The sequence below is a fragment of the Acomys russatus genome, chromosome 17, assembly GCF_903995435.1.
Source record: "Acomys russatus chromosome 17, mAcoRus1.1, whole genome shotgun sequence".
NCBI lineage: Eukaryota > Metazoa > Chordata > Mammalia > Rodentia > Muridae > Acomys > Acomys russatus.
The window spans coordinates 47,356,749-47,414,303 of NC_067153.1; the positions used below are offsets into that span (position 1 = coordinate 47,356,749).

General features: G+C 45.0%; 1 protein-coding gene across 1 annotated transcript; it reads left to right on the forward strand.

Moving 5' to 3' along the window:
- Positions 1-37,356: 37,356 nt before the first annotated feature.
- On the forward strand, positions 37,357-56,727 carry Nup50 (nucleoporin 50). The gene is given in 9 exon segments (XM_051160132.1): positions 37,357-37,425; positions 40,369-40,447; positions 42,566-42,649; positions 47,500-47,686; positions 48,824-49,483; positions 52,742-52,782; positions 52,784-52,824; positions 54,615-54,733; positions 56,102-56,727. Coding segments are annotated over 9 exon segments (1,461 nt in total). The 5' UTR covers positions 37,357-37,378; the 3' UTR covers positions 56,305-56,727.
- The last annotated feature ends 828 nt before the right edge of the window (positions 56,728-57,555 follow it).

The following is a 57,555-nucleotide window of genomic DNA, read 5'->3' on the forward strand; positions in this document are numbered from 1 at the left end:
GTTGACTTGTTTTTACATGCGTGAGTGTTTTGCCTGCATTTATATGCCTATGTACCAAGTGTGTTACCAAATATGCCTGCTTCCTGTAAGGATCAGAAGAGGGCACTGGATCTCCTGGGACTGGCCTCCATCTGGTTGTGGGCCATTGTACGGGGTCTGGGAATAGAATCTAGATCCTATGAAGAGCAGCCAGTGCTCTTAACTGCTGAGCCATCTCTCCAGCCTCTGGATATATATATATATATCCAGAGGCTGGAGATATATATATATATATATATATATATATATATATATATATATATATATATATATACATATATATATGGTATATATAGATAGATGGTATATATATATATGGTGTATATATATATGGTATATATATAGATATGGTATATATATGGTATATATGTATATATATATACACCATATATATATATGGTAGGTAGAAGGTTCACGACTTTTTATGATAATGTAGTTGTCCCATAACTGCCATTCCCTAGGTCACCCCTAAAAAACTCTTCTGGTTGGGCTTGAGTGAGCCATCCTTTGAGCTGTTGGTAGTGTCCCAGTGTAAGGGCACACGTTATCTACAGGTCACAGCAAGGAGGCTGCTCACAGAAGCAGTTGCAGGAAAGGATGGATGGTGAAGAACTCAGCTTGGGGGGTCAGTTCCAATACAGATTTTCCACAATGGTACTGAGGGACTCGGGCCAAGTCCTAGCACCTGTCTGAGCCTCTGAGTGAGTGATGAGGTTGCCTGAGATAGACAAAATGATGCTTGTGTAATACAGGGCCCTGCTGAGGCAGAGCCGAGGGGATTAGTGGCAGTACACAAAGCGATGCTTTTTAAACGCTTCAAATGACCCCATACTCTTTATTTTCTACAGTTGTCACACAGAGAATACAGAAGTTGTCAGTCACACTGGCACCAAACACCCTTTCCAACACACGGCACACAGGAGTCTGTGAGCAGCTTGGGGCTGAAACGGATCTGTAAGCTTAGTTGGCAACTGTGAGACATGCGCGCACGCACACACACGCACACGTGCGTGCATGCACGTTGCGCACTTCTGAGTAGTCCCCTCCTGGTGCTGTTTGTCAGGCCAGTTGATGACACAGAAGGACCCCCACAAAGGTTAAGAGGGGCCAGGCTGAGGTCACAATCTCTAACAGTTAGCAGCACTCAATTGAAAGCCAGGTACTTGGATTCTCATAGTGCTGAGAGAGGAAGAGATGCAGCTGAGAGGTTTACAACAAAGCAAGAGGCAAGTAGGAGTTCAGTTCTTGGTAAATAGAGTGACGTGCTCCTTAACAAAGGGGACCCATTCTGAGAAATGCAGTCAGACTCTTGGTGTCACAGCGTGTACTTACACAAACTAGGACAGCTCCTGCGCCACTGGTGACTTAGTCTATGAGGCCTCCATCATACGTGATTAAAATGTTAGACTGGGCATGACTGAATGAGCAAATAGGACAGAAATTCTGGGATGTTCTCCCGTTTGGATGAGTCCCCAAGTCCCCACAAGACTTCTAACACTCAGCCCACAGGAACAGATGAGCCATAGATTGAGCTGGGGCCAAACTGAGGACCCGTGAATGGCTCAGCCACATCAGTGCAAGGCTAATTTTCAAAGAGACTTTCACTTCTGCACTATTTTCCTACCTACCAACAACTGTCTAGACGTCTTTGTCATCTTTGACTGCTGTACTGCCTAAGGACGTGTATAAAAACCATATCTAAGATCTCCCTGGCTTGCGGCGTGGCTCAGTGGCAGAGCCTGCCCTGTATGAGGCTTTAGGAGGCTCTGGGTTTGATCCTCTAGTGCTGAAATGTGAATCTCGTTAGTAAATTTCTCCCTGTGTATGTGTAGATGCAAAGGCTAGAGGTCAACCTTGGGTGTTGTTCATCTACCTTGTTTTTGAAACAGGGTCTCTCGCTGAACCTGGAGCTCACCAGATAAGCTAGGCTGACTGGTCAGTGAGGCATGATCTGCCTGGCTCTGCTTCCCCAGAACCAGGATTAAAAGTGCACGTCACCACCTTCAAGTGATGGTTGGTTTTTGTCAACTTAACACTCAGAGTTGCCTGGGAAGAGAGTCTCTATGAAGGACTCTTGAGGTCTGGTCTGTGGGGTTTGCCTTCATTATGCTAATTGATATGAGAAGCCCCAGACCATTGTGGGTAGACTGTACAATGGGCTGTAACCTGGAACTGAGAAGCCAAGCAAACCCATGCTCCTTAAGCAACAGAAATGAAGCAAAGACACTTGGGATCAATGCCGATGCCTCCTCTCACCTATGTAGACTGCACCACCTACTGAACCATCTCTGCAGACCCCATTGACTCCTTCCTTTGTGGGCTGCATGCTAGACAGATAATATTTTGCACATAAAGAATTAAATAAGGGGCTGGAGAGATGGCTCAGAGGTTAAAAGCACTGGCTACTCTTCCAAAGGTCCTGAGTTCTATTCCCAGCAACCACATGGTAGCTCACAAACATCTATAATGAGATCTTCTGCCCTCTTCTGGTGGGCAGGTGTACTGCAGGCAGAACAATGTATACATAATAAATAAATCTTTAAACAAAAAATTAAGCATAACTTTAAAATCTATTTCCTTTGCTAATGCTGCTACCACGCAGCTTAAAGTGACCTGCATGGCCATCTCGCCTTTTGCCAATTTCTTTCTCTGATATTTCTACATGGAGTCTGAGTGGGATACCCTGTTTCTCTTTATACTATTGGTTTGGGTTTTAATTGTACCATATTAAAAAAATACATTCAGTATATCAAATATTGTAGCACTCCATTTTAGAAACTCATTGAGATTCATTTTGTCTACTTTAAAAACACTCTACTTTTTAAAAAATAATCTTTTTATGTGTATGAATGCCTTTATATATGTCTGTACCTGCAGAGTTACAGACAGTTGTGAGCTGCTATGTGGGTGCTGAGAATTGGGCTTGGACCCTCTAGGAAACCAGCCTGTGCTCTCAACACTGAGTCATCTTCTCTCCAACCCCCTGTGTTTTTATTTCCTTCCTTCCTTCTTTCTTTCCTTCCTCTTTTTCTTCCTCGCTTCCCTGCAGGGCCAGCCTGGTCTACAGAGTTCCAGGACAGCCAGGGCACCACAAAGAAACCCTGTCTTGAAAAAGAAAATACATTCAAGTTTAACTAAACATCGTGTGTGTGTGTGGTGTGTGTTTGTGTGTGTGTGTATGTGGGTACATGTGTGAGTGTGTATGTAGTTACATGTGTGTATGTGGGTGCATGTGAGTGCACTTGGGTGCATTGCATGTGTGTGTGTATCTGTGTGCATGCGTGCGTGCTGTGTGCATTTAGATGTTAGTGGACAACCTTGACTGTCCATTCATCATGATGGCATTCATCTTGCTCTTCGAAATTGGACCTCTCACTGGCCTGACGTCACTGACATAGCGAGGCTGGCTAGAAGCCCCAAGGATCCTCCCATATTTGCCTCCATGGCGCTGCGATTACAAGCAGGAGCCTCCGCATCTGGCTTCTTAACATGAATGGTGAAAACTGAACTAAAATCCTCATGGTTGTAAGGCGGCCACTTCCTCCCCAGCCTGCCCTGCATCTTTTCGAATGAGTACACCAACTGTACTGAATAGGATCTGACATGACCCCCCCGCCCCCGCCCCGAGAGGTCCCATCTCTACAATTGCACCGGAGGGCAGAGCTTTAGTGTGCATTCTTAAAAAGACTTATTTTAGTTTTTATGTGTATATGTTTTTGTGCATACATGCGCATAAACGCAGGTATACAAGGTGGTCATAAGACAACACCAAATTCACATGGCCTGGAAGTGGAGTTATGGGAGTTTGTGAGTCATCTGATGCTTGGTTTCTTTCTCTGCAAGAATAATAAATGCTCTTAACTGCTGTGCCATCTCTCCAGCCTTTTGGGGGGGAGCCGTTTCAAGACAGGGTTTCTCTGTATTATCTTTGGCTGTCCTGGCCTTGCTTTGTAGACCAGACTGGCCTTGAACTCATTCGCCTGCCTCTGCCTCCCAAGAGCTGGGATTAAAGGTGTGTGCCACCATGCCCAGCATCTCTCCAGCCTATTCAACATGGCATTTTGGAAAGACATGATTTCATCAAAAACACTTAAAAGGTGTGTTTTATATAATATATATGTTGCTATAATTTTTTTTAATGAAAGAAAGTAGTGGGACGTGGTGGCCCATGCCTATAATCCTAGCACTTGGGAGGCTGAGGCAGGAGGATTGTCTTGAACTTGAGGCTAACTTGGGTTGTGGGTATCAGGCCCACCAGGACTACAAAGCAAAATCCTATCTCAAAAACAGACAATGGAGGGCCAGGCATGGTGGCGCACGCTTGTAATTCCAGTACTTGAGAGGCAGAGGCTGGCGGATCACTATGAGTTCGAGGCCAGCCTTGTCTACAAAGTGAGTCCAGGACAGCCAAAGCTACACAGAGAAACCCTGTCTCAAAAAACAAAACAAAACAAAACAAAAAACAGACAATGGAGGTGGGCATGGTGGCACATGTCTGTAATCCTAGCACTCAGGGAGGCAGAGGCAGGCGGATTGGTGTCAGTTCGAGGCCAGTCTGGTCTACAAATTGAGTCCAGGACAGGCAAGGCTACACAGAGAAATCCTGTCTCAAAAAAAAAAAAAAAAAAAAAAAAAATAGACAATGGGGCTAGAGTGATGGCTGCTTGCTGCTCTTTCAAAGGACCAAGGTTTGATTCCCGGAACCTACCCTGCGGCCTACAACCATCTCTAGCTTCGTTTCCGGAGATCAGACATCTTATTCTTGTCTCCACAGGCACCTGGCATGCACGTGCTGTGCATATATTATACAGGCAAAACACCCACACACATAAAATAAACATAAACAAAACCCACAGAAAGCATATTATCGGCTTTATACGTCCCCCATCTAAGAAGTTCCGTTGAAAAATGGGTTTGACTGGGAAGGTGCGATCAACTACTGTGGCAAATGCAGCGTGCTTGCCAGTTGCTGGACGGCGGCCAACATTATCTCCTCTCACTGTAACTAGATTAGCTCCATTAAAAGTGTTTTTAAAAATTAATCATAGACATCTATTTGTACCCAGGGCACTGCAGTCTCATGGGCACAGAATTCTCATATGTTAATATACTCAGTGCCTATTAGATTCTGTGACACTAAGAGGAGCAAATAGCCTGTAGATTTCCCACTGAGATCTTCACATTTTCTTCCAGGTACTTTACTCTCCTCCGAGGCCTTCCTACATGTTAAAATGTGTACCTCATCAGGGAAGACGGACTTCTCGTGTTTCTTTTTATCTTGTAGAGTAGTGGGCATGTTCCTCCTAGACCTGCGGCTAAGGCAACCCCATTGTGCCAGGGAAAGACACAGCCTCCAGCTGAGGAAACACCCTCAGATCTACAGTAGTTCCACTGGGCTCCCACCAGGCCATGCTGGGCAAACACAGAGAAAAGGAATCCATCCTGCGTCACGGGAACCCCAAGTCTGGTGATGGAGACAGCTCAGAGATAAATGCTTCAACTTGAAAGGATGTCTTGTTTGCCTCTGTCATGGAGATGGTAAGAAGGTACCCAACTATGACCAACTATGAGGAAGACACATGTTCACAAGAGAACATGCTCACACGTGCACAATGCAGTTCCCTCACACACACACTCTCTCTCTCTCTCTCTCTCTCTCACACACACACACACACACACAGTTCTAAGTTAATTCCAACAATATTGAGGGTGAGGTCAGACAGACAGCTTGCCATCACTGGTGACAGGACTCTCCAACCCAGACACTGCTCAGCTTCCGAGAAGGGTCATGTGATCCTAACTCTTGATTCTCAACTTGACTGAACTGAAAGACATCTAGATTAGTAAAGTGGAGCTCTGGCTTCGTCTGGGAGGGCATTTCTGACCCAATAGCTGGTTTAAGCCATCAATTTGTTTGAAATCTGAGTGGGCCATGGAGAGGCGATGGAACAGTGGAAGGTGGAGGCCGGTTGGTCTCTGGGTGGAATGAGGGGTCCCTGCAAAGAACCCTCCTAGGGTTCTTTGCTCCTAGGCTGCCATAAGGTGAGCAGCTCTGCTCCTCCACACACTCCCACCTTCACAAAGTTCTGCCTCACCTCACAGACAAAGCAACCGGGCCAAGGGGCCATTCATTGAAAGCTTTGAAGCAGGGGGGCCCACAATAAACCCTTCCTCCTTTTAAATTGCTTTTTCCCAGGTATTTGTCACAACAAGAAATATGACTGACAATTACATGTACCACTATTACTAACTAGATGCCTGAGAGTGAGGACAGCAACACCTCCCCAAATACCTACATACTAGTGCTATTACAGCGTTATTCCTTCCAGCCCCAGGCTGAAAATAACCTGAGTGCATTAGCAGGCAGCCGGGTAGGGAAATGACGGTGTCTGTACACTGGGGGGATGGATGAATGGGTGGAATGAATGACACACGCGGTCACAATGCTGAGGGAAAGAAGCCATACTCAAGAATCAAGCTAGTGTGATTTAGTTCATATGCAATTCTACCAGCAAGTGGGGGCTGGCAGAAAGTCGCCTAGAGACGAGGGGCTCAGAGGAGTAGGAGGGAGTGTCCGAAAGGGGGCTATGTTTCGGAAGCCAGGAAGTTGGGGTGTCCTGTTTCAGTATGAAGTAGGCTCACAAGCTGGAACACCTGCCAAAGCGCACCAGGTTAGATAATGTGGGCGGGTGCCACGTGCTGCACATGTCACACCTCAGTAAAGTAATTCTAAAGGCATGAGAGCCAGGTGCAACAGCACACACCTGTAATCCCAGCAGGGAGTTAGGGCAGGAAGGCCTAGAACTTGAGAACAGCCTTTGCTACACAGCGGGATGTTGTCTCAAGCAAATAAAAGTTTTAAATGGAAGGGCAAAAGGAGAGGAAATAAAACAAACAGAATGTTTTGTGTGTGTGTGTGTGTGTGTGTGTGTGTGTGTTCTGATGTGCATGTGCACGTGTTTTTGTACAGAGAGGCTGGAGGTACATGGCAGGTATCTTGCCCAATCACTCTCCATCCTGCGTGTTGGTTGAGTCAGGGCCTCTCACGTGAACCCAGGGCTTGCCAATTCAGCTAGTCTAGGCAGCCATCCTGTCTCCACCTCCCAGGTGCTGGATTCCAAGTGGCCCACCAGCATTTGGGTTCTGAGGCTCTCAACTCTGGGTCCTCATGCTTGTGTGGCAAATACTTTACCTGCTGAGGCATCTGCTCAGTCCAATACAATAGTTTTACAAAACAACTTAAAGTACAAATGAGTCCAATACAATAGTTTTACAAAACAACTTAAAGTACAAATAATGTATTTTTAAACTACATTTTTAGTATCTATATTCAGATGTAGTTTTTGTTTTGTTTTTTGTTTTGTTTTGTTTTGTTTTGTTTTAATGAAGAAAGAATTCCCTGAGAATGGGTTTGTGGCTGAGCCTGACAGTTGGCAGATGAGGGCTCTTTCCAGAAATAAGGGGCAAGAAAAGAATCTGTGGAGACTCAGTGTTCTCTAAGAAGGAACTTGCTCTGTTAGAATGGGGGGGGAGGGGCATTGGCTGTCTCTGGGGAGACCGTGAGTTCGGGATAGAGTATCTTGCACCCTTTTACTCTGAGAAAGTTGGTATTGAATGTTTGTGTCACCCCTAAAACTTTTTAAAAAATTTTTCTTGAGACAGGGTTTCTCTGTGTAGTCTTGACTGTACTGGACTCACTTTGCAGACCAGGCTGGCCTCGAACTCACAAAGATCGTCCTGCCTCTGCCTCCTAAGTGCTGGGATTAAAGGTGTGCGCCACCACACCCGGCAACCCCTAAAACTCTTTTTGAGACTATAATCCCCAGTGTAACCACACTTGGAGATACAGGGCCCATACAAGAATATCTGCAATTAAATGAGGTCAGAAGGGTGGAGCCCTTGTAAAATAGGATTAGTGTCATCCTAAGAAGCCTGGAGGGCAGAGGTTGCTGCCTGCATGCCAGGAAAAGAGACCTCCCAGGAGCCTGACCCTGTGACACTTTGACTTTTGATTTTACAGGGAGGGAAATGGAGGTGGAGGGGACCTAAGATTTACATGCAGGGCTTTGCAGCACCCTTCCCAATGTTCTAACACAATGGCACTGCTAGGACCATTTCTGCTCTTACCCAGATCACAGAAGTTTGCCTAGGAAAGGCATCCAAAATCCAAAACTCTTGCCAAGTTGGAAGGTCACATGACACAAGACAGGAACATTGAAAAGCTACCCTCACCCCCCCCCCCCCCCCCCCCGTCTGAGCATCCTTTCCTAGCCTAGAAGAGAAGAGAGCTTCCTTTAGGAGGCCAACTCCAAACTGTTCCCCAGCCCCATCTAGTGAGCTGGAGGCATTCAGATCAGAGATTTGGGAAGGAAAAAAAATTGGCCAGAGTCCACTCTAGGGTTTAGCAGTAGTCCTGGAAGTGACAGGAGAATATACTAAAAAAAAAAAAAAAAGCTCCATAGACAGAGACAGGTCATAGGGCTGTAGCCAAGGAGGTGGGGCCTGGGGACAATAGGAGTTTACATGAAAATTGAGCATTTACTTAGAAAGAAAAAGGTAAGCCTGTGTGCATAACAACTCTAGTCACAATAGCCAAAAAGTGGAATCTAACCTAGACAGAGTCCTGCTAGATGATGGATGGACATCTGTGGCTGTCCATGTAAGGAATGGTGCTTAGCCTTAAATGGGAAGGGGATTCTAACACATTCTGTAGCGGCCTTGAGTCCAGACACAAGGAGACAAACATTGTGTGATTTCATTTGTATAAAATACATAGATCTGGAGATATGGCTCAATGGAAGAACATTTGCCTAGCATGTGAGCCCTAATGTCAATTCCTAGCACTGCAAAAAGGTTTTTTTAACTGGTTAAGTGTAGCTGGTCTTTACTTCGTGGGTTCTTTTTCTTACCCTCTATCCCCCACCCCAGTTTCACTCCCTATCACTAGACAGGAAAAAAAGGAGGATAGAGGGAGGGAGGGAGGGAGGGAAGGAGGGGGGGGAGAGAGAAAGAGATCTGAATCTACTTTCTTCTTGTTTCTTCTTTGAACATGACCATTAACAAACCACAACCAACCCCCTGAACAACCAACAACCACCACCCCAACTATCAGGGCTCTAGATTTATATACCCCTTGAAAACCTAGAATTCCAAAGACCACACAATCACAGAAACTATCTGCAGGTGGCAAAATTACACCTTTGCTAGCGCATGAGGCAAAACATCTTATGGTATTTCTGTGTTTTTAAAGAAACCAAAATTCAGGCTGGAGAGATAGATGGCTCAGAGGTTAAGAGCACTGGATGCTCTTCCAAAGGTCCTGAGTTCAATTCCCAGCAACCACATGGTGGCTCACAACCATCTATAATGAGATCTGGTGCCTTCTTCTGGCATGCAGGTATGTGTGCAGGCAGAGCACTGTATACACAATAAATAAACAAGCAAGCAAGCAAACAAAATCATTTAAAGAAACCAAAATTCCAGAACCCTCACTACAGATAAGCACGTAGAGGAGCAGTGAGGTTCGCCAGGGAGAAAGAGATAGCAGGAAGTGGTGATTCCAGCAGAAGAGGCGGGATGAGGGAAAGGGCTGTCATTTAAATGGCAGGATGATATCTGGCAAGAGATCTTGGGCATCAGACTGTCACTGAGGCCTTTGGGAACCCCCAAGCTGAGCCCCACATCTAGAACACACCCGTGCCACTGCACTCTACCAAGAGCTTATGTGGCATGGGGGCAGCCCTCACCAGATCCTGTCCCACAGCTTTTCCACTTGCAGTCTCCTTAACTGTGATATAACCAAACTGTAAGTTAGCCTGCCTCAGGTATTTCATTACAGTCACGGACACTGACTCCACACCTCCCCGAGTCTCCTCCAGATGGAAACATGGAGCCCAGCCTTTTGAAAAGTTTGTGAACCCTGACAAACTGACCCGGACAGCACTGAACAATTTCCTCACAGGTTGAGAGTGTCCAATTTGAGCCTTGACAAAAGGGAGTTATGGGAGTATGGAAGTACGGAACTATGGAATATAAAAGGATCTTTTATTCACCTGTTTCAATTGCTGTCTGGGAGGCTTACTGCCTCTGTCTGCTAACCTAGGCCTAGTCCTCAAGCTTCCAGCCTCCATGCACTCTAACCTAGGCCTCGGACATTTGCAGCCTCTGAGGCTTACTACTTATAACAAGCTCACCCTTTCTTGTTCTTACTGAGCTCTCGGCTGGCTGATTTCAATTCAGCTATTCTGCCTCAAAATCATCACCCAGCAAACTTACTAAATCTGGCTTCTCTCTCTGCTTGGCCTCAAACTAACTCCAGCTGTCTGCTCTAATCTCCTGGCTCCTTCTCATTCTCTGGCTCATTCAGTCTTCACCAGAGCGCTCTCTCTCTCTCTCTCTCTCTCTCTCTCTCTCTCTCTCTCTCTCTCTCTCTCTCTCTCTCTCTCTCTCTCTCTCTCTCTCTCTCTCTCTCTCTCTCTCTCTCTCTCTCTCTCTCTCTCTCTCTCTCTCTGCAACCTGTCTATTACTCTCCTGGTTATACTGCCTCCTCTGTCTCTCCATCTGACTCTCCCTTTCCTCTCTCTTCTCCTAAGAACTGGGCGTATCCTATTCTGTCAAATCTTTATTTGTCACTTTTTCTGCCACTCAATAGACATCACTTTCAAACATGGGTGCTTCCTTCTACAAACTAACTTTACTTTCACTGTTTAGAATTAAAGGCATGTATCACCATGACGCCTGGACCTAAGCGTTCCTCTACCTGAAACTTGCTCTATACTATGCTGTCCTTGAACTCAGATCTGTTTGCCTCTGTCCCCTGGATTTAAAGTGTGTTTGTAGTTCAGCCGGATCACATAGCCCTAAAGGTCTTTGGATGTGATCTCTTGCCAGAGCAGCCATATTCTGAATTAAAATTCCTCTACAATGGAATATGCTTAAGGCCAAGAGCTCACAGTGATAATTAAAAGAAGGCATGTGATCGCCTAAGGAACATGAAAGGAGATTCATTCGTTACCCTGGAGAAAACCTAAGGGAATGAATAGAACATTTCCTACTCAGACAAGGTGAAGGGAAGAATCTTTGTTAAAAATTTTTTTTTTTTATGTTTAATTGCATTATGTGCACTGAGTGCAGGCACCAGAAGAGGGTCCCTAGAGCTGGAGTTACAGTGATTGTAAACCACATAGAGTACATGCTGGAAACTGAACCCTGTTCCTCTGCATGCTCTTACCACTGAGCCGTCTCTCCAGCCCCAAAGGGCTCCATCTCTTCATAGAAGGATGTCACTCACCAAAAGGATGATCAAATATCACCATATTGCAACACCCAGTGACACACAGATCTTGGCATTAGTCAGTACTTACCTATATCACCCACGGAGACTCAGACATTGCATATGTCCAATGGAAAAATAGGCATGAACCCTCTAGCAGCAATAGGTGTGGTCACTAACACTCAAATCCCAGCAATGGGGAAGTTGAGGCAAGAAAACCATGTATCCCTGGAAACCTGGTGTCTTAGTGAGGGTTTTACTCCTGTGAAGAGACACCACGATTATGGCAATTGGGGGGGGGGGGGTTCTCTGTGTAGCCTTGGCTGTCCTGGACTCACTTTGCAGATCAAGCTGGGGCCTTGAACTCACAGTGATCCGCCTGCCTCTGCCTCCTGAGTGCTGGGATTAAAGGCATGCACCACCATGCCTGGCTCATGGCAACTCTTATACGGGAAAACATTTCATTGGGGCTGGTTTATAGTCCAGAGGTTTAGCCCATCGCCATCATGGCGGGAAGCATGGTGGCATGCAGGCAGACATGGTGCTGGGGAAGGAGCTGGAAGCTCTGCATCTGGATCCACAGGCAGAAGAGAGAGTGAAAGGGCCTGGCTGGAGCACCTGAAACCTCAAAGCCCAGCCCCAGTGAGACACTTCCTCCAACAAGGCCACACCTCCTAATAGTGTCACTCTCAGACTATGGGGACCATTTTCATTCAAACCACCATGCCTGGCCTACACAGAAAGATTTTATCCCATACGCAAGTGAGATGACTCAGCAGGCTACTACTGCGCTTGCCCCCCAAGCCTGGTGACCTGTGCTCAATCCCCAGGATCTATATGGTGCAAAGAGAGAACCAACTTCCACGAGTTGTTCTCTGACCTCCACACATGTACTGTGGCACATCTTCCCCCCACATCTACACAAAATAATAAAAATATCATACATTTTTGAGGATTCTATCTTTTAGAAAAAATACAAAACAGTCCTATGGAGGTGCTGAGGAGAACTTGGGGCCATGGTGCTGACACGCTGAAGAACCCTGAGAGTTGCATCTCAAAGCCTCAGATAGGTCAGCAGCCCTAGCCCCCAGCAGGCAACTGTGAAGGGGATAACATAAAACAGAAAGGAAGCTTGTAGTTTAAAATGTCATTTCTAGAGCCAGGCATGGTGGCACATACCTTTAGTACCAGTACTTGGGAGGCAGAGGCAGGTGGATTGCTATGAGTTCGAGGCCAGCCTGGTCCACAAAGCAAGTCCAGGACATCCAAGGCTACACAGAGAAACCCTGTCTCGAAAAAACAATAAATTATAATTTCTACCTAGGCAAGAGTCTGTATGTCCTTGCTTGCTTTACTAACAAAATGATCAAAAAAATCTAATTCAACTTGACATTCTTTTCCTGAAATAAATGGGCTTCACTGGTTACCTCTATGCAACTGTGACCCCAACACTTGAGAGGCCATCAGAAAGGAGGGAAGGGCTGGAGAGATGCCTCGGAGGTTAAGGGCACTGACTGCTCTTCCAGAGGTCCTGAGTTCAATTCCCAGCTACCACATGGTGGCTCACAACCATCTATAATGTGATCTGATGCCCTCTTCTGGTATGCATGCAGACAGAGCACCGTATGAATAATAATAAATACATCTTTAAAAATTATTTTAAAAATGATTTATTTATTAAAAATAAAGAAAGGAGGGAAGACCTCTCTTGCCGCTCATACTCAAAGGGTTTGGTCCCTGGGCTTGTGGTCCCATGCACTTGGGCAGAATGTGATGGTGGTAGAAGCATGTGGAGGAGGCTGTTCGCCTCATGGCAGACAGAAAATACAACAGAGCAGTAACAGGAAGGTGGGTCAGGGCAAGATAAGGTACCCACAGACATAGCCCCATGACGTAATTCTCCAACCAGTTTCACCATCACCTCCCAATAGTCTATTCAAAATGCTTACATTTTTATGTTTTGGTGTTTTTATTGTTGTTTTTTGTTTTTTGAGGTTTTTGTTTGTTTGGTTGGTTTGGTTTGGTTTTTTGTTTGTTTATTTGGTTTGGTTTGGTTTTGGTTTTTTGAGACAGGGTTTCTCTGTGTAGCCTTGCCTGTCCTGGATTCCCTTTGAAGACCAGGCTGGCCTCAAACTCACGAAGATCTGCTTGCCCCTGCCTCACTAAGTGCTGGACTAAAGGTGTGCACCACCATGCTCAATTTTCTTTTTTTATTGAGGCAAGATCTCAGCCTCACAATGACCACATTCACACAATGTAGCCTAAAACCTCACAAAACTAGTCCTGAGCTCACAAGCACCAATCCTGCCCCACCCTCTTGAGTTGCTAGGATTACAGATGTGCATCACCACTCCTGGCCTTGGTTTTATTTTTGTTAATTTTTAATTTTAATTTTAATTTTATGTGCACTGGTGTTCTGCCTGCATCTATGTGCCTGTAAGGGTGCCAAATCACATAGAGCTGGATTACAGATAGTTGTGAGCTGCCATGTGGGTGCTGGGAATCAAACTCAGGACCCCTGGAAGAATAACCAGTGCTCTTAACCACAGAGCCATCTCTCTAGCCCCCTCCCATTTTTATTTTTAATTATATATATATATGTGTGTGTGTGTGTGTGTGTGTGTGTGTGTGTGTGTGTGTGTGCCTATGTGTGGGTATGTGCATGTGAGTGCAGATACCTGCAGAGACCAGAAGAGGGCACTGGATTCCCCTGGAACTGGAGCTTCAGGCAGTTATAAGTTACCTGATATGGATGCTAGGAACCAAACTCAGCAAGATCAGTATGCTATTAACTATTACCTGCTGAGCCCATGTCTCCAGTCTATTCAACTTGTTACTCCATCAGTATATTAAGCCATGCAATAGGCCAGAGGCCCCATAATCCAATTCTCCCTTGAACCCCTATCACCAACACACACAGTATGTCTAACCCAGAACTTTTTCAAGCCTCTCACCAAGGTTCAAGAGCCCACTGTATGCCAGGATCTGTACGTGAACTGGCTCCTCTAGCCCAACAAAAGGCAGGGAACAAGGTGAAGGTCCCATCTCTCCCTTCCTAAGTCCCAGGACATGCAAAATTAGTTACCTGTGTCCTGCTCCAAGTCAGACGTTGTGTCCTGTATCAGTCACTTTTCCATCACTGTGATACAACACCATGACCAAGGCAATTTATGGAAGTGTTTATGTGGCTTATGATCCAGAAAGTTCTAGTCCATCATGGCAGGGAAGCATGACAGCAAGAGGAAATATGGTGGCTGGAGAAGAAGCTGAGGGCTCCCATCATAAACTGCAAGCAGGAAGCAGAGAGAGAGTTGGGAATGACATACAGCTTTTGAAACCTCAAAGGCCACCCTTAGTGACGTCCTCCATCTAGCAACACCTCCTAAAGTTATCCAAGCAGCATCACCAACTGGGGACCAAGTGTTCAGACATCTGAGCCTCCTAAGGACATTCTCTAACCATGACCTTCCTTCTATAAAGCTGTGGACCTGGTCCACACCAGTCTACCTGAGCCATGTTTCTGATTCCCTTTGAGAAATCTGATCAACAGCCCCAGCTAGCTGAGCCAGGCTCAAGTTCTGCTTTTGTCCCACTGACCCCTCAGTTCCCATGCCAGGCTCTCGGAGACCAGCCCTTGCAACTTCCCAGTACAAAGCCCCCAGGCTGACCCTCAACACACCTCTCCCAGACATCTTTCTACATCTTCCTCCTAACCAAGTAGCTTAGTATTTCCAGCATAGCACCAGGGTTCTTGGATGGAGGCTACAATGTTCCCATTAAGCAGATGAGAAACAAAAAAGGGCTTGTTACTGTGTAATAAAATCACTCGGCAATCTGTTTTGGGGGAGGGGAGGCCAGTGCCAGGTATCATGTGTGAATTGAGCACTTACTATAAACATGCAGGGGATAAGGGATGACTCTTAGCTTTGAGATACAGGAAAGTTATCAGTACAGTGGGGAGCTGAGATTCCCTGTGGGGATACAAGTTCAAAGCCAGCTGCTCTGATATCTGAAGAGGCCCCTGGTCTGCTAAGTATGTAGCCTGTGATCTGAGTCTAGACCCTAGTTCTGCTTCTGAATAGACTCATAGACGGGGAGAGTCATTTAACATCTCCAGCCTCAGTTTCTTCATTTACAGAACGGAACTGACATTAGCTGGCTTCCCTTGGCTCACTGTTGAACTGCACTGGTTTTAATATGGAGGATTTAGAAAGGGTTTCATAGCAGGTGGCTCAAGGCCCACAGCCCTGTGCCCAGTACATGTTGACTTTCATCACTCTCACCAACAAAGTTGTCAGTGACAATGGTTGCAAGTGTCACCACTAAGGAAAGAGGGACAAAGGAGAAGAATTGTTTACAAACGGCACTGTCGAGTTAACCTCTGGCTGTGCACCGGATGGCATTCTCAGTGCAGTGCGCACTGACCCGACCTGCTGTTCCTCGGGGCTTTACAAAGTTTGCTGAGATAGGGGCTGGCTGCCAGCCACACAGAAGGCTGTGTGCGGAGACGGGGAAGAGGACTCAGTGATATTTACAAGCCCATTAAGTGCAGAAGTGGTTAAAGCCTGGAGTTCCAGTAAACTGCCTGCCAATTTTCACCCTGCTGGGTTTTGTGCAAGGCTGAGCCCTCCCCTTCTTACCCACTCCACTCCCTCCTCCCCAAGCCCTGGACAGACTGCTGAGGTCTTAATGACTCTGGAGAGCTATTATGAGCTGCCAGGTGAAAAATTTTTTTCTTTTCGAAGTGGTGTGATTTTCACTACTGATGGTGATAGCGCAGAGAATCATTTTGGTCACTGACTGCATAATCTGTGTGCGTCAAACTTCTCTAAGCGTGGATTTACATAATAGAGGAAAATAGCCTCCCAGGACCACTCTGCCCCATGGAGTAAATCCAAGTGCTTTTAAAAATAGGCTGAGTATAGAGCAGAGTCCCTGCCCAGGGCCCACCGATTTCTGTCTGGGAGACATAGAATTCAGACACTATCTCCACTCATTCTGTGGTAACACAAGAAAAAGAAATGTGAGAGGATGGCCAGCCCAGGAGGCATGCACCCTGCCTCTCCTCCCGCATCCTGCTGACAAGGCGGGCCAATAAAGGCAGGGTTTAGCAGAGCCAATCCTGCCTCTCAATGCGTGTTGGTGTAGCCACAGGGCCATGGCCTTCAAGAAATGTGGCTGGAGTGTCAAACTGACAGTATTTTCAGATCCACTTGTCTCCTTTCCCTGTCATCTCTCTATCCCCCTGTGGAAGTCCCCAGGGCCATCAGCACAGACCCACACCCAGCTGCAGAGGCTGCCTTGGCCTGCCTTGAGGCAGACATTTCATGGGGTCCTTCACCAGTTTCCCAATCATGATCACAGAGACATCAACTCAGGTTATGCAGACAGTATGAGCAAAGCCAGTATGAAGGAAGAAAGATGCTGGCAGCTGGTGTGACTAACCTTCTAGAGACAGCATCAGCAATGACTCTCCTAACTTTTTGTACTTCTCATGTTTTCTGCAATGAGCATGCAAAATGATAACAACAACAACGGATTTCAAGAAAGCAAATCCTGAAGCTACACCAACCTCATCGACTTCAGTAGGAAGATTCGGGTCCTGGCACATTGTAAGCTGCTCACATCAAGATGGAGACATAAGATGAGCATGGTGGCGCAGGCCTTTAATCTCAGTACTCAGGAGGCAGAGGCAGGCAGATCTCTGAGTTCAAGGCCAGCCTGGTCTACAGAGTGAGTTCCAGGACAGCCAAGGCTACACAGAGAAATCCTGTTTCAAAGGGGGGTATAACAGAGTCCCACGGCTTTCATCTTTTCCCCCTAATATTTATTTTGTGACAATTTCCGGGAGTACGTCCTCTCTTTCCACCATGTGTGTTCTAGGAATCACTCAGGTCATCAGTTTTGGCCGCTGGCGCCAAACCCCATACATGTTATTAAAGCATGCAGTGGTGAAGCCTCGGGGAGAGAGTCCAGTCAGTAAAGTGTTTGTCATACAGATATGAGAACGCAAGTTCTACCTACATTTAAAAAATAAAAATTAAAGTCCGGGGGGCTGGAGAAATGGCTCAGTGGTTAAGGGCATCACCTGCTCTTCCAAAGGTCCTGAGTTCAATTTCCAGAAACCACATGGTGGCTCACAACGATCTATAACGTTATCTGATGCCCTCTTCTGCAGATAAAGCACTCATATACAATAAATATATCTTTAAAAAAAATTAAAGTCCGGTGTACTAGCTTTTTATCCCAGCACTGGGAGGTAGAGCCAGGAATATTCCTGTGGTTTTGGAGCCAGCCAATTTCACCTACTTGGTGAGTTCTCAGACAGCAAGACCCTGTCCACTGTTTGTGAAACAGATGAGGGAGTTCTCTGGCCTCCACGTGGACCCTCACACATACTCAAACCTGATATACAAACATGAACACACACACACACACACACACACACACACACACACACACAAATGTACAAGAGAAAGAACACAGGTGAGAATCAGACTCCTGTCCCTGTCCCATGAGTTAGTTAGGGCTAAAGCCGCTTGCTGACCTGGAATCTCATATGTCCTCACCTGAAGGCAAAAGTTGGTCCTGCCTCCAGCATTTCACTTCTGCCCAAGTCCCTTCTCTTTCCCTTGGTCACTGCCACTTGTCCTATCTCCCACCATGTGCAACTCAGCTTGGATGTCCCTGTTTCTCCCAGACATAGTTGGGCCCAGGAGCAGCTAAACTAAAGCCTGAAAGGGGAGGGGATACCAAAGACTATGGACGATGGGGCTGCTACTTTTGTGGCTGCCTAGGGAAAGTTTGTCTGAAGATGAAGCCCCAGAGGAATGGAAAGGAGGCCAGCCTGAGTCTGTCACCGGAGCCTGAGCCCTGAGCCCATCCTGGTTCACCCTTTGCAAACCTTCCAAACTTCCCTTTCTCCCTCATGGGAGTGTGGGAAACACAAGGAGCCATAAGCAGGGGCAGCCAACAAGTGGCTTCTGGATCCAGAGTCCACATGGAACTGAATATTTGAGTCTGAATCAACATTTTAAAATCTGGATTTCATCTCAAACAGTTCCCGCGTGAACAATACAGACGATCTGGGGACAGGTAGCCTGTGCCCTCCACAGTTCAGTCAGGAACCTACAAAGAAATGGTCGCCCAACTTGCCATCTCTCTCCCCACTGAGGCTGTTTGTGCTCGACACCTGTGACTGCTGGCATGCAGCTCGATGTCTCAGTCCATCTTCTGTAGCTCTGACCTCACTGGGTAGCTTATAGAGAGGCCTGCAAGCCTGTACTAAGGTGAAAACATGGGAGCAGTTTCTGTTTTAGAGGCCATGCTCTCTACACAGTAATTCCACTCTTGCATCCACAGGGGTGGGCTGGAGAGATGGCTCAGTGATTAAGAGCACTGTCTGCTTTTCCAGAGGTCCTGAGTTCAGTTCCCAGCACCCACCTGTGGCTCACAGGGCCTATGCTCTCCTGACCAAGCACCTTCTTTAAGCTCCACCTCCCATCACCATTGCACTGGGGCTCAACCTTCCAATGCCACTGCTGGGAAAGGCTTTGAGGCTTTCCATGCTCAAGTTTTCCCTACTGTGATCGCCAGTTTTCCTCCACTGCTTGCCAATCTAGATGTAGAACTCTCAGTTCCTTCTACAGCATCATGTCTACATGGATGCTGCCATGCTTCCTGCCATGATGACAATGGACTAAGCCTCTGAAACTGTAAGCCAGTCCCAACTAAATGTTTTCTTTTATAAGAGTTGCTATGGTCAGGCTGGGCATGGTGGCGCACACCTTTAATCCCAGCACTCGGGAGGCAGAGGCTGGTCAATTGTTGTGAGTTTGAGGCCAGCCTGGTCTACAAAGTGATCCAGGACAGTCAAGGCTACACAGAGAGACCCTGTCTCAGAAAAAAAAAAAAAAGAGTTGCCATGGTCATAATGATTCTTCACAGCAATAAAACCTTAAGACAGACAGACAGACACACACCACAGTAACACACACCATAGCAGTTCTACATATATACACTCATACACACACACATGCACAGACTTACAAATACATAGATACACATGCAAATACATATACACACAGACACACACAGGGGCACATACATATACATACAGCATACAGGACACACACACACACATATATATATATATATACATATATATATACACACACATATATACATGTATATATATATATATATATATATATATATATATATATATACATACACACACACACAGAAGTATGCATACACATAAGCACACCTTTCCTAGCTCTACCTGGAGGTCTCTTATGAATGTAAACTATGGATTTTAACAAGAATTTAAGACTCTTCCCCTCCGAAAGGACCTCTAAAATGAGATGACTGCATCATTCAACAGCTAAGTTTTCCTGCCGCTCTGATGCACAGTCCTTTATGTCCTGCTACAGAGTGGGCTACCATGGGAAGGGCACAGCCTTGTTGAGGATCTCTAAAGGTACACACTGAGGAGGCTGCTGCCAACCATTCTCCCTGCAGCGGCTTTATCAGTCTGTCATGGAGAACTGTGACTTGGGTATTAAAATGTAGCCACTGGCATGACACAAAGTCCAGAGATCAAAGAAAAATGGAGGCTGACTGACCATGAACCAAAGATGGTGCCTTCAAGCTTTGAGGGCATGGTCTGATTCTGCCTCAGTACCCTCAGGCAGGTGCTGAGATGCTGTGTCATGGAGGGAAGAGAACAGTGAGGCCTTGGCCCCTTTCCCTTAAAAGGCCACCAGGCACTCCACTGACAAACTCTTTCCTCGTGGCTTTTCCCTCTACCAGCTCCAGGGAACAGAGCTGGTAACACACCTTGCTTTCCTCAGAAGTGATTAGAGCAACTCTACTCTCTGGGGGAAGGTGATGAAGAGGGGAAAGACAGAGTAAGTATCTCAGGCTCTTCCCTAGAGATGTAATTAGTCTATCTCAGCAATCGCTCATTTTTAACTCTGTCATAATTTTCGTCAGCAGGTTAAGCTGTCAAGAGAGAAGTTAACAGTATTAATTAGTATGCAGATTCATCAAGCAATAAGAAACAGGAAGAAATCGTCTTGGGAGTAAAAGATATAGATCATTCCCAGCTGTCTCCCACTCCACGGTGGTGGGTATGGTGGATGGTGGAGGTCAGTCTGCTGTCCTCTCAGGCTTAGTGAAAGCCAGGCACACTGGTCATGAGGCAGTACAGGGCCAGCCTCCTCTGAGTCAGAGTTGTCAGCTTGGCCACAAGTCTTGAGACCTGTTGTTTTCAGGGGCACCTTGTCCTGTCTGGGTGTCTATATGCATTGTTAAATGCATACTGATATTTAACTTGTCACTGAAATTTTTTGTTAAAAAATTATATTTGGAGAGAGAGAGAGAGAGAGAGAGAGAGAGAGAATATGAATGGATGAATGAATGAATGAATGAATGAATGAATGAACGAACGAACATGAGAATATTAGGCTTGGCTGTAAGCACCTTTACTCAGTAGGTCATCTCCAGACCTAAAAATATAAACTACAGGGTGAAAGCCACAGCCAACCTTGAGTCCAGAAAAAAACAAACTGTCCCTCGCCAACCCCCCTCGCAAGACAGGGTGTCTCTGTGTAGCCCTGGCTGTCCTGGACCCATTTTGTAGACCAGCCTGGCCTCAAATTCACGGAGATCTGCCTGCCTCTGCTTCCCGAGTGCTGGGATGAAAGGTGTGCACCACCATGCCCATCTCTGAGTTCTTATTTCAATGCTTATTTACGTATCTTTCATGCTTTGAGAGGCATACACTTCCCATAGAAGATTCGATTACCAGCCCAGTGAGTGGGAACCTGTATGCAGTAAGTTCAGAGCAGAGGGAGGCTATAGGATAAACAGGAACCAAAGCATCGAGAGTCCCTCCTAGAAACAGCCTCAGGGCCACCACCAAAGCTCTGGAACCCTTTAGTGGCTCACCAAGTGTGATGGAGTTGATGGACATGAACTGATTTGCTGATCTACTTGGATTCTCCTGAAAGTTGCTGTTTTGTCTCCTGGTTTTCAGCAAACCCTTCGTGATTAGCTTGGGCCATGGGATCAGCTCAGGGAGGAATTGCCAATCTTTTCTACCAGGCAATGTCTTGGGGGAATCAGGTATTCAGTATGCCCTAGCCTGTGCACACTATTGCTGTGAACAAGACATGGGGTTAATTAGCTCCTGTGTGCAGAGGGTGGGAACTGAAGGGTGGAAAGGAAAAAAGGCAGAAAGAAGAATAAGGGTCAAACCCTGCTGATTGTTTGGGATGGGGTGGCAACGGCTTTAGCTAACAAGTAATTTCAGTACAATAGGGAACAAAAGGAGGACATAGACAGGTGGATTCCAGGAGCTCGCTGGCTAGTCAGTCTAGCCAAAAAGGCAAGCTTCGGGTCATAGAGATGCTCTGCTTTGTTTTGTTTTTAAATAAAGCGAAGAATAGCTAGGCGTGGTGGCGGATGCCTTTAATCCCAGCACTCAGGAGGCAGAAGCAGACAGCTCTCTATAAGTTTGAGGCCAGCCTGGTCTGCAGAGCAAGTGCAGGACAGCCAGAGAAGCCCTGTCTCAAAAAACAAAACAAAACAAAACAATAATAATATAGTAAAGTGAAGAATGGTAGAATGCACTTAATGTTGACCTCTGACCACAGGTGTATACTCATGCATATAACATACACATACACACACATGCATGTATACACACACACACATACACACACGAGGGCACAACTGTGTGGCTACACATAGAATTGCAGTGAGAAAATTTGTAAAAGCCTGAAACTACTGGAGGCTGCCAAAGCTAGGGAAAAGAGGGGCCATGGGCTATTGTCTAATTTTGGCTAAATATCACCTAAAGGTTCTGGAAATGGGTAGTGGTGAGGATAGCATGACACTATGAACGGATTTAATGCCACTGAGTGTACACTTTGCCTCTTAAACATGACATCAGGGCAAGACTGTCAGCTCATTCCACGAGACCACCACCACTCTGAAACCAAAGCCAGACAAAGACAACACAAGAAAACTACCACCCCACATCTCTTCTGAATGCTGTGCAGCAGTCCTCAGCAAAATGCTAGCAGACCATCCGGAAACTCATAAGGAGGCATTCACACCGTGACCAAATGGATTTGTCCTGGAATCCACAAGGATTCTTATCCTGGGGATGGAAATTTGGCTTAGCATCCAAAAATCAATTATGATACGCCAGGGTAATAGGATAAAGGACAAACCCCACAAGATCATCACAGCAAGGAAAAGCACTTGGCAACTGTAAAAGCCTTTCACAAAAACACTTGGCAAATCGGAAATGGAAGGGAATGTCCTCAACTGGAGAGAGATGGATGATCTGTGAAAAGCTGGTTACGCTGCACTTGATAGCAGAAGGCTGAACCCCTCCTAAGTCAGGAACAAGAATGTCTTGCCCAGACACACTTACACTCAGCATGTCACTGGAGGATCCAGGCACAGTGATGAGACAATGACAAGACACACAGAGCACCTGGGCTACATAAAGGACTCGAGCCTGTGTACAGAAAACGTTAAGAGACTGACAACTGTGGGGAGCAGTGGGCAGATTCAGCAGAGTTCCAGGCTGCAAGGTCAGGATCAGGTTCAACTGCGTTTCTCCAGTGAAGCTGTGAAACTGGGGTAAAGGAGACAATTCCAGTAATGACCAGAATCTGACACACCGTTTAGGATGGCACTGAAACAGGAGAAGTAAGGAGCTGTACACCAAAACCTACAAGAGATGTTTTTTTAATTAAAAATTAAAGACCCAAAGCCATGTTGGGTGGTACATTCCTTTAGTCCCATCATTTGGGAGGCAGAGGCAGATGGATCCCTGAGGCCAGCCTGGTCTACATATCAAATTCCAGACCAGCTAGAACTGTACAATAAAACTCTGTTTCAAAAGAAAAGAAAAGAAAAGAAATATAGAAAGGAAAGGATCGAAACTAACCAAACAAAAAGCCCAAACAGATAAAAATTATCTGTGTTGGATAACTTATTGTTTGGACGACAATCCCCCCCCCCCTTTTTTTTTTTTGGTCTTTTTGTTGAAATTGACAAGCTGATCCTAAAATTTGTAAGAAAACATGAAAAAGAACAAACTCAGAAGCCCTCATTTCCGGATTCCAAATTGTAGTACAAACTACACCAAGCCAGTGTGGTCTCGTCTAAGAATAAACATCTGGAGAATAGGACTGATTGTCAAGAACCAAAACTTCAAATGCATGGCCAGTGATTTTGCTAAGTATGCAGAGATTATGCAATGGAAATAGAAGAGTCTTTCTAACAGTTGGTGATGGGACTAGATCCTCCTCATAAACACAGTCAACAGTGCAGACAGGAGCATATATGTAACTTCAGAAGCTAAGTGAAGAGTAACATTAGTCTGTATAACAGCAAGAACCCTTCCCACCCCCCTTTTATTGAAAATAGAGTTTTTTTTCTCACATAGTATATCCCGATTCTGATTTCCCCTACCTCTACTATTTCCAGTTCCTCTCCCACCTCCCTTCCTGTCCAGATCCACTCTCTTTCTGTCTCCCATTAGAAAACAAACATGTTTATAAGAGGTAATAAAATATAATACAATTAAACAAAAACTATCACATCAGAGTTAGATAAGACAAACAAACAGAAGGAAAAGAGCCCAAGAGAAGGCATAAGAATCAGAGAGCCACCCAATCACACACTTAGGAATCCCATAAAAACACTAAACTGGAAGCCATAATATACATGCACAGGACCTGGTATGGACTGGTGCTGGCTCTGTGCATGTTGCCTCAGTCTCTCTGAGTTCATATGACCTTTGATCACATTGCTAACCTAGAGGGCCTTGTTTTCTTGGTATCCTCCAGCCCCTCTGCCTCTTACACTCTTCCTGCCTTCTCTTCTGTGGAGTTCTCTGAGGCTTGAGGGGATGGATTTGATGGAGACATCCCACCTAGGGCTGAGTCTCCTAAGCTCTCTCAGTGTCTGCATAATGCCTGCTACAGGTCTCTATTTTCCATCTTCTGCGGGAAAAAGCTTCTCTGATGATGGCTGAGCAGGGCACTGGCCTATGAGTATAGCAGAATGTCATTAGGAATATATATCATATATATATAGTATTTGGTTTCTGGGCTTTCTAGTCTCTGGTTTTTGGCTATCCATGAAGTGTCGGGTATGAGTTCCATCTAGTGGAGTGGGTCTTAAGTCAAATCAGATATTGGTTAGTCCCACAAGCTTTGTGCCATTGCCCTAGCAGATCTTGCAGGCAGGAAACCATTGCAGATCAAAGGGTTTGTGGCTGGCTTAGTGTTTATGTTTCTCTTTTGGTAGTATGAAGAGTGCCTTCCTGTACTAAAGGCAGCAGAACAAAGGGTAAAGGCTCTATTTAGGTACCAGCTCAATATCTCCATGTTCAATGAGTTGGGTAGGTACTGAGCAAGAACCTATCTTAAAAAGTTACTGTATTATGTCTTTATCCTACATAGAAAATAAATAATACATTGTCATAAACCTTATGCTTGTGGGAAGCTGGGAGATGGCTCAGTGGACAAGTATGCTTGCTCTGTAAGCATAAGGACCTGATTTTGAACTCTCAACACCCATGTTAAAAACCCAGACGTGACTACAAAAGCATGAAGCCCTAGCAAGGGATCGCGGAGAAAGGAAGATCACAAGAGCTGGCAGAACACCAGCCTTGTCAATCTGCTTCAGTAAGGGACCCTGTCTCAAAGCAATAAGGTAAAGAGCTACAGGTATGACATCCTAGTCTGGCCATCCAGGCACATGAACACCTTACAGATGTGTATGAAACACACACACACACACACACACACACACACACACACACCTGCCAACCTGAGTTCAATCCCCAGAACCCAAATGCTGGAAGGAAAGAATGGGCCCTGCAAGTTGTCTTCTGGCCCCCTCATGCTTGTCATGGCACACCGTGTGTATTCATACACACGAATAAATGTAAAAAACTAAAAACCTTTTGCTTGACACAAGAAATTCTAGATTAGGCATATGGAGGGAGGGAGGGAGGGAGGAAGGGAGGGAAGAAAGGAAGGAAGAAGGAAAGAAGGAAGGAAGGGAGGGAAGGAATGTTGTTTTGGATTCAGAGAACTGATTACACTTTATTATGAAGGACCTTTGGGAAGGCCAGACCATGGTACAAGTAGGTGTAGCCTTAAAACAAGTGCATGAAATTCTAGCTCTGCCCTTCTTCGTTAAAGCCAATTTTCTGTGAGAAATCTGGATCTGACCACTTCTGTATTACAAAGAGATATAAACAAGCATTTGTTGAACTCACTGAGATTCTGGGCTCGGGGAACTCTGTTGTACATCCAGTCTCCCCAGAACAGTGAAAAGCATTTTAATTCACCTGGGACTGGCTTTCAATTGGGACTTGTGTCTATAAGAGGAGATGTTTTCTGATAAGCCATAGCCCATGGGGGGTGGGGGGAGGAGGTTACTTCAGAAACATTCTATTTTTAAGTTCTGATGGTACGCTACCCTTGGTCCACGAACAAAAATCTTCCTGGTTTAGAACACCATTACAGGGCTTAACAGGTCAAAATCTCGGGATATACACATATTAGACTTTTAAAAAATGTTTTTATGCATTTGCCTGCATGTATGCATGTGCACCACCACATGCCTGTGGAGGCCAGAAAAGGGCACTGGACCCCCTGGATCTGGGGTTACAAATGGTTGTGAGCACTCTGGTGGGTGCCCAGAACTGAAGCCACATCCTCTGGAAGAGCAGCCACACTCTTACCCTCTGAGCCACCTCTCAGCCCCACATATTAGGTCTTTAATGTACACTAATGAGAACAGTCACAAGATGCTCGTGTACATATATGGGTTTAATAAAACCATGAATTCTCACCAATAGTGGACATTCCATGGCCACAGACTTTCTGCCTTCCTAACAGTTGACAACAATTTAGTTTTGGTGTAAATTCTGAGGATACCCACCTCTTGGCAGAACCCTAAAAGTGTTGATGAGGTGAAAGACCAAGGAAGGGTCCTATTCTGATGTGTAGGGACATTCAAGGGCAAAACCACTTAGTTTCTTTGTGGAAATGCCTCCTAGTGGTAGAATGGAGTACTGCTCTCAGAAGAGGTAATGATGGAGAAGGCAGATGGGTGTGCCAGATCTGGCATGTGTACAGCCTTTCAGTTGGATGATAAAATGGCCTCTTAGCTCATCTTCCCTTGTCACTGTTCTTAGGCTTCTTGAAGCATTGCACAGCATGTCCTGTGCTTGATCCCTAGGACAAAATTAAGATGCTCCCTGACCTTCAAGTTAAAGGAAACTTAAGTTATTCAGGATTTACTTTGGAATTCTAAAACAACGATACATTTATAGCTCATAGAGAAGAGCAAGGAATTTCTATAATTGTGATATCCAAAACGGTGGTGTCACATACTGTGTTAGTCATTTTTCTGTTGCTGTGATAAAACATGACCAAGGTAACTTATAGAAGGAAGAGTTAATGTGTGGACTCGCAGTTCCAGAGGGAGAAGAATCCATCACCATCACAGTAAGGAAGTGTGGCAGCTGGAAGGCATGGCAACAGGAGCAGCAAACTGAGAGCAGGGGACAGAACCAACTAGGAATGTCCTGTGGCTTTTAAAACCCCAAAGCTGGCCGGGCATGGTGGCGCATGTCTTAAATCCCAGCACTCAGGAGGCAGAGTCAGGCGGATCGCTGAGAGTTTGAGGCCAGCCTGGTCTACAAAGCGAGTCCAGGACAGCCAAGGCTACAGAGAGAAACCCTGTCTTGAAAGATCAAACAAACCAAAAACCAAAACAAAAGCAGGTGATATACTTCTTCTAAGAAGGCCACACCTCCTAAGCTTGTCCAAATAATACTTCTAACAGGAGACTAAGTGTTCAAATGCCTAAATCTCTGGAGGACATCTCATTCAACTCAACACACTGCCAAAATGCAATCAAGAGACCCAGGCAGCGCTGTGCTAGCAAATGTTTAACAAGTGGCTCTCTCAATAAAGTCTCGGTTTGTGATGTTTGCCAATTACTGGGCTGTAAACACTCCCATGATTATGAATTCAAACCAAGAGCTTGATGTGATTAAGTGGAGAATTGCAGAGAGAGGTGCACAGCCAGTTCCACCAGGAGAGCACACTCTAGTCTTAGGGGGACGTGGGCCGAGGATGTGACTTGTAAGCATATAAGCTTAAACCAAGTTAATCACATTTTATCTTATTTGAAGGAATGCTGAGCAGACTAAAGGAATGGTGACCATGAAAAAACATAAGAGGAAAGAATAAGGAGCCGAACTGGCAGTGTCTGTCTGGGTAACTGACCAGGAATAGGGTACCCCAGCTGGGACCACAAGCTGTACCTCTGAGACACAACCTGTGCATCATGGTGACTGCATGAGATTAGAAACAGAACTCTATTGGTACAGGCAACTTTCAGACTCAAACTCACTTTCTCTTGAAGAGTTATCGTCTGTCCAGGGGAGAGAACCCAGGCTCTACTAACCAACAGTTCACTGCACAGTGTGTCATTCGTTTTTTTTTTTCTAACTAGCTGTCATTCACAAACAGTCTCATTCACTCCCTCATCACACTTTGCTTTGGTGGCAGTACACTCCAGGGGTCTCCATATTTTAAGACCTTGCAGGCTCTGGGCAGCTCCTCCTTCTGGCTCCAGGCCTGGTACAGATCAGCTGATACCTGGAGTGGGTAGCAAAGGCAGCACTTTGGCTTCCTGGTCAGCCTTCAGCGCCTCCAAATAGGTGTTCTTGTCCCACTGTCTTTCTGGCTATTCTTAGGAGATAGGTCTGATACAACATGCCTTTGAGAATACCCTTCCACACCTAAGATTTTATTTATATGTCATAGTTAGTTCAAATGACACACTGTATGGTTTTTCTCAACACAGGAAGAAGTGTGTCCACAAAGGCATCCACACAGCCTCCATTCCTCCACTGAGCAAAGGAGGAAACAAAAACTGCAACAGTGTGCAGAGGCTCCTTCCAGCCATGGGCTACTTTCTGCTAATAACGATGAAGAGCAGAGAGAGGGCGAGGACGCCTAGCAATGGGACCTACCTTCAAAGTTAAAGTCCATATATGGGGTGGCCTCTGTCCTCTTAACATTTATGTGCTTAAAATTGGACTCTGCTCTGTGTCAATGCTGCCACCTGCCATAGGCCTTGGTGCTTGCTGGGGGCCAGAGGGCACATTAATTAGCTTCAGCACTATACATCTGGGTGACTTCACTATGCAGACACCAGAGGGGGCAGACAGACTGACAGCTGGAGATTTGAAGCACAACCACACAGGAAGCAGCTTTAGAAAGCCCATTGTTGGATCAGCAGAAGAGAGGAGCTTTCCCAGTGCCCGCACCACCAGCTTCACTTATGTGCAAATTGCTGTGTATGAAGGCCTACATGGTCTGGGACTGGAACACAGATAGGATGACATCATAATTCTGGGAACCCTGAAAAACAGTGTATAAAAACCCATCTCTAAACATCCTGGCACACTTAGCAACCAAGCATCCCTCTTTCTTAAAATCCTAGATCCTGACAAAGGCCATGTGTAGCAGCGAATGACCCCCAAAACTATGGAATCACATTCATCCTTCTTGCTTCTAGTAGTATCTTACACTTTTGGCTTTGAAAGGTCATTTTGAGGAAAGGTTTTATGAACCCCAGGCTGACCTCCAACTCACTATACAGCTCAAAGATGACCTGGAGCTCCTCATTGTCCTGCTCCTACTTCCCAAGTGGTGGTATTACAGGCTTGCACCTCCTACCTGTGATATTCGATGCATAGGAGTGAACTCAGGACTTGGTGCCTGGCAGCAAGCACTCCAACTGAGCAACAGCCTCAGCCCAACTTGGAAACTCAACTGTCTTTTATACCTTATGAGGACAGTGTGAAAACACCTAGAAACATGTCCTCATCTCTAATTCTCTCCATAATCCTGTGGCCCATTGTTTGCGGGATCCCTGGATGTCTTCATCTTTGGTGTGTTCCACACAACATATACATTAAGAAAAACCTTCCTTCATTCAAATAAGTGCCCCCACTGCAGGAGAAAGGCGCTAAGTGAAGGCTCGCTGCATTTTCCAGCAGGGAGATGCAAGGAAATGCCAGGAGCTCCTGGGATGCCTTCCACACTGACAGCAGCCCTCTTTACATTTAGAGGCCAAGGGAAGGAAACTATTGGCATACTTGTTTTCCCAATTTATTTATTTATTTATTTTTAGTTTTTCGAAACAGGGTCTCTGTGTAGCCTTGGCTGTCCTGGACTCAATTTGTAGACCAGGCCGACCTTAAACTCACAGCGATCCACCTGCCTCTGCCTCCGAGTGCTGGGATTAAAAGAGTACACCAATGTGCCTGGCCCGTTGGCATACTTTTAAAGTTTATTTCTATTCTGGGTTCTTTAAATCTCTTTCTTCCTTCTTCACCCCAATTCCTTCCAACTTCCCAACACTAGATAGGTGATAAAGAAGGTTAGTGGGGAGGGGGGTTGTAGTTTTCCTTAGCTACTTCCTGCCGTCCAGGGTCATCAGGTCCCTTGGGGCAAGTCCAATCCTCATTTCAGGAGCTCTCCAACTTCTTCTAGTCCAACTGCACCAACAGCAGCCAGGAGCAGCAGAGGGAAAACACCAGCAGCCGCCTTCTTTCTCGGAGCCCCCCCAGTCGTTCTCCTGATCTGGCTTTTATCCCCCTAGCAAAGACCATGTCCCCGCACAAGGCACTTCACAGCTGACAAGCATCACATGCCCTCTCAGGAGGCCGTTATCAGCTGTGGACAAACTGAAGCAGCCCCCAAATCCCACACCTGGGATTAAAACAGACATGTTTACATAGAAGCCAGAACACCCACAGCAGGAGACACCCTGAGAGCAAGCAAACATGAGGTAACGGTGTAAGGCCGCCACTGCCGCCCTTCACCCACACCACACTCCAATTGCTTGCCTTTTGTGACTTGTACAGTTAGCCCCCACCAGGTGTATGTATGTGCCTATGCCATGGTGAACCTATGGAGGTCAAAGGACAAGCTGCTGGGTCAGTTCTCTCCTTCTAGCATGTGGGACTGAACTCAAGTCATCAGGTTTGGCAGCAAGTGCCTTGCTCACGGAGCTCTCTCACTCCCCTATTCCCTCATGTTTTGAGACAGGGCCTCTCATTGAACCTGGGCTCACTTGTTTGACTAGCCTGGGCTGGTCAGCAATTCCAGGGATCTTGTCACCTATCTCTGCCATGCCTTTCACCAGCACCAGGGGCACAGGCACGCACAGCTTTTATGTGCTGAGGATTCAAAGTCAGGTTCTCAAGCTTATGGGGCAAACACTCTATTGACTGAACTATCTCCATAGCCCTCTAAGATGCTTAAAAAAATGCTTTCTACTGAATTTGACCTTTAACCATGCCGTGCATGTATAAAAGGCATTGTGATTACTCACACTTTCCCATCATAATCCCACCTCTCCATTCCTCTGCTCCACAGCTCCTTCTCATAGGCATGTCTTTTATGGTTTAGTTAATCAGGATCACTATGTGCTTAGAACTGTTACAGCCAGGTTGGCCCCTCAGTGAGTGCAAAGCTGAGGACAATAACTAGTCTTGTACAAGCTCATGGTAGGCAGCCTCGGCTTCCGTGAAGCCATGCTCAGCAGACAGCATTCCACTGCCCTCTCCTTATTTTCCAGCTCTTAAACATTTCCTCTGTGCCCACTTCCACAATTTCACAAAGACCTGTGAGTCTTAGAGAGGATGGTACAAGTGTCCTGCCTGGGGCTGAGCATTCAGTCATCACTCCTTAGCACCTTCAACAGCCATGTGTCATCGCATTCACCGTCATTCATTGCAAAAAAGAAGCTTCTTTTAGGCTTATAATATGGGAATAGCATTTGTCTGTGGGTACATATGTAGGTATCTAGAAGGCAGCTTGACATCATGGCAATTTAGCTAAACAACAGTTGTATGTTCACCCCTAGGTCCTCCGACCGACCTCCTCAGCTATGGGTTTTGGCCTGTGTTTACAACATGAGGCATGAATTCTTTCTGGAGGGCAGTGCCTCAAATTAAGAGTCACCCACTATTGCACCAGTTGGACATCTTGCCTGGCAGCTTGGTACTGTAGTTTGTAGGGCTCACCTCTGGGTAAAACAATTGATGCTTTTCCTCCCTGCCACCACCCCTAAGCCCGTTTAACACCATCCGGTACCCTGAAAGCTAGCTAGTAGTGTAAAATGCTTTTGTCTAAATAAAACTAACGTCATTTCTTAATACCCAGACAGAGCTTTCTGAACTAGTAATAAAATCTATAGAAAACTTAGCAAATGTCATACTTCATTCAGCAAAACCATCCATCTTAAACCTCCCCAAACAACAACAACTGGGGATCCAGTGTTCAGATGCTTATGGGGTGCAATTCTTATTCAAAACACCACAGCATCTTTTCACTGGATGAGGTCCTAGAGCAAAGAGGAGGAGCATGCAAAGCACCAGCATCCATCTCTGCTTCCTCACTACAGATGCAATGTGACCCAGCTGCCTCACACTCCTGCCACGATGCTCTGTACCCACTTCAACTGTAAGCCAAAATAACCCCTTCCCCTCTGAAGATGTTTTTGTCTGATAGATAGATCGCAGCAACAAGAAAAGTCCCAGATTCCTGAGACTCAAGCATTAAGGAAGACTGTGTCTAAAAGAAGAGTTTCCCAAACAGGTGGTTTTGTTGTTGGTGGTGGTGGTTTTTTGTGTGTTTGTGTTTTGGTTTTGGCTTTGGTTTTTGGTTTTTCAAGACAGGGTTTCTCTGTGTAACAGCTCTAACTGTCCTGGAACTCACTCTGTAGACCAGGCTGGCCTCGAACTTACAGAGAACCGCCTGCCCCTGCCTCCCAAGTGCTGGGATTAAAGGTGTGCATCACTATGCCCGGCTCCCAAACAGGTGTTAACCAAGAGAAAGCTACTATTGGTATTTCATTCTAAGAGAGAATGACAAGACAGAAAGCAATACTGGAGGAAGAGGCTCTCAAGGAACACTTTTTCATAAAGGCATATTTAAAACCGAAATAACATCATCTCCAAGTACAAGCCAAGATTAACCAAATTACAAAGAGGAATTTGCAAATCCACAAAGTGAAAGAATATAGTTTTTCTCCAAGGATATAATGAGCATTTATAAAAAATACTACACACTAAAACTCAACTAAGCCAAAGCCTTCATATAATTAACAAGTATTTCTTAAACTCAGTTTAATAAAAACGGAAATCGATAGCAAAAATAAGGCTAAAAGGATCATACAATTTAAATTTAAACAATAGAACTCATGAATCAAGTAAGTGAAAACACGTAACTTTGGACTGAACATTATTTTTGTGATGCTGAGGACTGAATAGAGGGACATATTCTTAGACATCTTTTTAAGCACCATCTGCTTGTCTAAAGACCTCTTTGGCCCTCATACTTCCTTTGTAATCTCATGACATGTACTCCCCACCCATATGTACATATAGAAATTAAAATCTGGGGTCCACATTAGATAAAACGTGGTGTTTGCCTTAGCTTGTGTCACTCTACTTAATATAGCAATTACCAGTTCCACCCACTTCCTGCAAATACCATGATCTCATTTTTCTTAAAGACTGAATAAAATTACACTGTAAATATGTACCAGTTTCTTTATCCATTCATCTATTAATGGGTATCTAGGCTGATTCCATTTCCCAGCTATTGTAAACACTGCTTCAGTAAACATGACTGTAGTGACATCACTGTGGTAGGACTTAGTCGTTTGGGTATATACCACATTGGGAGTGGCAGAGCTGGGTCATATGGTAGTCCATTTTTAGGGTTTAAACCAATAGAAAGTCTTTATTAGTTGATTGGTGACTACACAAGGCATTCAAATCCCAGTGTAGCCCCAAACTTTACTCAGTGAGCTTTTAAGCACAAAAACTATATTCTGGGTTGACTTCAGCTAACCAAGGTTAGTACATTTGGAGACCATGGAACTATGGACTTTGATGGGTTAGGTTTGTTTTTATTTTGACAAGTGGTACTGTCTGCATGCTAAATTTTATGACCTGAATGGCACCTCCATCAATGAAGTCAGTTGTGTTACAGTCTGGGCCTACTAAGGTCTGGGGGACTATTATGGAGGGTTGTGAGCTGTTCTGTGATGCTGAAAATTGAATCTGGGTCCTCTGAACGAACAGTGCTTTTAAACACTGAACCACTATGCCAGCCTGTTTAAGAATCTTATATGAAGTGGCACAGTATTCGCATATGTATTTTATTTTCAGGTTTTGCTGTTAGAGAAAGGATCTCACTGACAGTTCAACATGGCCTTGAACTTGCAATCCTGTTCCAGTTCCCAAATTATCAAAACTGCCTACAAGCTGGAAGAATGCAGGCAGGTTTCACACTAACATCTAACTCCAATGAACCTGGCTTTTAGCTAGGCTTCTGTTCCTCAATACTGAATAGTGCAATTACAGGTGTAGGCTACTACCTCCAATTTACTTACGGTTTTTGTTTTATAGCACTGGGACTGGAACGTAGGGCCTCACGGATGCTAGGCGAGTGCTTTACCTCTAAGCTACATCTCCAGCCCTTTTTGGGTTTTCTTTGGTTCGCTTTTGGGGTTTTGAGATAGGGTCTCATTATGTAGCTCTGGCTGTCCTGGAATTATGTAGAATGGGCTAGCCTGGAATTCAGAGAGATCCTCCTGCCTCTAACTCTCAAGTGCTGGGATTAAAAGTATGCACCACCGTGGCCAGCCTTTTTTTTTTTTTTTTTTTTTTTTTTTTTTGAGAGGGTCTAAATTGCTCTGGCTGGGTTTGAATTATATCTGTGGCCCAGAGAGGCCTTAATTTTGATCCTCCTGCCTCAACTGTCTGAATGGCTAGGATTTATAGAGGGTCTTCCTGTTTCTCTGGCTGGCCTGGGTTGACCTTCTTGCCTCAGCTTTCCAGTAACCCAGTAATTGGACATCACCATTACCTGACTGGTTTCTGATACTTAAACTATCTCTGGAGTATTTATATTACCAAATACTATGTTAATGACATAGTTGAAATGTGTAGAGAATGACAAAAAAATCTGTACATGTTCAAGACAATTTTTCAGAATATAAATAATTTGTAGTCAGCTGAGCCCAGAACCCATGTATGCATTAAGTGCAAGCAATTTTCTTCTCTTTCTCTCTGGTGGGTTTGGGGATTGAATCTAGAACTTTCCGTATGCTAGGCAAGTACTCTACCACTGCGCCAGCTAGTCTTCTTATGCAGTTTTCGTCAAAGGATTAATGGATGAATCTACTACTCAACTGAAGGCCTTAATTGTTACTCACGAGGCTATTTTTAATTCATTGGTACAGAATTTTGTATATTATGTAAAATAATATGTATATGATGTAAAATAAGCTTATTTTTAATTCATTGTACTATAAAATTTTATCACAAGAATATACATCCTAGGTTCAATAGCTAGATAAGGTAAAATATTTAGATAAGGTCTTCAAAAACTTCAGAGACCTACAGAATATGGCATTTAAAGATTTTTTTTGTTTTTGTTTTTAGGATTCTTTGAAAATGAGATAGGTTGACTCCTGGCAACACCCAGCCTGCCTCAAAGAAGGTAATGAGCATTGAGGAACCTCCTTATGGAGATGGCTTCAGATGTGGCAAACTAGCCACTGGGCAAAAATGTCCTTGTTTTCGGCCACAGTCAGCATTCTGCCTGAAATGGGCAAGCTCGGATGCAGGTGTTGACAGCCAAACTCTGCCAAGACAGGGTAGACAAGTCCTCAATAGTCCCTGCTTCACAAATATGCCTATCAGATATACTGGACCAGAAGGCTGAAGATGCTCCAACGTGTTAGATCAGGCAGCAAAGCATCCCTGTCATTTTTTTCATTTTGGAATGTGTTAACCTGCACTTCCTGTTTACTCAGGTAATTAATCTTATTCCTTCTCAAGTCTCTGATGGGGTTGAAGACAGCAAAACATTATGAGTAAAACATGAATATAAGGATTGTTTTGTGGTTCTTGTGTGTGTGTATTGTATATTGGTGTAATAATATAAATGTATAGGTAAAAGGTTTTTGGTTTTTTTTAAATTATTATTAGACTAAAAAGGGGAGTTAGAGGAGAGAAGCTGCCCGAGAAGGATCAGATTTGGCAAGTGCTTGGGATATATGTAGGTTATGAGGATTAGAGTGGTTTATTTTAGTTTCTTGTTAGATTAGTAGCAGTTTAAATTCTGCCCAGCTTAGTGCTTGCAGCTTTGAATTGTGTTTCAGTCTCTTTGTGTCAGCTATTGGCTTCCTAGGTGGAACAGATAAAATTGTAATACCTGAAAATAAGAGACTAGATTTCCTTTTTGGAACCCTTTTTCTCCTCTTCCTAAAGTTAGGGACTATTGTGCTAGAACTGCTTATTTTCTTTTTTCTGAAAACGACCACAGTGCCTTCTGGCTAACATTCTCTTTAAACCTTAAGCAGAGGAGAATTTGACCAACCAGAAATCCCTTTGTACAGGTGAACTTGGTACTGCAGCGCTTGAGAGTGCAGTAAAAGACCAAAAGAAAAAAAAACAAAACAAAAAAAACACCGGTCCTAATTCAGGACGCAGGTGTTCAAACAGCAGCTTTAGAATCTCTCCGCAGACTTGACGTCCTGGGTGTTCCCCACTGGTTGTACAGCTTTGGTCAAATTTACTTTCACCTCCACAGCCTCCCAAGGAGTAAAAGAAATCTGTGGATGTCTAGCACGTGACAGCAACTGGGGCAGGTGACCCATGCGGTCTGGCCCTCAGGGCTCTCGAGCCCCATATCAGGACGGGCCACCCCCAGTTTCCCCTCGCCATCCCACCCCACCCCCCACCCCCCCAGCTGCCCAAGGGCCATCCGCGTGCGAATCACGCTGCACACGCCTCGTGTTTCCCCAGATTCGCGGTCTGTCTCCTCAGCCGCCCACCCCACCATCAGAGGCCTCCGCCAAAGTCACCGACTGACCACAGATCTTCCTACCAGCGTCCCAAAAAGCTTTCGGCGCGCCAGACGGCGGCCGGCACGTGACCAACGTGTTTAGCCCGCGCTGGCTCCGCAGCCACACCCTGCGCTCCCAGCGCGCACGCGCGAGACCCGACGCCCCACCCTTCGACCGTTTCCAGGGAGGGCGTGCGCATGCGCCACGTGACACCCGGCGGCCCTTAGGAAGAGGCACCGGCGGCTGAGGCGCCGAAGCGCTTGCGCAGTAGCTGGACGCGGGCGTTTCTTGTCTTTTTTTTTTTTTAATTTTCCCCCTGGGATTGGTTCTGAGGGGTATATTCGAGTTATAAGATGGCGGCTCGGAGCGCTCTCTTCACAGTTCAGTAGCGGCTTCAGGCTAAGCGGATGTCTCTTCCCCTCAGTGTTGGACTCAAGAGACACGAAGTCCTTGGAGGCGCTCAGCGCACCGGAAGCTCCTAGCGGCCGCAACCGCGACCGCCGCCTCGGCCCTGCTCGCCGCGGCACCCGGAACCCAGCGCGATCTGCCGCGGCCGCCCAGGAGGTGAGGGCCGGGCGGGCCGGGAGGGCGGGGCGGCGGCGGCCTTGGCGACGCGGCCGACTGTTTGTGAAGCCGGGGCCGGGCCTACCCTGCGAGCCGCGGCGTCCCTCCGGCCAGAGGAGGGCTCGGCGGGGCGCGGGCCTCGGCCCGGGTGGAGGTAGGCGGCGGCGGCGGCGGCAGGGCTGCCCTGGGCCACGCCGGCCTTCATTCCTCACATCGTCGTCGTCCCCTTGGCTGGCCCTGGGGTCCACTCACCGAGTTCCCAAGCCGTTGGTCACCCGGGTTCGACCAGAGCCAGTTTTGAGGTTTGGCCTTTCCGGGGCGTTGCTGTGACCTCGATCGGCCGGATCCAGCATAGCCGAAGCAGTGTTTTTACGTGGAAGTTCATCTCGGAGAGCGGGGGTGTACCCGGTGCGCACACTACAGGAAGCGGTCGTTCGCGAACAGTGCTTCCCCCCCCCCCCCCACCCCCAGTAACCACATCGCTTTATATCTAGAAAACATATCATGGTGCCGTTTTACCCACGAACGCAGACACTGGGCTTGCCTAGCACGTACAAGACCTCGGGTCCTAAACCCAGCACTCCCAAAAGAAAAAGAAAGCAGAAAAGCCTTAATAACAACAACTGGCAAATAAATCTCCAGTGCCAGGCCTTGTTCCAAGTACTTTGCAGAGATGTCTTTTCAAAGGAGGAAAATTAACTGTTTAGAATGTGGAACAACTAGGCATTTGTTTTGGGGTGGTGGTTTGTTTTGTTTTGGTCCGGTTTGTTTGTTTTTAAGGCAGGATTTTGCTGTGTGTATCTCTTGTGCTGTCCTTGAATTTGTGTGGCTTTAGACTGGCCTGAAGCTGTCATCTTGTCTCTGTTACGCCCATTGCCATCACCCAGGTTGGTGAATGTGTTTTAAAAGTTTAGCCCATGGGGCGCTGGAGAGATGGCTCAGAGGTTAAGAGCACTGTCTGTTTTTCCAGAGGTCCTGAGTTCAATTCCCAGTAACCACATGGTGGCTCACAACCATCTATAATGAGATCTGTGGTGGCCTCTTCTGGTGGTCAGGGACACATGCAGACAGAATATTATATACATAATAAATAAATCTTTAAAAAAAAAAAAGTTAGGCCTATAGTTGGAGTTGCTCTGTTTTCTCATCCTACAAACTTTCAGTTTTGGAACAAGAATAGTATTTTATACCATTTGTATTTTAACCAGACTTGTTTCTTTAATTTACAAAGCACTTTCTCTATTTTAGGCACTATCCTGAGCTATGCTTTTTATCTTACTTAGTTTTCATAGCACTCCCACCACCACTGCCACCCCCCCCCCCCCATGAAGAAGCATTCACCAGACTCACTTGCCCAGCCTTTGAATTTCCTCAAATATATAATGCCTCAGATCACTGATTCAACAACAGATCTGTCAGGCAGGATTGGGATATTTGGAGCCGTCAGTTAACAAAACTAAGATTCATGCCTTTCGGTATATCTGAAAATAAGTCTGATGTGGCAACAGCTTCATTAATTTGTTTTATTGTGGAAGTTACTCTTTAGTTTCAAGTATGAACTAGAATTCCACTTATTTGCGTTTCCACCATCCCTTTTGTCCACATCTTAAACTGTAAGTTATAACTGGTCCACTGCTTGCTTCTTTTGCCCTCTGGTGGTGATGTTGGGTAATGATTAGAAATTTTTCCTGATGGATCCAGAGATAACTTATCAGTGTTTCGGGGAGGTAAGAGAACATTCCTTGTTACTGGTATTTATTAAAAGCTCGTGCTGTATATTTTAGATTCTACAATTTAAAACCATTCATTCTGTAATTAGACAAAAAGTCCCTGTAAGCAAAATGTAAAAGGTTGAGATGTTTTGAAAGCTGGAGCCCCTGCACATCAGAGAGTTTGGAGGGCTCAGGAACTCACTCTCTTGAAACCTACTCTATAGTTGCTAACGTGCTGCTGTAGAGCAGTAAGTGGTGAGCAGGTTTGTGTCCAGTGACTGGTCTAGGACATCTGCTATGGTGGTTTGCTGTGCTGAGAGCAAATGAATGGAGAAAGTATCAAGAAGGAATCCCACCTGCCAGCCTGGGCAGGTGCCCCTGCTGCTTCAGGGGCTCTGAAAAAAAAAATGCTTAGAACAAAGACCTCAGAGCTGGTGTGGGTTTGTTGTTGTTGTTTTCCCTTTTGTGTATATACAGTGCCTGTGGAAGCCAGAAGAGGGCACTAGATCCCCTGTAGCTGGAGTTACAGGCATATGAGCAGCCTGACAGAGGTGCTGGGAACAGAACTTGCTCAGGTCTTCTGCAAGAGTATATGTTCTTAATTGCTGGACTATCTGTCTCTCCAGCCCCTGTTGTTGCTATTTCTAAAAAGCAAGCTCCCCCACCCCCACCCCTGAAAACAGTTTCTTTGTGTAGTCCTGGTTGTCCTGGAACCCGTTCTGTAGACCAGCCTAGCCTCAAACTCACAGAGATCCTCTATCTCCCGAGTGCTGAGGTTGAAGATGTGTGTTATTATGCCTGGTTGTGGTTGCTACAGATTTATTATTTGGGTGGGCTTGTGCTTCCTGGAGTTGAGTTACAGGTACTTGTGAGCTGCTTTTGGGAGCTTGGAATCAAACACTTTGCCTCTTCCAGAACAGTGTACTCTCTTACCTGCCAAGCCATCTCTTCAGCCTTGAGGTTGTATTTTTTTTTTTTTTTGAAGCATTTTATATTCTCAGATATATCCTATCCCTATCATATCTATAACACATCCATAGCAGTTACGATTTTGAGTTAGTAAGTAATGGCTCAGTTTTGAATAATATGTAATTTGGGCAATTAAATGTTAATTGGGAGACATTTCTATTAATTGTAGCCTTAAGAAAACTACTCATGTTGCAAAAGTACTTCCGCTGCATTATAAAGTCTCTACCCAAGAATGAACTTATGAATCATCTTTACATCTTAAAGGTTAAAAATGGTTATGGCATGAACATTTGCTTGGCTTAATGACTTCACTGTATATACATACAATATACTACTTAAGTACTGTAGATTTTGAAAGATGAATAGATGTTTCATTTAATTTTCCAAATGGAGTTGATTTCCTGTTGAGAATGAGTGCTAGTGTTCCTCAAATGCCTTTGCTGGTCTCTTCAGATAGTCCTGAATATGAGACACGGGAGCCCACAGCCCATTGTGAAGTTCTCACTGAAGCTGTTCTCACTGGCAGCAGGAGCATACTTAACACATTTTATGCTGGGCTAGGATTTTTTAAATTACTTGCAATAAAAAACTTTAATTAAAAAAGTAAAATTAACTTCCCTGAACTTAATATTTTCCTCAATTTCCTACTGTGTTTCCATCCCTTTGAGCCAAGCCCCCTAAGTAATTGCTTTTTCTTATACTTCTCTCTTTGTGGTTTTATTATAAAATTAATGAAGACTGCAACAAAAAAAATTATAGGAATTATCTTGGTACAGAAAAGCAAACATCTTATTTCTGTTTTCTTTAATCTAGGATCACAAAAATGGCCAAAAGAGTTGCCGAGAAGGAATTATCAGATAGAAACTGGGATCAAGAAGATGAAGCTGAAGAGGTACAGAGCAGTCCCTGAGTGCTTGCGTTTAAGCTCATGTTGCTTTTTTCCTCTTGAAGACACTGCAGGGCTTTAAAACCTTCAAAGGAAACGGGAGAGGTGGTGGTTCCTTGTGAACTGTGTGTGTTTACTGTGGAAATGCGTTCTTCGTTTCTGAAGATACTTTTCTACAGTGCATTCCTGATGAGTCTATAGGAGCAAGATTCATATGCAGCCTCCTCTTCTGGCTTCAAGTGGTTTAGTCAGGGCTAGAAGGCACATTAAGAGAGCTTGTAAGCAGCAGTTCTCACCTTGGTGTGTTCTCCGCGTGCCCCTGCCTCACTCCAGGGCTTCTCATACCCCCTGTTTGCTCTTCTGTGCCCCAGGAATTGCACTGAGTTAATGGAATTTACATCAGTGTAGTTTCTTTGCCAGCAAAATTAAAGTTGTCTTCTGTGAGCAAATCTTTGCATGTCTATGTCTCTTGAGCAAGTTGATACTCCTAGGCCAGTTCAAGCAAATTTGTAGCAAAGCCAACTCCAGATTTGTAGCCACAGCTAGGTGGAAAGGGAAGAAGGAATTGAGGAATACGGTGTTTTGCAGCTTTATTTGAAGGCCTTGTGCCCTCTTTTGGTACTGATACGTACTCTGATGTTTAGGGAAACCAAACCACTGGTGTGTTGATGTTTTTACAGGGCCTTTGACTGACACGTGGTCTTTAATTGAGTCTTTGGTTATGGATTTTATTTTATTTTTTAAACTACCTTAGTCTTAAGCACAGTCCTGGGGTCATATAAGATCTAGACTACCGTATAATGGTTTGCTTTGACACCAAAGTGTCCAGGAGTGAAGGAACTCAGGTAGGTTCTGTTGAAATAAGTATGGAAGTTAATTAATTGGACAAGTGTCGCCACATGGTTCTTGTTCTGGGTATAGTGTCCATTTAATGTTAACATGAAATATCTGTAGATAAGAGTTGTTTAGTTTTGTTTTTGAGATGGTCTCACTTTATAATCCAGGCTGGCCTCAGCCTCCTGGGTCCAGGGGCTATGGGCGGGAGCTGGCACACCTGGCTGCATGAGAATTTTGTACAGGAATTATTTAGTTCTAGCCCTACAGGTGAGAGAAGAGAGGACGTGAAACCAAAGCTCTTCAGCAATTGGTGATTATGGATAGCACATGCAGCACGCACAGGGTGACAGGGCCGGTTGTGGCCTTTTGGATAATGGGCATGGCAGGCAGGACTGCTCTTCAAAACGGTGAACCAAGGCTGTAGCTCAGTGGTAGAAACTCATGCTTAGCACGTGCAGGACCCTGTTCTACAAGAGAAACGTGTGGATGCTATCTGTAGCAAGTTAGTTTTTTTTAAACTGGTGGTAAGATTTCAAAATGGGCTTCACTATCTTCCAAATCATGAGCCAAGGTACCTGCCAGCTTTTGGATAGTGGCTTTTACCTCTTGTTGACATGGGAAGTTTTACTGTAAACTCTATTAGTGCTTTTTTCTTAGACTGTGTATCTGAGACATCCAAAGAAGCCAGTTGTGAGAGATTTTTGTTTTGTTTTTTTTGGGGTTTTGGGGGGAGGTCTGGTTTTTTGTTGGTGGTGGTGGGTTTTTTGTTTGTTTGTTTTTCTTTGTTTTGTTTTGTTTGGGTTTTGGTTTTTCAAGACAGTGTTTCTGTCCTGGATCATAGAGATTGACCTGCCTCTGCCTCCCTGAGTACTGGGATTACAGGTATGTGACACCACATCTGGCTCCAAGCTATGTGTGTTTTTGCACCAAGATTTTGTAGTGGTCTCTTTAGAAACTGCATGTTCCTATTTCTGGGTTCGAACTTGGAGGCTGGATTTGTAGATTCTGGAAAATTTGAGACTTGCCTTACTTGGGTTTTTTCATTTGGTTGGTTTTGGTTTTCAATACATGGTTTCTCTGTGTAGCCCTGGCTGTTCTGGAAGTTGTTCTATAGACCAGCCTGGTCTCAAACTCAGAGATCCACCTGCCTCTACCTCCCAAGTGTTAACAGTCAGCTCTTTTAAGATCATCAAATACCAGATAAGTCTATCTGTTCTGGTGTGTGTGTTTAGTGTTTAGTTTCTTTTGGCCTTACCTTTGTGCTGTATGATTTTTCCATTCTTGCAGGTGGGAACATTTTCAGTGGCCAGTGAAGACATCTTGAAGAATAGAGCCATAAAGAAGGCAAAGCGCAGGAATGTTGGATTTGAAGTGAGTGCTTCCTGTAGCTTTGGTGTCTTATTAACGTGGTTTCCCAATTGCAGAGTATTTCCACAGCAAACGCTCTCCCTATCCATATTTTTTATGTGGGTGTATATAGATGGGGGTGATGCTTGTTTGCCTGCTGTGCACATTTGGAGGTCAGGGCGACTCCATGAGTCGGTTCTCTCCAGCATTGGGTCCCTGGGAACCAACTTCAGGTCATTGGGCTTGGTGGCAAGACAGGTGTCTTTATCTTTACCTTACAGAAGAGAACTTGGTTTGCTCAGGTTATATACACCAAGTAACTCAAAGCAGACAGATGTGTATAGCCGCCAACAGTTCTTAGGAGGTTACGTGTAGCCTGTATGCATTTAAGAGTACACTGACTAGTGTAAGTTCACATCCACATCTACCTTAGAGGAATGCTTCCTGTGTAGCCTTGAGTTACCTGGAACTGTACTGCCAGGAACAGTGGATGACTAATCTTCAGTAAAAGAATGGCCTTACTTTGTTATTGGCTAAATGCATGGGAAGCTGTCATGTTGCTGGCTCTTTTACTGAGAATATAGGAGAGTAGAAGAGACAACTTAAATGAATCTGTTTGGAAGTATCACTTGAAAATCCTGTGGCAGTCACTTGGACTTCTCTAGAGGACAGAACAGAAAGGAGCATAAGCGAGAGTAGGTGTAAATCTGGGAATTTGCACATGGGGTTGGACCTGTGGGAGTAGATGAGAAAAGAGGCATGTGATGTAGGCTCATGGCAAGGACTGAGAGGCCAAGATAGACTGACAGGAAGGGATCTAGTTGTTCAGTGAGTGAAGGCCAGTGACAGAGTAGCATCTCTGACCTGTGGGCTACATATGGCCCAGGATAGCACAGCCCAGCACAAAATTGTAAACTTACTTAAAACATAAGATCTTTTGTGTGAGGAGGAGGCTAACTTACTTGTGTGGTATATGAATGACAACACTCGGGTGCAATATCAAAAGATTAGGCAGGCCTGGGTGTGCATCTTGATTTAAACTAGGGTGAAAAGAAGTGGAGAAACAGGACTCCTAAACCTGGGAAAGGAAATATATACAGAACAGTTGAATTCACATTGAATTTTAGCATTGAGTTTTAGTCAGAACATGTATTTTAAAAACTAAATGTCATCCCATCCACCTAAATGAAAAAAAAGTTTTTTCCAAATACTGTAGAGAAACAGAGTTAGGCAGTAGAAATAATGTGGATGTGTCAAGCCAGGCATAGTGGCACGGCCTTTAATTTCAGTGTTGGGAGGTGGAAGCAGGCAGATCTGAGTTCGAGGCCAGCTTGGTCTGCATAGGGAGACTATCTCTTAACCTCTGAGCCATCTCTTCAGCCCAGGGAGACTGTATCTCAAAAACCAAACCAAACCAAACAACAATAACAAAAAAGCCAGACATTGGTGGTGCTTGCCTTTAATCCCAGCACTCAGGGAGGCAGAGGAAGGTTGATCTCTATGAGTTTGAGACCAGCCTGGTCTGCAGAGTGAGTTCCAGGATAGCCAAGGCTACACAAAGAAACCTTGTCTTGAAAAACCAAAAACGAACAACAACAAAAAACTAGGGGGGAAAATGGATGTGTTAAATTCACTGTAAAATTTAACTAGAGGTCATTTACTGTCAGCACTTTCTAAAGTAAAGTAACAATAGATAATACATGATTTTTAAATCCAGTACAGAATCGAAAGGCCCTGAAGAGCTCTCTATATTTTCACAGCTTGTCTATAAGTCAACTGGTTTGGTTTGGTTTGGTAGGTTTGGTTTGGTTTGATTTGATTTGATTTTGAGAGAGTTTCACTGTGTAGCCCTAGCTGTCCCCTTTCACTATATGGAGCAAGTTGGCCTCAAACTCAAGAGATCTGCCTGCCTCTGCTTCCCAAGTGCTGGGATTAAAGGCGCGCATGCCACCATCACTTGTTACGTTTAATTGTGCAACACATCCATCTTTTGAGGAATGATGCTTTTGCTATTTTTCTTTTGTTGGGGTGGGGACAGTTTCAAGACAGTTTCTTTGTGTAGTCCTGGCTGTCCTGGAACTTACTCTCTGTACAACAGATTGTCCTCAAATACAGAGATCCACCTGCCTATTTGAGATTTTTGTTTGTTTGTTGGTTTTTAAAGATTTAATTCGTATTTATGTACATGTGCCTGTCCACAAAGGCCGTAAGAGGACATTAGAGCTCTGGGAGCTCAAGTTACAAGTAGTTGAGAGCAACCTGATATGGGTGATAGGAATCATGCTTGGGCCTCTGGAAGAGCAGTTAATGCTCTTAACCACTTAGTCATCTCCTCAGTCCCTATTTTAGATTTTGATAGATCAGAAAATGAGAATTAGGGGCTGAAAGGATGTTGCTCTATCAGCGTGCATGACTAGAATCTCTGAAGCTCTGGCCATGCCTACAAACCCAGGGTTCAAGGGGTAAAGGCAGAAGGCTCAGAAGTTCAGTGTCATGGATGTATTTAAGAATTTTCATTTCAGGCCAGGTGTAGTGCACACCTTTAATCCCAGCACTCGGGAGGCAAAGGCAGGAAGATCGCTGTGAGTTCAAGGCCAGCCTGGTCTACAAAGTGAGTCCAGGACAGTCAAGGCTACACAGAGGAACCCTGTCTTGAGAAAATGGGGGGGGGGGGTTCATTTTTGCTTATTTTATTGCTGTAAATGTACCATGTACCAGTGGTCAGTAAACATGTGAAGATCTGTGTGATTAAAACTGTTTTTGAAAAATGTAACATTAAAGCTAACTGGGGTTTCTGTTGCTGTACTGTGAGCTAACAGAATTTACCAGAGGGTTTATTTCAGCTTACAGTTAATAGTCTGTCATTAAGGGAAGGAAGGGCTGGCAGGAACTGAAGCACAGGACACAGAGGAATGCTGCATACTGCCATGATCTTCAACAGCTCCCTCGGCCTGCTTCTTAGAAAACTAAGGACCCTGCCCAGGGGGGTGATCCCACATGGATCAGTAATCAATAAAATGAACCACAAACTTACTACAGGAGCATTTTCTCTATTAAGGTTCTTCTTTCCAAATGACTCTAGCTTGTATCAAATTGACAAAAACCAATCAGTCAGCGCACAGGGTATCTAGAAAATGAAGAAGGTCGATCTTAAGTAACTTGTGTGTTTGTGAGAGGTGGTGATTATATTTCATTTATTTGGGAACTCCGGTATTGCTGTAACTGGTACATTTAAAAGAAGTATACATATGTATTGTAGAATTGTCATGTTTGTGCCAGTTTTAATACAGATTTCCAGCTCCAAAAGTGCTCTAGTTGGTATGCATGTTCCCCTAAAGTTTATGCTACAAAAAAAAAAATATTACTGAAAGAGAGTGAGTATTTGCACATATGGACGCACCTGTGGGTGTGCTTGTGAAGGCCTGAAGCTGACATCAGATGCCTTCCTTGAGCTCTGTCTACATTATTTATTCTCAACGTGGAGTCCCATGATCCAAATTTTATTCCTCCTGCTTGCAGGGTAAGCACCTCATCCATTGAGCTGAGTCCTTAGCACCAAAAATTTTAATATAATAAAGAACTGAGGGCTGGAGAAATGGCTCAGATGTTAAGAGTATTGTCTGTTCTTCCAAAGGTCCCGAGTTCAATTCCCAGCAACCACATGGTGGCTCACAACCATCTGTAGTGAGATCCAGTGCCTTCTTGTGGCAGGCAGGTGCACATCCAGGCAGAGTACTGTACAATAATAAATAAATCTTAAAAAGAAAAAAAGAACTGGGAAAAATACAAACATTAAAACTAAGTTGACATGGCTGGATTTTCCTGCCTAGCTGTTTAGATTGGAACAGATTCCAGTGAAAGCCGTGGAGCACTGTTGGCCTAGTCGCTCCCTCTTCCATCTTCCAAAGATGAAAAGTTAAGCTGTGTGTGTGTTGTGTGTGTGTGCGTGCACTCGTTCCTGTGCTGCATGGAAACCAGAGAATAGCAGCTGGTATCCTGTTCTAATCACTGTCCACCTTATTCCTTCAGACACACTCTCTTTGAACCTGGGCTTTCTAACTCAGGTCCTCGTGCTTGCACAGTGAGCACTCCTCCCCACTGAGCATCTCCCCAGCCTCAGAAAAGTTAATGTGACCAGTCAGTGGAGAATCTAGAATCTCATAAGGAATGTGAGTGTTCACTGCTGACTGGACAGACTAGCCAAGGGAAGGGCTTGCTAAAGACAGCAATAAGGAAGCAGCAAGGAAAAGAAACACATATTACACTGGATTGTTTAGCTGATAGAAAGGCTAGACTCTGCAGTGTGGCCTACTCGAATATCTCTAGGCTGAGAACAGCTTAGAAACCCTAAAGTTTTTAAAATAGGTAAATGAGTTTTGGAGGGATGGGGCAGGTTATTTTGAGGTTTCTCTGTCTGGCCTGGAACTCACTTTGTAGACCAGTCTGGCCCAGAACTTAGGGATTTGCTTGCCTCCCAAGTGCTGGGATTAAAGGCTTGTTGCCATCACAGCTGGCTAAATATTTTTAATTAATCTAAGTTTGTCTCTGAAGCTTCTTTAGGCAAATGTTCTCTGAAAAGGTCCATGAAGTTTAGTTGTATTGGACATACTTTCAGATATTGTGAAACTCAGTGGCAGGTGCCTGAATTTGCTGTTTGTATTGGGACTATTTTTCCTAGCTGTTGGAGGAGGGCAGTTGTGACACAGTTGTCCTTAGAGGCACCAACTTTCCCTCTCTCCTGCCTGGGTTGTGCTAGTAGCTCCTCTTATGTAAGTGCCAGCCATGCCTGAGTGTTGCTGGTTCTGAGATGCTGTTCTTGCTTATTTGAGGACAGGTGGTCTGCTTGCCTAAAATGTGCCTTCTTTGTGTTTCAGTCTGATAGTGGAGGAGCCTTTAAAGGTTTTAAAGGTTTGGTTGTGCCTTCTGGAGGAGGAGGGTTTTCTGGATTTGGTGGTGGCTCTGGAGGGAAGCCTCTGGAAGGACTGACAAATGGAAATAGCACAGCCAGTGCCACACCCTTCTCCAGTACAAAGTCAGCAGTGGAGCCCAAGGCAGCCTTTGGTGAGTAGCCATCCCTCTCTGACCCCTCTAAAATAGATACTGAAGGAGAACTTTGCTACCAGATGGTTTTTTGTTTGTTTTATTTGTTTCTCTTTGACATGGTCTTGCTGTGTAGCCCAGGCTGACCTTGAACTTTTAGTCCTCCTCTTCCAGCCTTCTCAATATTAAGATGACAAGTGTGTGCTACCAGACCTTGCTGATGAGATGTTTCTAGTGCTGCTTCCTCAGATGTAGCAGTGAAAGGATGGGACTTGGGGAGATAAATGGAGTGAGTGGGTCAGCAGAGCACTTGTGTACCTGCACACAGCAGTTATGCTCTCTGCTATGCCAGTTGCCAGCTGTGCTGCTTTTTCAGTGTCAAGTTTCTAACCTCCAGACCCCAGAATGACTTAAAAGTTTGCCTTCCTGGTTCATGCACATCAAGGGCTTTCTGTGCACCTCCCCACCACAATGGCTGTTGGAAACTGGGCTGATACTGTCTTAGATGACAGTTTTCCCAATCTAAGTTTGAACAGGAAATATTGAATGCCTAATCCTGTTCTGGGTAATTTAGTCAGGAAATTTTGGGATTCACATGTAGAGAACAGGCTCATAGGCTGAAATCTAGAAATGGTCCTGGTTAGCTGGGTCATATTTTACTAATCATTCTCAAAGTGTTTGTTGTATGGTGTTTGTTGATCTAAGATAGGTCTCATGTAGTGTAGCTACAGGAGCTCAGGCTGGTCTCTGGCTGTGTTTCGGAGGAGGAGGACTTTGGACTCCTGATCCTCCTGCTTCTAGCCTCACAGTCAGATTGCAGTCATGCACCACTCACTGGCCTGTTTAGTCCTTACTAAGCAGAGTGTACTAAGTGTGTTTGCTAAATAACCACTTGCTTGGCATTAGTTCATGAACACAGGCTTGGTGAACAATAACAGGAAAAACAGAGCATGGTGGAAGTGGTAGCAAAACCTAGTTGTAGCTGAGTCTGGTGCCACACACCTGTTTTCCCAGCTCAGGAAACAGAATGGTGAGTTCCAGCTTGGCTGGGACTACATGGCAAGACCTGTTGAAACACAGTAAAAAAACAAATAAATCAACCACTAGGTGGTTTGAGCAAACCAGCATTTAATGTGTTTGAACATTAACTTCTTACAGGTTCTTTTGCTGTGAATGGCCCTACTACCTTGGTGGATAAAAAGATTTCTAGTCCCAAATGTAATAGCAGCAGTCAGCCGCCCTCTTCTGGCCTTGCTTCCAGTCAGCTCTGCCCTGGGAATGCCTATCACAAGCAGTTGGCCGGCTTGAACTGCTCTGTCCGGGACTGGATAGTGAAGCATGTGAACACAAACCCACTCTGTGACCTGACGCCCATTTTTAAAGACTACGAGAGATACTTGGCAACGATCGAGAAACAGCTTGAGAACGGAGGCGGCGGCAGTTCTGAGAGCCAGGCTGACAAGCCGATGGTTGGAATGCAGCCTCCTTCCCTTTTTGGTTCAACAAAACTACAAGAGTCACCGTTTTCGTTTCATGGCAACAAAGCAGAGGACAGCTCTGAAAAGATGGAGTGTACAGCAGAAAAGAAACCGGATGCAGCACAAGGAGCAGCAACAAGTGCCTCGTTTAATTTTGGCAAGAAAGTTGAGAGCTCAGTTTTGGGCTCATTAAGCTCTGGCTCCCTAACTGGGTTTTCATTCTCCACTGGAAACTCTAGTTTATTTGGTAAAGATGCTGCCCAGAGTAAAGCAGCCTCTTCACCATTTTCTGTTAAAACATCAGAGAGTCCTGCGGAAGGCAGCAGCAGTGAATGCAAAGGTAAACACAGAGCGGCTGGTTCACATCTGCACGGGTTTAATGAGAACAGCCCAAGTGCTCCGTTGCCTGTGTGTGTCTGAGTTGCTTAGTCCTTACCCTTTTTTTTTTTTTTTTTTTTTTTTTTTTTTTTTTTTGGTTTTTTGAGACAGGGTTTCTCTGTGTAGCCTTGGCCATCCTGGACTCACTTTGTAGACCAGGCTGGCCTCGAACTCACAGTGATCCACCTGCCTCTGCCTCCCGAGTGCTGGGATTAAAGGCGTGCGCCCTTACCCTTAAAATAGAGTGAGACCCGTTTTATAGGGTGTCAAAAAGCTCACAGTTGCTGAGTGGAGTCGAGGTACAGTTCTGTAGGAGAGAAATAGCATGGCGTGCACCAGCAACACAGCCTCTCTCTGCATGAGGTGAATCTCCAGGTGCACAGTGAAGGTGTGTTGAGTAGAGGCTGAAGTTTTAGCACAGTAACTAAAAAGCAGGGGTCACGTGGTGTTTGCATGTAGAAGAAGCAAAAGAAAAACTTTGAAAAAAGTGAATTTTACTGAAAAGGCTCAGCATGAATGTCCATTGAATTTGATTGTATTTAGGAATTGTGCTGTAAATGGAACGCTTTAGCACTAATGTTGGGTCCAGACCTGGTGCAAAGGAGGGCACTCATCCCTTCCTTTTATATTCACTGTGCAGGTCTTAGCTAGTGGACACACTTGCAGGGTTTCTTCTGAGGTATTGGTACCCACAGTACTCATGTGCTCTGTATAACACTTCAGGACTTTTTCTATCCAGTAAAATTTTCTAAAAAGATGATTGTACTTAGTACATTCACTGTTGAATATGATGGCCCCTAGGGCATGCCTCTGCAATTGCATACTTTTGTTGTAGCTAGTAATGGTGAGAAATTAGGTTTCTACTTTGGGGGACAGGGCATGTTTTTATTTTTCTCCATGTAGCTCTATGGCTGTCCTAGAGCTTGCTATGTAGACCAGGCTGTCCTTGAACTCAGAGATCTTCCAGCTTCTGCCTTCCACATGCTGGGATTAAAGGCATGTGCCACCACAGCCAGCAAGTTTCTAATTTTTTATATTTAAAGTTAAATGTTCCTGGGTATAAATGACTACCATCCACTAGAAAGTGTCTAAAGAAAAAACAAAAAACTGAGTTTTCTGAGGCCATAGCTAAGTTAAAACTAGGGAAACAATTGCATGAAGCTTAGAACCTGTGAACAAAGAGAGCAATTGGCACTGAAGAGGCTACGAAGGAGGGCATATCCAAGAACTGAACAGCTGGTGGGCTGATGTCCAAAACATAAAAACCCGATCCTGTTAAGAGCTCTCCTAGGGCTGGAGAGATGGCTCAGAGGTTAAGAGCACTGGCTGCTCTTCCAAAGATCATGAGTTCAATTCCAAGCAACCACATGATGGCTCACAACCATCTATAATGAAATCTGGTGGTATCTTCTGGCCTGTAGGTGTTAAATGGAGGCAGAACACTGTATACATAATAAATAAATCTTTAAAAAAAAAAAAAGAGCTCTCAGTTCTTCCAGGGAACCCAAGTTTGGCTTTCAGCTCCAGGAGTTGCAACTCCCTCTTCTGACCTCTGCAGGTCCCTGCACACACATATGTGCCCATGCATTCACACATACATGTAAATAATAAAACAAAGATAAGTCTTTTTTTTTTTTAACCCAAAATATTAGGAACGCAGTACAAGAAAGCAAATAGTAAAAGTGGTGAGGAGGACATAATAGGATAAGGCCATGGTAATAGAGAACAAAGCTGCAGTGTTCCCCTCAAGTACGGGTGCAGCCTTCCTTCTGGGTGTGCCTTGGCTTAAGCCAAATCTAGGGTTTTGGACCCAGCCCTTTGGATTCCTCTCTCCTTGGAGTAGACTCCAACACCGAGTCCTCAAGGATGCATGTTAATGTGCTATTCTCCTGCGGTGCAGATGTTTTGACTGTTTGCCAATGCACCACTGTGCTCTTCTACCTGGGCCAGGCTCCATTGTTCTTCTATCTAAACTCCTCTTCGGCAGAGGCGCAGACCTTCAGGGACTGTGATCCAATAAGGCACCTGTTTAGTTTCTCCTCTGCCTCTAAATGAGAGTGTCTCCTAAACTATCGGCAGCTGTATCATGCTGTAGTACTGCAGCCTGCACCATCAGACCCTGTTGCCATCTTGTGATTACCACGTCTTAATCAGAACAACTTGGAACTTGCTGAAACACAAGTGTCTGGCCTTCCTGGAGCTCCTTCTCCAGTCCCAGGAGCCTGAGTTAAGGAAGCTTTTTAGGAGATCCTAGGGCCTCATGCTGGACCTTAATTCAGTCTTGATCCAAGTGCCTGCTGGCAGGTTTACACATCTGCCTTTTTCTTAGGGTCTTTCCTGTGGCTGAAGCTCTGCTGAAAGAATGTGCCTTTACTGCCCCTCCCAGTGAGCCAGGTCCTGTAGTGCCAGCACAGAGCCCTTAGACAGTTAATTTCTATGACATGCATGACCTTTAAAAAAATAATTTTTGCCCTTTGGCCATTGTTAATACTGGTTATCCCTGGATACAATGTGCCTCTGGATACAAAAATATTGGCAGGGATAGTGTTAGGTGCCCTTTTCCACCTGAATATGTATAATTTTGTACTTATGGGTTTTTTTTGATTATTGTTTGTTTGGTTTGGTTTTGGTGAATGTTATTAACAAAGATGGCTTTCATTCTAGAGCTTCCTACAAGTTGTAAGTTATTTTAAAATAGAGAAAGGGGGCGCTGAGAGATGGCTCAGTGGTTCAGAGCATTGTTTGCTCTTCCAAAGGTCCTGAGTTCAATTCCCAGCAGCCACATGGTGGCTCACAACCATCTATAATGTGATCTGATGCCCTCTTCTGGCATGCAGGTGTATATGCAGATAGAGCATTCATTCAAATAAAGTAAATAAATCTTTAAAATAGAGAAGAGTGTTGCCATTAAATGTTAATAAGTCTAGCAAGATGGCTTAGCATGTAAAGATGCTTGCCTCTAGGCCTGACAACCAGAGTTTGATGTCAGGAGCCTACATGGTATAAGGAAAGAACCCAAAATCCCACAAGTTGTCCTCTGATATCCACACAATGTGCGCACACTAAGTAAATTTAAGATGTCACAAAATAAAACCCAGCTGTCATCTCTTCCCCTGTACCAGTAACGCATTTGCAGTTGTGTTTACATGGAGTTTTCCAGGTTAGTGTTCAGGATGGTGGGGACCAAGCATCTACTGACTCTGAGTTGTTTCTGTGTCAGGTGGTGATGAAGAAGAGAACGATGAGCCACCCAAGGTGGTGGGTGACTGAAGTGAAGGAGGAGGATGCTTTCTACTCCAAAAAGTAAGTGGGGCTATGGGGGGTCCTGCAGGCCTCGCTCCTGCCAAGCCGACTTTAAGCTGCAACGGGGAAGAGTGGTTGGCCTGCTTGGTTGGTTGGTTTTTGGTTTTTCGAGACAGGGTTTCTTTGTTTAGCCCTGTCTGTCCTGGAACTCTGTAAAACAGGCTGGCCTCAAACTCAGAGATCCACCTGTCTCTGCCTCCCGAGTGCTGGGATCAAAGGCATGTGCCAACAACTGCCTTGCTTGACCTGTGTATTTTTTAAATAAACCAATTCTAAAGATGTACTAGGCACATCTTAGCTCCCCTGTGACTTGAGCTGCTTGTCATCCTTTGAAGTGCTTTAGAAGCAGACTTCCTTACCATCTCTACCTGTTTTCTTCCCTTCTCCCACAGAAAGTGACCTTGTTATTTATCTTAGCCTTGGCCTTGCTTCTGCTGTAAGCATGGAGGCATCTGTGGTCCCTAGGATGGGATGGGACTTTCTGGTTTGCCCATAGCCCAAAAGGAAGGCATGGGATCCTGACTTTCCCTGTTAGGATATACAAGCCTGTCTCTCCTCAGGTGGTGGGAGCTGCTATTTTACATCAAGAGCTGCCTCTTGTGGAGAAGGCTGGTATGGAAATTTAAATTAATGTTAGGAATTAAGTGGTATTATTTTGTACTGAGATACATACTGGAAAGCATTTGTCTTGTTTGAGAAGCTTCCAGTCGTGTTTTTATAAGACCAAGACACAAGACATTAGAGTGTTTTCCTCTGCATAGGCCACGGTGTTCTTGTTATATTTCAAGAGCTTTTTAGGCAGAAACAACTTTATTTTTATGATACAAGTAACACATAGGAGTGACCCTGACTTTCCAGTTGTTTCGTTTGTTGTTGGACAGGGGCTACTTCACCAGAGTAAGTCAAATGAGCGAACAGTAATTCTGTCCTTTTTGTTGTTTGTTTTTGTTTTGAGTTGGGGGTCTAATTGTGTAGCCCTGGCTGACATAACTTTCTATAGACCTGGCTGGCCTTGAACTCACAAGCCCACCTGCCTCCACCTCTGGAGTGTCAGCAGGATCTTCTTAATAGCCTAAGGGTCTGTGTATAACATACAGGCTTAGAAAACAGTGCACTACTTTGTCCATAGTCACACCCTATTTCAGATTTATTTCTGTGTCTTAGATCAGAATTTGAAGACTTGAGAGAAATTGAGAAAATAAAAAGTGAGGGAGGAAGCAAGGTGGGAGAGATGCAGGCAGACTGCCACGTTTGTGCCCATCCTTAGAAGGCCAGTGTGCCATGCCACTCAGGACAGGACACATGAGGGAGGGCAGTGGGAAGTGGGTCAGCTGAGATGTTGACTGACCGAGGAAAGGTGGATTTGTAAGGGACTGTGATTGTCACTTACTGGCAAAGTGTTTGCCTGCGTGCTCAAGATCTGCATTCCATGCCCAGCACAACAAGGTTGGGAGTGGGGAGGTAAATTCTAGATTATCTGACTTTGGTTTTTTTGAAACAGGGTTTTTCTGTTACATAGAGCCTTGGCTGTCCTAGACTCTCTTTGTAGACCAGGCTAGCCTTGAATTCACAGAGATCCACCTGCCTCTGGCTTCCAAGTGCTGGGAATAAAGGCGTGCGCTGCTTCCACCATCCAGCTCTAACTCTGATTTTTTACCCAGATGCCATCAATCTGGTAAAGAAGGGTTTATCCTCCTTACCCACTGCACTTGTCTCACACAAGGGTAAACAGTAGTTGTCAGCAAACTGACTTGTTGCATGTCTAATCATAGCTGTTGTTTTCCCCACAGGTGTAAACTATTTTACAAGAAAGACAATGAATTTAAAGAGAAGGGTGTGGGGACCTTACATTTAAAACCCACAGCAAATGAGAAGACACAGCTCTTGGTGCGGGCAGACACCAACCTAGGTGGGTACCCTGTGGAGAGCTTTATCTTGACACTGCAGTTCTTTGAATTTTAAAGCTCAATAATAATATGGGTCTGTTTGTTTTGTGAAAAAGAGATCATGAGGCCAAATTCATCTTCTGGTTACCAATAATGGATTCGGTTTTGAGTATCAGGAACAAGATGCTGGTGTATTGTTAAAAGTTCTAGTGGAAGCCAGGCGGTGGTGGTGCACACCTTTAATCCCAGCACTCGGGAGGCAGAGGCAGGTGGATCTCTGAGTTCAAGGCCAGTCTGGTCTACAAAGCAAGTCCAGGACAGCCAAGGCTACACAGAGAAACCCTGTCTCGAAAAACAAAAAAACAAAAAACAAAAAAAGAAGCTTTAGTGGCGAAGTACCGCAAAAAGTTTTGTTTCCTTATATTGGAGTGTGGCAGAGGAGTGGTGTGCGCATGGGGTGGTTTGGTGAGCACAAACGAGAAGTGTACAGGTTTCAGTTTAAGGGGATCTTTATGGGGGGAGGCCCAAGGATGTCAGCTCTCACTCTACCTTTACTTGTGGAGCAGGGTCTCTAAACCTGAAGCTCATTGATAGCTTGCCTGGCTGGCCAGTGAGTCTCACGGGTTCATGCCACAACCTTCATTCCCACCCTTCCCCTCTTCTCCAGGCTGGGATCACAGGAATGTGCTGCTCTCCCCAGCTTTTTACATGGGTTCTGAGGGTTTGAATTCAGGTCCTTGTGCTTGCATGCTTTGCAATAAGGACATCTTCTCAGCTCTCAGGAATGTGTTTTTATAGAGCAAGAATACCACATTGTTGTCCCCTCTACCCCATTCCAGCTGACCTTGCAGCAGTCCATTAAAAGAATTGCCCTGACAGCAGTGGGCCTGTGGTGTGTGGTCAATACTGTGAAACTCTATGCCAGCCATCACGGAAATACTCCTGAGGGTCTCTTTCCTGTGAATTGGCTGGCTAACTATGACAGTATCGCCCTAATGTCACTCGTGCCTAGTGAGCAGTGCTGGTGAGAAGCACTGTTTCTTTGCTGACCCCTCATCCTTAAGTCCCATGAAATGGTGAGGATCTGGGTCCAAGCAGAGTTGTAAGTGGGTAAAGCTCTGGACAAGGCTCCTGCCTCAGATTTCAGCGTGTGTGCAGAAGGGGAGGCAGGAAGCACTCTTGGTGCCTGTCAACCCCCCAGCTCCCGTACAGCTTGTCACATTCCCACATACAAGAAGTGAAAGCCTGTATGGCTAGAACAGATCAAGAAGCTGTCTCGGGGTTGAGTCTTAGCCTCTTAGAAAACCCTACAGTTTTTGTGTGGTTTTTTTTTTTTCTATATTTATTTTTATGTGTTGTTTTGATAAATGTTTTTCTTTGTTTACTCAAAGGTAACATACTGCTGAATGTTCTGATTCCACCCAATATGCCGTGCACCCGAACAGGGAAGAACAATGTCCTCATCGTCTGTGTCCCCAACCCCCCGCTTGATGAGAAGCAGCCCACTGTCCCGGTCACCATGCTGATTCGGGTGAAGACCAGCGAGGATGCCGATGAATTGCACAAGATTTTACTGCAGAAAAAAGATGCCTGAGGCACTGAGGCTGACCAAGGAATGTTGCCACATTGCTGCTTTCCCTCTGCCCCCTAAACTTAGTCACATTCTTTCCTCTTCTTACTGTGACATTCTGAGACTTCTAGGTAACTTGAAACACTTGTGAGGAAGATTAAGGCCAATAAATCTTTCGGTGTGTCGAAGCTCTTCTCCCTTCCTGAAAACTAAGCAAAATACATTGGAGTGAAAAGTTTGAGAAGATTTTTAAATGTTGATTCATTGAGTAAACTAACCTAAGTGATTCTTAATGGACTACAATCAGGGTACCAGTTAGCTCCCCAAAGGCTCCCTCAGGCAGCTGTGGGCTTTGCTCTCCTGCTTGCCCAGGGGGACCCCATGCAGTGTCTTGCAGCGCTCCAGAAGCTTCTCTGACCCATGACTAGCACTCCTGCCAAACACTGTGACTGAGCTGAACTGTGGGTACTGGGTGTCTCTGTCATCATCCTGTTCTTAGCAGGTGTTGGCCTTTGACCTGGGGCTGCTTAACTGAGCCAGGAACTGCCTTTTCATGAGAAAGGACATGAGTGGCTTGTGGGGGAGCTGGTGGTTTATAGACTGGATTTTGTAGTTTTTATTCATGAGGTGCTCTTACTTGTTTACCTCCCTCAGTTAACATGGAAGGGGGCTGTCAGGAATAGTGGATTTTAAAAGCACAAATTTGGTAATGTTTTTATATCATTTCTATACCATAAATAAGCCTTTATTCTAAAAGAAAAAAGTAAAACCATGGTGAAAATTTAAAAAAAAAAAAAAAAAAAAAGGCATGTGTGCTCGTGGCCGTTTGTTCCCTAGTGGGCACAGCCTGAAGTCCTCTCAGGAGCCGTGTGCTCATGGGAACAAAAGTATGGGAGTGGAAAACCGCTGGTTTGGCCTGTAGCTTCATATAGCAGCATGTTATTTGGCATCAGAAAAACCCATTTTTCTTTTTTCTTTTTTTTTTTTTGTTTTTAAGGATGATGTGGTATTGAGTATGTCCATTTGGAAGACAGCCATTCCAATGGCACGGGCCATTCATGTCACTTCAGAGCGGTGAGGTTACCGAACCTAGCATTCTCTGAAGACCAGATCCATCAGTTAAATGCAAGATGACTAGCTGGTCATGGTCCATACCTGTAATCCCAGTGCTGGAAAAGCCTGAGGCAGGAAGATCATGTGAGTTCACAACAGCCTGAGGTACATAGTAACAACCCACCCCCCCAAAAAAAAAGATTGAATGTCTAAATTTCCACC